Source organism: Thunnus thynnus, chromosome 12 (assembly GCF_963924715.1).
Source record: "Thunnus thynnus chromosome 12, fThuThy2.1, whole genome shotgun sequence".
Classification (NCBI taxonomy): Eukaryota; Metazoa; Chordata; class Actinopteri; order Scombriformes; family Scombridae; genus Thunnus; species Thunnus thynnus.
In genome coordinates this window covers 32,501,203-32,573,291 of record NC_089528.1, presented here as the reverse complement: position 1 = coordinate 32,573,291, position 72,089 = coordinate 32,501,203, and the positions used below count along the sequence as shown (strand labels likewise).

At 36.8% G+C, this 72,089-nt stretch overlaps 1 long non-coding RNA gene and 2 gene segments (V, D, J or C); 1 reads left to right on the top strand and 2 right to left on the bottom strand.

Annotated features, from left to right (window-relative positions):
• Positions 1-7,631: 7,631 nt before the first annotated feature.
• On the top strand, positions 7,632-8,266 carry LOC137194859 (T cell receptor alpha variable 4-like). The segment is given in 2 exon segments: positions 7,632-7,662; positions 7,926-8,266. Coding segments are annotated over 2 exon segments (372 nt in total).
• A 32,299-nt stretch (positions 8,267-40,565) lies between these two features.
• LOC137194801 (uncharacterized) lies at positions 40,566-48,316 on the bottom strand. Its single transcript, XR_010931020.1, has 2 exons — positions 46,103-48,316; positions 40,566-45,880 (listed from the first exon to the last, which is right to left on the bottom strand). It is a non-coding gene; the product is annotated as an uncharacterized lncRNA (long non-coding RNA).
• Positions 48,317-57,888: 9,572 nt separating this feature from the next.
• On the bottom strand, positions 57,889-66,834 carry LOC137194799 (M1-specific T cell receptor alpha chain-like). The segment is given in 5 exon segments: positions 57,889-58,282; positions 60,429-60,536; positions 60,633-60,683; positions 60,881-61,078; positions 66,185-66,834. Coding segments are annotated over 5 exon segments (399 nt in total).
• Positions 66,835-72,089: the final 5,255 nt, after the last annotated feature.

Sequence of the window (72,089 nt, the reverse complement as noted above, 5' to 3'; positions counted from 1 at the left end):
TCATTCTACTGCAGTGGAAGAACATTGATCATCTGCTGTCTGTTTGGTTTCAACAACTCCAAAGACATGTTGATTTACCTCTTTATACTTTTATCTCACTTTATAGGTGAGTGTTAGAACAGAGATGAAAGTCTCATTTTACCTGATGTATTAACCAGATATCTGTTTTTCATGGCTGGATGATTTTGTGGAAGTAAATTCACAAACAGAAAGAACATGTTGGGTTTTTAATGTATTTAAAAATGATGAAAGGTGACAGTAAAAGTCAAGAACCTCTGTTGAGTCTCTTCTAAAATCTCTTGTACACTAACTGACATGAATGACTCATTTTGCAGCCATGGGTTCCATGAACAGCATAAAGCCAGAAAATCCTGAAGAACGTGTTGCAGAGGGAGGAAACATCAACCTGACCTGTAAATATGAGGGTTCTATCAACAATATCCAGTGGTACCGACAATACCAGAGATCCAGACCAGAGTTCCTGCTCTACATCACAGAGGACGGATCGATTCATCCAACTGTTTCTGAATTCTCAGCTCACATTAACAAAACAGAGACACGTGTTGATCTGCAGATCTCCTCTGCTGCAGTGACAGACTCTGCTCTGTACTACTGTGCTGTGAGGCCCACAGTGACAGGAAACCCACAGTCTCTGTACAAAAACCTAACAGCTCCTCATTGAACATTTACACACTTCAACTACTCTTTGTGTTGAACTTCACTGCCATCAAGTGGACAGAGAGTGCACTTACATTTGCACCAGTATCCTGGTTGTGATGGTGTTTTTAGAGATTCCCATTTAGTATTGCACAAGTAAACATCATATCCTGGTTTTAGAAACCTGGAAATGTTACCTGAAGTAAAACTAGGGAAGTGTAGCATGTAAACATCTGTTCCAGATTTGTTAATATTCTCTGTTGGTAGAGAAATTAGGCTGGGATGTTGAGGAATCAGGACACAACTGGACACACATGATCAGAAATCAGTATCCTGTTAGAATCATGTATACAGGGATATGTATAACCAGGTTTCTAATGTTCCATGTAACCGTCATATCCTGAATATGATCAAAAGCCGGATAAGACTCAGAACTGAATATTAATGTGTGATTAGATACAGCTTCAGTTCACACAGGTGTTTCTCACTGGTGTTGTACTGTAATGAGACACTGATCCAACCACAGCCGACAACCTGGTGGAATCAGGTTATAATTGGAAAATAAATTATATCAGACATTAATTTTAAAGTTCAAGTTTTAACTCCTTTAACTGACATAGTCAGCTTTCACAATGTAAAAAGATTATGCGAAAATGACAAGTCTTCTATCTAATTTTAAGAGACTCGTTAGCACAATATACCATTTTGGACATCTTTTTTGGACAGGTATGCCTGTTTTTTGCTGATCCAGCTAATTAAAATACCTGAAAAATGAAAGCATTTAATTTTAAATCATAAAAATACTATATTACCATGAAACCGTCCTGCTCACTGCTTTGTAACATTTTCCATATCGGTTAAAAACTATGAACTAGTCTTTGCTATACACCGCTTTCAATTGTTCACTTCTGATGCCGGGTCAAACAAAACTAAAGTAGCTCAGTTATAAAGCAATATTTCAAGTAACGGCCACCCAAAACAGTTTGAGTGACAAACATATGGTCAAGCGTGGTCCTGCATCAAGTACAGGTGTGCCGCTCCTGAGCAAATCACCAGTGTCTGACCCACTTGGCCAGTAGATCAGAGTTTTACTGGCCCTTCTATATTTTCCTTTCTATATTTTCTTTAACTCTTTTTTCAATTTGGTGAGTTATTCATTCTATACATAATTCGTACAACAGTTAACTTCCCATTAAATTTGGTTGTTTTCCTTCAGTTGTGGATACGTAATGTAGATATATTACACAAATATGCAAAATATAAAATCAGGCACATAATTGGTAGATGAATGATGTATATATGTAGGTTTCTCCATGTTTTGTGTAAAGTCAGAGAGTATGGAATACATAGAGAGAAGAGAAAAGATATTCATGATAATAACATTTCAGCGAGTATTGATGACCTTGATAATAAAGATCTGCAGAAATATACTCGTTAAGATAGAACAGTGAGAGACAGAACATGATGGCATTTGTTTGTGTGCGCATGTTCACTCCAAGCTCCTTCTGTCTGCTTCTTCAGGCCACCTGTCCACTACAGACATGAAGTTCAACTGTAATGAATGAATGAAAAGGAGAAATGCAGTGGAGGAAAATGAAACAGAAACTAAGAGCATCTATCTCCACAGCAAATCATCAATTGAGTGTTATTAATCATCTGTGTTATGGTTTTTTATTTGTGCTTTAGAACCACCACAAAACAATCAGAAAATAAGGTTTTATTTCTCTTATTCACTGGGGGTACAGTGCGGGGTGCGGGCCCGCCCATAAAAACTAAATACCAGTAACTTTCCTCTGCTTGTTAGCCATGAGGCTAGCTAGTGTAACGGTTTATCAGTGGTGTGGATGATAGTTAATGAGTTAACATGATTATGTACTCATTCTGCATAACTAACATAATGGTAAAAATACCTGGGCTTCACATTTCAGTACATGTTCATACAGTTACAGTGGAAACACATCTGTCACTGGAGAGATTCTACTGGTAGTTGATCTAAAACGTTTAAGGCTGAGACACAGCACCATTTCAGGGTTACTGATCCTTTTAGCTAATGATGGATCGTCACATAACAAAACAGCTGGCCAGGGCTGATAATATTAGAGAGATTATTAGGTGTAAAAACACTAGAAATAAACATGTGAACTAAACTTTGTGGCAAGTAAATGTCAGTGAAAACTACATTTTGAATCTGTTGACATGAGGTTGGAAATGCTTTTCTGTGGCTTTGTGGATAGAAATAAAGGGTACTGGCAAATGGATGAACTGGAAGATGAAAATGAAACAGTCATTAGTGATAGGCTATTGTAACTAAACACAATAACTTAATCAAAACTAAGCTTAGTCCAATACCCATTATAAGAAGAACCCTTTGCTCAATAGCCAATTATAATTAACAACAGTAATAATTATTCCACTCAAGTTTACTGTTACAGTTGCTGTTAGTTGTGTTAATAATAATAAAGTGTATTTTTCCTCTGTATAATTTCACTGATCACTGTATCTTGATCAGAACTTTATAACTTTATGATACACAGGATTTGAGTTTTTGTCTGAGACATATATATATATTAACTCATATTTCTCTCCACAAGCTATTTGGACTCTTAGGGAGAGATGAACCACTAGGGCCCCTGGCACTCACCCTTCCCGTTTAGTGATGTACAGGGACAGCTGTAGGATCTATAGTCCATTCTGCTAAGGGAATTTAGCTCATCCTATTCAGTCAGTTGTTAACAGGAGGTAATGAAGTTTAATAATGTAAAATGGTGTAATTCTTGTAACTTTGTGTAACATTAATCATGTCATGTTTTTTGTAATATGTAAATATTTTTATTGTCATGCCCTTTGTAAAATGTTCACTTTGAAAAAATGAAGACTGTGATAATTAGTCATGTGACTCAGTTGTTTTTATCACACCTGTCAGTACTCAGCAGTTGTGCTGAGCGAACCTGAAGAAGCTACAGGCGAAACGTGTTGTTCGCTCCTAATAAAGTCACAGTAAAGTCATCTCAGTGTGTGGTGGGTAATTTTGATTTTCACCTTATATGTTCCTGCGACTGACTGAAAATACTGGTTGTGCATGGGGAGTTCTGTCCTTACAAATATATCAGTATACACTGTCCCCTGCTGGGATCAGTGATGTCACAGTGATGTCATTAAAGGAGGAGGGGCTTCCTCTACAGATGGGAGAAGCCCAGCTGTCCCCATCAGAAAGTAAGCAGACTTCAGAAAGTTGACTTTGAGGATTACTGAGCTGTTTATCTTTGAACATGTTGCTTTAAGTGCCAGCTCTGCTCCTCTGTATATTCACTGGTAAGTCACATTTTAATTAATCTCTTGGAGTTAAATTAAATGAGAAAAACATTCATATCTGATAATGTAATTAAAGCAGCTACATAGTTACTGAAGCACGGAACAAGAAGCCCAAGAAAATGTACATTTGTTCAATAACTTCTGGATTTAAATATTTTCATGTAGGTGTCAGCTGTGAAGAACTCACTGCAGTCAAGAATGAAGAGAACAGTTTGGAGGGCAGCACTGTTACTCTGTCCTATAAATACCCAAAACTTTCATCTGGTGATTATTTCTTCTGGTATCGACAATATCCAGGAAAACCACCAGAGCTCCTTATCTCACACTCGGCTTCTGGAACAGTAACAAATCCAATCTCTGGACTGGAGATTACAGTGAAAGACAAACAAATCCATCTGCAGATCTCCTCTGCTGCAGTGACAGACTCTGCTCTGTACTACTGTGCTGTGAGGCCCACAGTGACAGCAAACCCACAGTCTCTGTACAAAAACACAAGCTGACACACTGACAAGCTGCTGGAAGCCTTTTTTCCACACTGTTGTACTGAACTTTTTACCTCCACTAGAGGGCCACATTATCAAGTAGGCGGTGCACTACTTCTGCACTGTGTTCAACCATTCTGTCAATAATAACTGCTGCTGTGAAGAGAACAATTCTCAGACTGAATGTTGAACATCAGATAGTTTCTCCTGTTGATTCAAACCTTGTTGTAGAGATGGAACATTGGCTGTGGATTATTCTCGCTGCTCTTTTCTTTGGTAAGAGAGAAAGCAGAATGTGTTTCCTTTCTCAACAGTTTTTAACACAGAACTGAGCTATAAGTGCTTTTAATGTCCATCATAATGGAAATAGGTCATTTCTGCCTCCATGTATATTTTTTTAGAAAAAAAGATGTGGTTCAGTCTGACAGTCAGCAATGATTAAAAAACCGACTATTCTAGATGTGTCAGTGTCTGCTAGGTAACTCTTTAAAGCTGCTGATTGTTCTCCTTTAATCAATCATCTTTATTGATTCATCTCTTCCTCTGCATGTTCTGTTCTTCCCCAGAGTGTAAAGGACAAGACAGCGTGACCCAGCCAACAGGAGATGTCATTGCTGCTGAAGGAGACACAGTTACACTTGATTGTACATTTAAGACCAGTGGAAGTCACACTTTGTTCTGGTACAAACAAGAAGTAAATGATTTTCCAAAGTATGTTTTGCGACGTTTGTCTGGAGGAGGAGATAATGCTGCAGAGTTCCAGAAAAACAGATTTGATGCTACATTGAACAAAACATCAGTTCCTCTGAATATCCAGAAGCTGCAGCTGTCTGACTCTGCTGTGTACTACTGTGCTCTGCGGCCCACAGTAACAGGAAACACCAAAACTCTGTACAAAAACCTTTGGAGCAAAGACAACAGAATACTCCACAACATCCACTAGAGGGAGTCACACACTGTTAAACTTCAGTGGTTTGATATCAAACAGTCTAGATTTCTTGTAGTGGTGATAAAAAAAACAGAAAATGAAACACTACAGATAAAACATGTATTATTTATATAAACAATACCTCATAATAATCAAATTAAACAGCAAATCATCTGATATCTAATAAAGTTCAAATTCAACTCTGTGGATCAACTATTTTTGTGAGACACTCTTTCCATAACTGCCCAAATGTGAAACAATTTTAAAAATGTGACCAATATATTTAAGTAGAATATTCAGTATATGAATAACATGGTTATCATATATATAATAGTTTCTAAATACATTAACTGGTATATTGAACTCCACTATTGACAGATCACACACTTTAAATCTGCACCCCACACCACCAGCCGAGCTTTTAGATCCTCCACCGAGGGCTTTCTTAGTACCTCATACACATTTTAAGACCTGGGGAGATCACGCTAAGCTTTGGAATAGTCTTCCAACAAACTGAAGGTTCTTGGATACTGTAGACTCTTTTAAAAAGCAGCTAAAAACCCATTTGTTCAGACAGGCATTTGGATAGAATGTGCTATTTTATATCTTAATTTATCTATTTTATCTGCTCTCCTTGTGTATTTTATCTGGTGTCTTTTGTTTTTATTTATTTGGATTGCACTTGATTTTATTTCTTTGACTGTGAAGCACTTTGTGACTGGTGTTTGTGAAAGGTGCTATATTAATAAACTTTGCTTGCTTATTTTAAATCAAGCATCTCCATGAACCAGTTCACATCACACTCAGCTCTCTCATTCTTACCTTTATAAAAGAAGTTTATCTGTTCTCTCAGGCTGTGATTTCTTGTGGTGTTCCACAAGGTTCAATCCTAGGTCCTCTCACTTTTGATTAATGTTTTTTTGTTTGTTTGTTTTGTTTTTAAACATGGCACCAATTTCCATTGTTTTTTCTGATCATATGAGATTATATATCCCATTAAAGTCCAGTCATTATGGCAGCTGGTTTATTACGTTAAGTGCTGGTGAGATCCTGTAACTTGCCCCTCAAATCCTGTTGATCAAGTGAAATATAATCTTGCTAAACTGTCCATTGAGATTAAGCATTCTTCTCATAGTCTGGGTATAATGTTTGATTTTCATACAAAATACTTAATTTATTATTTAATACAATAAATCAAATGAAAATGTCATGGCCAAAAATATTACTACCCTTAACTTAATGTTTTGTAGGACAGCCTTTGGAGGCGATAACTGCAGTCAAGTGCTTTCTGTAACTCTGAATAAGGTTTCTATTCTTCTCCACTGGTAGTTCAGACTCTTCTTGAGAAAACCACTTCAGTTCTTCAGGTTTGATGGGTGTCATCTCCCAACTGCAAGTTTCATCTCTTTCCACAGATGTTCAATGGTATTCAGATCAGGACTCATTGAAGGCCACTTCAGAACGGTCCAACGTTTTCTTCTCATCCACTCTTGGGTGCTTTGATATGTATGTTTGGGGTCATTATCCTGCTCGAAGACCCATGACCTACAACTAAGAAATAGCTTTCTGACACTGGGCTGTATGTTTCGCTCCAAAATGCCTTGATGGTCTTCTGTTTTCATTGTGCTGCACTGCACAGATTCAAGACACTCAGTGCCTGATGCAGCAAAGCAACCCCAAAACATCACTGAGCCTCCTCCATGTTTTATGGTAGGTATGGTGTTCTTTTCTTTGAAGGCTTCATCTTTTCTTCTGTAAACATAGGGTTGGTGTGATTTACCAAAAAGCTTGAATTTTGTTTCATCTGTCCAAAGCACATTCTCCCAGAAGGACTGTGGCTTGTCAACATGCATTTTGGCAAAGTCCAGTCTGGCTTTTTTGTGCCTCCCTCTTAGAAGTGAGGTCTTCTTGTGTCTTCTACTAAAATGTTCACTTTGAAAAAATGAAGACTGTGATAGTTAGTCATGTGACTCAGTTGAATTTATCACACCTGTCAGTACTCAGCAGTTGTGCTGAGCGAACCTGAAGAAGCTACAGGCAAAACGTGTTGTTCGCTCCTAATAAAGTCACAGTAAAGTCATCTCAGTGTGTGGTGGGTAATTTTGATTTTCACCTTATATGTTCCTGCGACTGACTGAAAATACTGGCTGTGCATGGGAAGTTCTGTCCTTACAAATATATCAGTATACACTGTCCCCTGCTGGGATTATGTCACAGTGATGTCATTAAGGGAGGAGGGGCTTCCTCTACAGATGGGGGAAACCCAGCTGTCCCCATCAGAAAGTAAGCAGACTTCAGTAAGTTGACTTTGAGGATTACTGAGCTGTTCATCTTTGAACATGTTGCTTTTAGTGCCAGCTCTGCTCCTCTGTATATTCACTGGTAAGTCACATTTTAATTAATCTCTTGGAGTTAAATTAAATGAGACAACATTCATATCTGACAATGTAATTAAAACAGCTACATAGTTACTAAAGCACAGAACGAGAAGCCCAAGAAAATGTACATTTGTTCACTAACTTCTGGATTTAAATATTTTCATATAGGTGTCAGCTGTGAACTCACTGCAGTCAAGAATGAAGAGAACAGTTTGGAGGGCAGCACTGTTACTCTGTCCTATAAATACCCAGAACTTAACCCTGGTGATTATTTCTTCTGGTATCGACAATATCCAGGAAAACCACCAGAGATCCTCATCTCGCACTCACATTCTGGAAAAGTAACAAATCCAAAACCTGGACTGGAGATTACAGTGGAGAACAAACAAATCCATCTGCAGATCTCCTCTGCTGCAGTGACAGACTCTGCTGTGTACTACTGTGCTGTGAGGCCCACAGTGACAGGAAACCCACAGTCTCTGTACAAAAACCTGACAGCTCCTCACTGAACATTTACATGCTTCAAATACTCTTTGTGTTGAACTTCACTGCCATCAAGTGGACAGAGAGTGCACTTACATGTGCACCAGTATCCTGGTTGTGATGGTGTTTTTAGAGATTCCCATTTAGTATTGCACAAGTAAACATCGTATCCTGGTTTTAGAAACCTTGAAATGTTACCTGAAGTAAAAGTAGGAAAGTGTAGCATGTAAACATCTGTTCCAGATTTGTTAATTTGTAATTATTTGTTAAATATATGTCACAGATATGTCACAATTAAAAACAAATCATTATATAATGAGGACTGGATGGTGAAAGGCATTTGGTCGGTGATTCACTTAGTTGATAGTAGTGGCTGTGTCATGTCATATGAAAACTTCTGGCTTAGATATGATTTAACTGGCAATTGTAACATATTTAAAGCTACAACTAAAGCCATCCCCAACTCCATAATATGCTAAATTAAAGGAATTTTATCAAATTCTACTCCCATCACCCCTTGTCTCCCACAACTTTCAGTTGGAGGCTGCAACTTTAATGAAGTCAAAATTCCAAACAAAGCAATTACAAATATGTTTAACAGCATCTCATACCCTATCGTATTGTATCTTACAGAAACTCAATTTTGCAAATCTATTTGCAAGGCATTATATCAACATGTTACAAACTAAATATCTAAAATTTCCCATAACTCCCAAGGCAAAAGAAATGCACTTCAAAATTTTAAATGGAGTGTATCCATCCAGTTTCTTCTGCACTCTTCTGACCACCCATCACCTTGCTCCCATTCTCCCAAGCCACAACTCAGTTCGGGTTATGTTGCAGAGTGAGAGTGTGTGAGTTTGGGCCCACAGTACATTGTTGATATACATATTAAAGATGTTGACATTTGTGATATTAGAACCTAATTAGAGGTAACAGATGAAAATTTAAAAAAAGACCTGATGGATATTAGAGAAACTAATATTTATTTTGTCTTTATTAATATTGGGTATTATTTCTATTTGGATTCACTTTATTAGTGATCTAAAGTGGTTTTGTTTTGTGTACCTTTTTGCATTCAAAGTCTACTTGTTGTGTCAAAGTTCATCATAGGTAATTCATATTTTGGTATTAACTGTTAAAAAGGGTAGGAAAAATTAACACACAAGATTAAAAAACTAATAGGAGGCATATATACTTAACACCATTCCTTAATTTTATTGGAGGCACCGTCAGCTGTTTTTTAGTAAAAAATTTATCATGAAAATGTGGCTTAAAACTGAATAAAAGACAGTTTCTGTTGAACAACCACAACGCTGATGTATTATCTTGTATGTGTGTAAGTTACTCTTTGGTAGACGCCATTGTAGCGGACAAACATTACGCTGACACATGCATCTTGTGCACTATACTCTTTCGTAGAGGGATATGAAACCATTGACAGGCAACCAAATGAAACGGTCCGTTACCTTGATTAAAATTACAGATCTCTCAGTTTGAAAATGTTGGAAACATTTGGGATAATGTAAGTACACAACTCAACAAAATATATAGCATAGGTCTAGTTGTTTTTAGACATTTTAATGCAGAATAGTTACATATTATAGCTTTAAATATGAAACTGTAACCTAGGTCCCGTCCATAGTACTTATAGCAGATTCACATCATACTCTATAGCCACATGGGACGGGTGTTACATTCACATTTAAGAAGCTGCAACCATCAAATATTTGGCATTTCTGCTGAAAAACTGTAGAATAGAACATCTCCTGCTGCTTCCATGACACAGAAATATAATAAACATAATCTGTAACAAGTTTTAGTTCGGGCAAGCTGTTCTTTTTCATGCACACAGAAAGACATTTTCTGACATTATAAATAGTTGGAGCGAGTATTTGGCCTGAGATAACTGTCAGGAGCTCCAAGTAAATATGATGAGTTTGTCAGAAGGCTGATGGATCTCAGTGTTCAACTCAAACTTAACAGAACTGAAAGCCGTGTTAAACTGTGATGAAGTTCATAATGTCATTGATGGTTCAACAACCTATAGAGGTGATTTCCTGGCCCCGCCCACTGAGGTTCAACTCAACCAATGAGATTCTTTCTGTCTGTAGAGCAGAAATGTTTGAGGAAGTAAAATCCCAATCAGCTTGATGCTGAGGAGAAGGGCTATGCAGCAGAGAGGCTGTTTAGTTTCTTCATTCTACTGCAGTGGAAGAACATTGATCATCTGCTGTCTGTTTGGTTTCAACAACTCCAAAGACATGTTGCTTTACCTCTTTATACTTTTATCTCACTTTATAGGTGAGTGTTAGAACAGAGATGAAAGTCTCATTTTACCTGATGTATTAACCAGATATCTGTTTTTCATAGCTGGATGATTTTGTGGAAGTAAATTCACAAACAGAAAGAACATGTTGGGTTTTTAATGTATTTAAAAATGATGAAAGGTGACAGTAAAAGTCAAGAACCTCTGTTGAGTCTCTTTTAAAATCTCTTGCAGACTAACTGACATGAATGACTCATTTTGCAGCCATGGGTTCCATGAACAGCATAAAGCCAGAAAATACTGAAGAACGTGTTGCAGAGGGAGGAAACATCAACCTGACCTGTAAATATGAGGGTTCTATCTACAATATCCAGTGGTACCGACAATACCAGAGATCCAGACCAGAGTTCCTGCTCTCCATCACAGAGGACGGATCGATTTATCCAACTGTTTCTGATTTCTCAGCTCACATTAACAAAACAGAGCAACGTGTAGATCTGCAGATCTTCTCTGCTGCAGTGTCTGACTCTGCTGTGTACTACTGTGCTCTGCAGCCCACAGTGACAGGAAACACCAAAACTCTGTACAAAAACCTTTGGAGCAAAGACAACAGAATACTCCACAACATCCACTAGAGGGAGTCACACACTGTTAAACTTCAGTGGTTTCTTATCAAACAGTCTAGATTCTTTTCCCTCATGAGACACAGTTGTGATGAAGAGTTTTACAAATGAATGTCATTTGACATATGAGTCTCCTCCTACTGACTGCAGAGGTGGCTGCATGGCAGAGAGCTGTTTGATTCCAGCTGTGAACATCAGACCAAACACAACTCACAAAACCACTCAACACTTATTCAAACTCAACATTCACTTACAGCATTTCACTTGTGTAACCATGGAAACACTGGCTGTCATTTTACTGTTTTCAGCTCTTGTAGGTATGTATGTTTTTGTCATTGTGTGATATTTTCCAAATGATGGATATTTGCTATGGAACAGAACTTTAATACAACATGTTTCCTTCACTAGGTAACACCTTGGAAGATGATTTCTATAGAAATCAGTCAAATGAACAGTTGATCAGTTTGTGTCCACAGAGTAACACTGTACAGTTGACATTTTCCACTGTCTTCTCCTCTCAGCCTCATGAGCAATGTTAGTCTAATGGCTTCATTTTCTCTACTTTTTCCAGGACTAATAGCTGGAGACACAATCTCTCCTGAACAAGATGAAGTCAGTAGAAGAGAAGGAGAATCTGTCACACTCAGATGTACATATAAGACAAGCTATAGCAATCTTTGGCTTTACTGGTACAAACATCATTCTGACCTTCAGGCACCTCAGTTTATACTCAGGAAAGGAGCAAAGGGAGACACAAGTGAATATATTCCTGATAAACGATATAAATCTCAAACATCAGATACATCAACTGAGCTGACCATACAGAGTCTAACCCTGGCAGACACAGCTCTCTACTACTGTGCTCTAGACACACAGTGATAGAAAGTGTAGAAGAGGCTGTACAAAAACCTGAACACAGATATCTGACTACTCTTCAAAGAGGAGGGAAGTGGTATTCAAACCACAGCTTCATATCAGATGGATTCTGCTCATTCCTGTTTTATCAGAGTCACTGTGGTTACAGCTGCTAATGAAACACTGTGGGAGGATTCACATGAGCGGCAAATCCACATCAATGACAAACCAGCTGGATGATGCTTCAAACAAAAGACACCATAAAACATAATAACTGGACACTGAAAACACTGAAAAACAAACTCTTATTAAAAATTCAAGGTATCAGATTAGAATGACATCATATGTAACTGATTCATGGGAATTAATGTTTTGTCTACTAAACAGATTTAAATGATGTATATAAATGACACTTTAGAGGAGTTTTCCATTCAACAGCATGAAACCAAATCACACAGCAGAAGTCCAGCAATGAAACAACAATGTTTGTTAAGTAACTTTTGTTCCTTTAATGCCAATTCTCTTTCTGAATCTAAACTGTTTCTGACTAAAGGTCACGCAGGTTTCAGCTTTATAACTTTATAACTTGTCAAAGAAGAGACACAAAGGTATATTTCAGTCTTTTGTAGTTTAAGAAGCATCCGAATCTCTTTCTGGTTGAATTATATAAGTGTTGTGGAATTATGAAAGATTAATCACAGCCTTTTTGACAACAGACTGCTTTTAAAAACTTTTATGTCTTCACACAGTTTATACAGTGTGTGATTGGTCCATCACATTCCAAACTAGAGCTGCAACTAACCATTATTTTCATTATTAATCTGCTGATCTTTAATATCCATTAATCGATAAATTGTTTTGTCTAAAAAATTCCAAAATATTGTAAAAAATGTCTATCATAATTTCTTTGTAGGAATTTGTGCACTAAATATCTTTATGAATTATGAGTTTTTATTATGCACAACTCCAACATGAAACTACTCATCCAGTGACATAACTCATATTAGAGTAGGTATAATAACAGGGAAATAGTCCTCCTTGTTGGCCACACGAGAAAGGTCAATTAGAATTATGATTGTTTCTAAATTTAATTATGATTTTGCAAGAGTATAAGGTCTTTTCAGGTTAAGTGACTGAGATGCAAGCACAAGACAATAGAAACAAGTTCACTTTAGTTACATTCACATTTATTACTAATAATAGTACTAAACACTACAATATTTTACAGACAAGACACAAGAGGGAAAGGGAAACTGGTACACAAGGCTATGGCTAGTGAATGATTGAAATGCATGATGCAGAGTTATCTATTGTGTAGTTGGTATGAGAGACCTGATAAACAGATGAGATGACTGTTACCTGAGAAGCAGTGAGTCAAATCAATGGTACCACAACTGAGTTCTGAATTACCAATTGAAATGAGAAATCATGAAAGCAGCAGGGTTTAAGCAAGTTGATGAAGGTTTTGTATGAATACTTGCTTTCTCTCTGGGGTAGCTTCTTACGGAGAATCGAGTCTGATGTGCTGTGGTGAGGAGCTGGAGTCTGGATCTTGTAATGATGAGTGAGTCGGCCGGTCTGAGCTTGAAAAATTCCCATTGGAAGAGAGCTCCTGGTTTATGCTCTCATGCTCTCCTAGGCTTGACCCTCAACTCATGACTGTAGATTCTGAGGTTTCACCTCCTGTTGTTTTGATTCTGCTGCTTCCATGACACAGAAATATAATGAACATAATCAGTAACAAGTTTTAGTTCAGATAAGCTGTTCTTTTTCATGCACACAGAAAGACATTTTCTGACATTTTAAATAGTTGGAGCGAGTGTTTGGCCTGAGATAACTGTCAGGAGCTCCAAGTAAATATGATGAGTTTGTCAGGAGGCTGATGGATCTCAGTGTTCAACTCAAACTTAACAGAACTGAAAGCCATGTTAAACTGTGATGAAGTTCATAATGTCATTGATGGTTCAACAACCTATCGAGGTGATTTCCTGGCCCCGCCCACTGAGGTTCAACTCAACCAATGAGATTCTTTCTGTCTGCAGAGCACAAATGTTTGAGGAAGTAAAATCCCAATCAGCTTGATGCTGAGGAGAAGGGCTGTGCAGCAGAGAGGCTGTTTAGTTTCTTCATTCTACTGCAGTGGAAGAACATTGATCATCTGCTGTCTGTTTGGTTTCAACAACTCCAAAGACATGTTGCTTTACCTCTTTATACTTTTATCTCACTTTATAGGTGAGTGTTAGAACAGAGATGAAAGACTCATTTTACCTGATGTATTAACCAGATATCTGTTTTTCATAGCTGGATGATTTTGTGGAAGTAAATTCACAAACAGAAAGAACATGTTGGGTTTTTAATGCATTTTAAAATGATGAAAGATGACAGTAAAAGCCAAGAACCTCTGTTGAGTCTCTTTTAAAATCTCTTGCAGACTAACTGACATGAATGACTCATTTTGCAGCCATGGGTTCCATGAACAGCATAAAGCCAGAAAGTACTGAAGAACGTATTGCAGAGGGAGGAAACATCAACCTGACCTGTAAATATGAGGGTTCTATCTACAATATCCAGTGGTACCGACAATACCAGAGATCCAGACCAGAGTTCCTGCTCTACATCACAGAGGACGGATCGATTCATCCAACTGTTTCTGATTTCTCAGCTCACATTAACATAACAGAGAAAGAGAAACGTGTTCATCTGCAGATCTCCTCTGCTGCAGTGTCTGACTCTGCTGTGTACTACTGTGCTCTGCGGCCCACAGTGACAGGAAACACCAAAACTCTGTACAAAAACCTTTGGAGCAAAGACAGCAGAATACTCCACAACATCCACTAGAGGGAGTCACACACTGTTAAACTTCAGTGGTTTCTTATCAAACAGTCTAGATTCTTTTCCCTCATGAGACACAGTTGTGATGAAGAGTTTTACAAATGAATGTCATTTGACATATGAGTCTCCTCCTACTGACTGCAGAGGTGGCTGCATGGCAGAGAGCTGTTTGATTCCAGCTGTGAACATCAGACCAAACACAACTCACAAAACCACTCAACACTTATTCAAACTCAACATTCACTTACAGCATTTCACTTGTGTAACCATGGAAACACTGGCTGTCATTTCACTGTTTTCAGCTCTTGTAGGTACGTATGTTTTTGTCATTGTGTGATATTTTCCAAATGATGGATATTTGACTCTGGAACAGAACTTTAATATAACATGTTTCCTTCACTAGGTAACACCTTGGAAGATGATATTACTGCCAGCAGTGCTGAAGTGTTTTCATCAGAGGGCAGTAGTGTTACTCTGTCCTGTAAGTATTCAGGTAATGCTTATAGTCTTCAGTGGTATCGACAAGATCCTGGATCAGCTCCTCAGTTCCTTCTCCTGATCTATGAATCAACATCTACTGTGGTGAATGCAGAACCTCCACACCCTCGACTGACTGTTAAACTGAATTATGAGAGAAATCAAGTTGATCTGCAGATCTCCTCTGCTGCAGTGTCAGACTCTGCTCTGTACTACTGTGCTCTGCAGCCCACAGTGATAGAAAGTGTAGAAGAGGCTGTACAAAAACCTGAACACAGATATCTGACTACTCTTCAAAGAGGAGGGAAGTGGTATTCAAACCACAGCTTCATATCAGATGGATTCTGCTAATTCCTGTTTTATCAGAGTCACTGTGGTTACAGCTGCTAATGAAACACTGTGGGAGGATTCACATGAGCAGCAAATCCACATCAATGACAAACCAGCTGGATGATGCTTCAAACACAAGACACCATCAAACATAATAAATGGACACTGAAAACACTGAAAAACAAACTCTTATTACAAATTCAAGATGTCAGATTAGAATGACATCATATGTAACTGATTCATGGAAATAAATGTTTTGTCTACTAAACAGATTTAAATTATGTATATAAATGACACTTTAGAGGAGTTTTCCATTCAACACCATGAAACCAAATCACACAGCAGAAGTCCAGCAATGAAACAAACAACAACAGATCTATTCCAAACACTGAGGGAGTGTTTGCTGTATCGTATAACACTGAGGCCTCTAGTTTCACGGTGGGAAACTGTTTTAACAGAATCTCCCCTTTGTGCTGGTCCAGCACTGCTTTTTCCACACAGTCCTCCTGAACAACAGAACGTCTCCTGCTGCTTCCATGACACAGAAATATAACAAACATAATCAGTAACAAGTTTTAGTTCAGGCAAGCTGTTCTTTTTCATGCACACAGAAAGACATTTTCTGACATTTTAAACAGTTGGAGCGAGTGTTTGGCCTGAGATAACTGTCAGGAGCTCCAAGTAAATATGATGAGTTTGTCAGGAGGCTGATGGATCTCAGTGTTCAACTCAAACTTAACAGAACTGAAAGCCGTGTTAAACTGTGATGAAGTTCATGATGTCATTGGTGGTTCAACAACCTACAGAGGTGATTTCCTGGCCCCGCCCACTGAGGTTCAACTCAACCAATGAGATTCTTTCTGTCTGCAGAGCACAAATGTTTGAGGAAGTAAAATCCCAATCAGCTTGATGCTGAGGAGAAGGGCTGTGCAGCAGAGAGGCTGTTTAGTTTCTTCATTCTACTGCAGTGGAAGAACATTGATCATCTGCTGTCTGTTTGGTTTCAACAACTCCAAAGACATGTTGCTTTACCTCTTTATACTTTTATCTCACTTTATAGGTGAGTGTTGGAACAGAGATGAAAGTCTCATTTTACCTGATGTATTAACCAGATATCTGTTTTTCATAGCTGGATGATTTTGTGGAAGTAAATTCACAAATAGAAAGAACATGTTGGGTTTTTAATGTATTTAAAAATGATGAAAGGTGACAGTAAAAGTCAAGAACCTCTGTTGAGTCTCTTTTAAAATCTCTTGCAGACTAACTGACATGAATGACTCATTTTGCAGCCATGGGTTCCATGAACAGCATAAAGCCACAAAATACTGAAGAACGTGTTGCAGAGGGAGGAAACATCAACCTGACCTGTAAATATGAGGGTTCTATTATCAATATCCAGTGGTACCGACAATACCAGAGATCCAGACCAGAGTTCCTGCTCTACATCACAGAGGACGGATCGATTCATCCAACTGTTTCTGATTTCTCAGCTCACATTAACAAAACAGAGACACGTGTTGATCTGCAGATCTCCTCTGCTGCAGTGTCTGACTCTGCTGTGTACTACTGTGCTGTGAGGCCCACAGTGACAGGAAACACCAAAACTCTGTACAAAAACCTTTGGAGCAAAGACAACAGAATACTCCACAACATCCACTAGAGGGAGTCACACACTGTTAAACTTCAGTGGTTTCTTATCAAACAGTCTAGATTCTTTTCCCTCATGAGACACAGTTGTGATGAAGAGTTTTACAAATGAATGTCATTTGACATATGAGTCTCCTCCTACTGACTGCAGAGGTGGCTGCATGGCAGAGAGCTGTTTGATTCCAGCTGTGAACATCAGACCAAACACAACTCACAAAACCACTCAACACTTATTCAAACTCAACATTCACTTACAGCATTTCACTTGTGTAACCATGGAAACACTGGCTGTCATTTTACTGTTTTCGGCTCTTGTAGGTACGTATGTTTTTGTCATTGTGTGATATTTTCCAAATGATGGATATTTGACTCTGGAACAGAACTTTAATACAACATGTTTCCTTCACTAGGTAACACCTTGGAAGATGATTTCTATAGAAATCAGTCAAATGAACAGTTGATCAGTTTGTGTCCACAGAGTAACACTGTACAGTTGACATTTTCCACTGTCTTCTCCTCTCAGCCTCATGAACAATGTTAGTCTAATGGCTTCATTTTCTCTACTTTTTCCAGGACTAATAGCTGGACAACAAATCTCTCCTGTAAAAGAAGAAGTCAGTAGAACAGAGGGAGAATCTGTCACACTCAGATGTACATATGAGACAACTTATGGCAATGTTGACCTTCACTGGTACAAACATCATTCTGACCTTCAGGCACCTCAGTTTATACTTAAGAAAGGAGCAAAATCTCGGAGTGGTTATGATTATATTCCTGATAATAGATATGATTCCCAAACATCAGATACATCAACTGAGCTGACCATACAGAGTCTAACCCTGGCAGACACAGCTCTCTACTACTGTGTTCTATACACACAGTGATAGAAAGTGTAGAAGAGGCTGTACAAAAACCTGAACACAGATATCTGACTACTCTTCAAAGAGGAGGGAAGTGGTTTTCAAACCACAGCTTCATATCAGATGGATTCTGCTAAAGCCTGTTTTATCAGATTCACTGTGGTTACAGATGCTGATGAAACACTGTGGGAGGATTCACATGAGCAGCAAATCCACATCAATGACAAACCAGCTGGATGATGCTTCAAACACAAGACACCATCAAACATAATAAATGGACACTGAAAACACTGAAAAACAAACTCTTATTACAAATTCAAGGTGTCAGATTAGAATGACATCATATGTAACTGATTCATGGAAATAAATGTTTTGTCTACTAAACAGATTTAAATGATGTATATAAATGACACTTTAGAGGAGTTTTCCATTCAACACCATGAAACCAAATCACACAGCAGAAGTCCAGCAATGAAACAAACAACAACAGATCTATTCCAAACACTGAGGGAGTGTTTGCTGTATCATATAACACTGAGGCCTCTAGTTTCACGGTGGGAAACTGTTTTAACAGAATCTCCCCTTTGTGCTGGTCCAGCACTGCTTTTTCCACACAGTCCTCCTGAACAACAGAACGTCTCCTGCTGCTTCCATGACACAGAAATATAACAAACATAATCAGTAACAAGTTTTAGTTCAGGCAAGCTGTTCTTTTTCATGCACACAGAAAGACATTTTCTGACATTTTAAATAGTTGGAGTGAGTGTTTGGCCTGAGATAACTGTCAGGAGCTCCAAGTAAATATGATGAGTTTGTCAGGAGGCTGATGGATCTCAGTGTTCAACTCAAACTTAACAGAACTGAAAGCCGTGTTAAACTGTGATGAAGTTCATGATGTCATTGATGGTTCAACAACCTACAGAGGTGATTTTCTGGCCCCGCCCACTGAGGTTCAACTCAACCAATGAGATTCTTTCTGTCTGCAGAGCACAAATGTTTGAGGAAGTAAAATCCCAATCAGCTTGATGCTGAGGAGAAGGGCTGTGCAGCAGAGAGGCTGTTTAGTTTCTTCATTCTACTGCAGTGGAAGAACATTGATCATCTGCTGTCTGTTTGGTTTCAACAACTCCAAAGACATGTTGCTTTACCTCTTTATACTTTTATCTCACTTTATAGGTGAGTGTTAGAACAGAGATGAAAGTCTCATTTTACCTGATGTATTAACCAGATATCTGTTTTTCATAGTTGGATGATTTTGTGGAAGTAAATTCACAAACAGAAAGAACATGTTGGGTTTTTAATGTATTTAAAAATGATGAAAGATGACAGTAAAAGTCAAGAACCTCTGTTGAGTCTCTTTTAAAATCTCTTGCATGACTCATTTTGCAGCCATGGGTTCCATGAACAGCATAAAGCCAGAAAATCCTGAAGAACGTGTTGCAGAGGGAGGAAACATCAACCTGACCTGTAAATATGAGGGTTCTATCATCAATATCCAGTGGTACCGACAATACCAGAGATCCAGACCAGAGTTCCTGCTCTACATCACTGAGGGGGGATTGATTCATCCAACTGTTTCTGAATTCTCAGCTCACATTAACAAAACAGAGAAAGAGAAACGTGTTCATCTGCAGATCTCCTCTGCTGCAGTGACAGACTCTGCTCTGTACTACTGTGCTGTGAGGCCCACAGTGACAGGAAACCCACAGTCTCTGTACAAAAACCTGACAGCTCATCACTGAACATTTACACACTTCAACTATTCTTTGTGTTGAACTTCACTGCCATCAAGTGGACAGAGAGTGCACTTACATGTGCACCAGTATCCTGGTTGTGATGGTGTTTTTAGAGATTCCCATTTAGTATTGCACAAGTAAACATCATATCCTGGTTTTAGAAACCTGGAAATGTTACCTGAAGTAAAACTAGGGAAGTGTAGCATGTAAACATCTGTTCCAGATTTGTTAATATTCTCTGTTGGTAGAGAAATTAGGCTGGGATGTTGAGGAATTAGGACACAACTGGACACACATGATCAGAAATAAGTATCCTGTTAGAATCATGTATATAGGGATATGTATAACCAGGTTTCTAATGTTCCATGTAACCGTCATATCCTGAATATGATCAAAAGCCGGATAAGACTCAGAACTGAATACTAATGTGTGATTAGATACAGCTTCAGTTCACACAGGTGTTTCTCACTGGTGTTGTACTGTAATGAGACACTGATCCAACCACAGCCGACAACCTGGTGGAATCAGGTTATAATTGGAAAATAAATTATATCAGACATTAATTTTAAAGTTCAAGTTTTAACTCATTTAACTGACATAGTCAGCTTTCACAATGTAAAAAGATTATGCGAAAATGACAAGTCTTCTATCTCATTTCTAATTTTAAGAGACTCGTTAGCACAATATACCATTTTGGATATCTTTTTTGGACAGGTATGCCTGTTTTTTGCTGATCCAGCTAATTAAAATACCCGAAAAATGAAAGCATTTAATTTTAAATCATAAAAATACTATATTACCATGAAGCAGTCCTGCTCACTGCTTTGTAACATTTTCCACAACGGTTAAAAACTATGAACTAGTCTTTGCTATACACCGCTTTCAATTGTTCGCTTCTGATGCCGGGTCAAACAAAACTAAAGTAGCTCAGTTATAAAGCAATATTTCAAGTAATGGCCACCCAAAACAGTTTGAGTGACAAACATATGGTCAAGCGTGGTCCTGCATCAAGTACAGGTGTGCCGCTCCTGAGCAAATCACCAGTGTCTGGCCCACATGGCCAGTAGATCAGAGTTTTACTGGCCCTTCTATATTTTCCTTTCTATATTTTCTTTAACTCTTTTTTCAATTTGGTGAGTTATTCATTCTATACATAATACGTACAACAGTTAACTTCCCATTAAATTTGGTTGTTTTCCTTCAGTTGTGGATACGTAATGTAGATATATTACACAAATATGCAAAATATAAAATCAGGCACATAATTGGTAGATGAATGATGTATATATGTAGGTTTCTCCATGTTTTGTGTAAAGTCAGAGAGTATGGAATACATAGAGAGAAGAGAAAAAATATTCATGATAATAACATTTCAGCGAGTATTGATGACCTTGATAATAAAGATCTGCAGAAATATACTCGTTAAGATAGAACAGTGAGAGAAAGAACATGATGGCATTTGTTTGTATGAAACAGAAACTAAGAGCATCTATCTCCACAGTAAATCATCTATTGAGTGTTATTAATCATCTGTGTTATGGTTTTTTATTTGTGCTTTAAAACCACCACAAAACAATCAGAAAATAAGGTTTTATTTCTCTTATTCACTGGGGGTACAGTGCGGGGTGCGGGCCCGCCCATAAAAACTAAATACCAGTAACTTTCCTCTGCTTGTTAGCCATGAGGCTAGCTAGTGTAACGGTTTATCAGTGATGTGGACGATAGTTAATGAGTTAACATGATTATGTACTCATTCTGCATAACTAACATTATGGTAAAAATACCTGGGCTTCACATTTCAGTACATGTTCATACAGTTACAGTGGAAACACATCTGTCACTGGAGAGACTCTACTGGTAGTTGATCTAAAATGTCTAAGGCTGAGACACAGCACCATTTCAGGGTTACTGATCCTTTTAGCTAATGATGGATCGTCACATAACAAAACAGCTGGCCAGGGCTGATAATATTAGAGAGATTATTAGGTGTAAAAACACTAGAAATAAACATGTGAACTAAACTTTGTGGCAAGTAAATGTCAGTGAAAACTACATTTTGAATCTGTTGACATGAGGTTGGAAATGCTTTTCTGTGGCTTTGTGGATAGAAATAAAGGGTACTGGCAAATGGATGAACTGGAAGATGAAAATGAAACAGTCATTAGTGATAGGCTATTGTAACTAAACACAATAACTTAATCAAAACTAAGCTTAGTCCAATACCCATTATAAGGAGAACCCTTTGCTCACTAGCCAATTATAATTAACAACAGTAATAATTATTCCACTCAAGTTTACTGTTACAGTTGCTGTTAGTTGTGTTAATAATAATAAAGTGTATTTTTCCTCTGTATAATTTCACTGATCACTGTATCTTGATCAAAACTTTATAACTTTATGATACACAGGATTTGAGTTTTTGTCTAAGACATATATATATATTAACTCATATTTCTCTCCACAAGCTATTTGGACTCTTAGGGAGAGATGAACCACTAGGGCCCCTGGCACTCACCCTTCCCATTTAGTGATGTACAGGGACAGCTGTAGGATCTATAGTCCATTCTGCTAAGGGAATTTAGCTCATCCTATTCAGTCAGTTGTTAACAGGGGGTAATGAAGTTTAATAATGTAAAATGGTGTAATTCTTGTAACTTTGTGTAACATTAATCATGTCATGTTTTTTGTAATATGTACATATTTTTATTGTCATGCCCTTTGTAAAATGTTCACTTTGAAAAAATGAAGACTGTGATAATTAGTCATGTGACTCAGTTGTATTTATCACACCTGTCAGTACTCAGCAGTTGTGCTGAGCGAACCTGAAGAAGCTACAGGCGAAACGTGTTGTTCGCTCCTAATAAAGTCACAGTAAAGTCATCTCAGTGTGTGGTGGGTAATTTTGATTTTCACCTTATATGTTCCTGCGACCGACTGAAAATACTGGTTGTGCATGGGGAGTTCTGTCCTTACAAATATATCAGTATACACTGTCCCCTGCTGGGATCAGTGATTTCACAGTGATGTCATTAAAGGAGGAGGGGCTTCCTCTACAGATGGGAGAAGCCCAGCTGTCCCCATCAGAAAGTAAGCAGACTTCAGAAAGTTGACTTTGAGGATTATTGAGCTGTTTATCTTTGAACATGTTGCTTTTAGTGCCAGCTCTGCTCCTCTGTATATTCACTGGTAAGTCACATTTTAATTAATCTCTTGGAGTTAAATTAAATGAGACAACATTCATATCTGACAATGTAATTAAAACAGCTACATAGTTACTGAAGCACAGAACAAGAAGCCCAAGAAAATGTACATTTGTTCACTAACTTCTGGATTTAAATATTTTCATGTAGGTGTCAGCTGTGAACTCACTGCAGTCAAGAATGAAGAGAACAGTTTGGAGGGCAGCACTGTTACTCTGTCCTATGAATACCCAAAACTTTCATCTAGTAATTATTTCTTCTGGAATCGACAATATCCAGGAAAACCACCAGAGCTCCTTATCTCACACTCGGCTTCTGGAAAAGTAACAAATCCAATCTCTGGACTGGAGATTACAATGAAAGACAAACAAATCCATCTGCAGATCTCCTCTGCTGCAGTGACAGACTCTGCTCTGTACTACTGTGCTGTGAGGCCCACAGTGACAGCAAACCCACAGTCTCTGTACAAAAACACAAGCTGACACACTGACAAGCTGCTGGAAGCCTTTTTTCCACACTGTTGTACTGAACTTTTTACCTCCACTAGAGGGCCACATTATCAAGTAGGCGGTGCACTACTTCTGCACTGTGTTCAACCATTCTGTCAATAATAACTGCTGCTGTGAAGAGAACAATTCTCAGACTGAATGTTGAACATCAGATAGTTTCTCCTGTTGATTTAAACCTTGTTGTAGAGATGGAACATTGGCTGTGGATTATTCTCGCTGCTCTTTTCTTTGGTAAGACAGAAAGCAGAATGTGTTTCCTTTCTCAACAGTTTTTAACACAGAACTGATATATAAGTGCTTTTAATGTCCATCATAAAGGAAATAGGTCATTTCTGCCTCCATGTATATTTTTTTAGAAAAAAAGATGTGGTTCAGTCTGACAGACAGCAGTCAGTAGAAACAGACTATTCTAGATGTGTCAGTGTCTGCTAGGTAACTCTTTAAAGCTGCTGATTGTTCTCCTTTAATCAATCATCTTTATTGATTCATCTCTTCCTCTGCATGTTCTGTTCTTCCCCAGAGTGTAAAGGACAAGACAGCGTGACCCAGCCATCAGGAGATGTCATTGCTACTGAAGGAGACACAGTTACACTTGCTTGTACATTTAAGACCAGTGACACAAGTCCATACTTATTCTGGTACAAACAAGAAGTAAATGATTCCCCAAAGTATGTTTTGCGACGTTTGTCTGGAGGAGGAGATAATGCTGCAGAGTTCCAGAAAAACAGATTTGATGCTACATTGAACAAAACATCAGTTCCTCTGAATATCCAGAAGCTGCAGCTGTCTGACTCTGCTGTGTACTACTGTGCTCTGCAGCCCACAGTGACAGGAAACACCAAAACTCTGTACAAAAACCTTTGGAGCAAAGACAACAGAATGCTCCACAACATCCACTAGAGGGAGTCACACACTGTTAAACTTCAGTGGTTTGATATCAAACAGTCTAGATTTCTTGTAGTGGTGATAAAAAAAACAGAAAATGAAACACTACAGATAAAGCATGTATTATTTATATAAACAATACCTCATCATAATCAAATTAAACAGCAAATCATCTGATATCTAATAAAGTTCAAATTCAACTCTGTGGATCAACTATTTTTGTGAGACACTCTTACATTTCCATAACTGCCCAAATGTGAAACAATTTTAAAAATGTGACCAATATATTTAAGTAGAATATTCAGTATATGAATAACATGGTTATCATATATATAATAGTTTCTAAATACATTAACTGGTATATTGAACTCCACTATTGACAGATCACACACTTTAAATCTGCACCCCCACATCACCAGCCGAGCTTTTAGATCCTCCACCGAGGGCTTTCTAAGTACCTCATACACATTTTAAGACCTGTGGAGATCATGCTAAGCTTTGGAATAGTCTTCCAACAAACTGAAGGTTCTTGGATACTGTAGACTCTTTTAAAAAGCAGCTAAAAACCCATTTGTTCAGACAGGCATTTGGATAGTATGTGTTATTTTATATCTTAATTTATCTATTTTATCTGCTCTCCTTGTGTATTTTATCTGGTGTCTTTTGTTTTTATTTATTCGGATTGCACTTGATTTTATTTCTTTGACTGTGAAGCACTTTGTGACTGGTGTTTGTGAAAGGTGCTATATAAATAAACTTTGCTTGCTTATTTTAAATCAAGCATCTCCATGAACCAGTTCACATCACACTCAGCTCTTTCATTCTTACCTTTATAAAAGAAGTTTATCTGTTCTCTCAGGCTGTGATTTCTTGTGGTGTACCACAAGGTTCAATCCTAGGTCCTCTCACTTTTGATTAATGTTTTTTTTTTGTTTTTTTTTTAAACATGGCACCAATTTCCATTGTTTTTCTGATCATATGAGATTATATATTCCATTAAAGTCCAGTCATTATGGCAGCTGGTTTATTACGTTAAGTGCTGGTGAGATCCTGTAACTTGCCCCTCAAATCCTGTTGATCAAGTGAAATATAATCTTGCTAAACTGTCCATTGAGATTAAGCATTCTTCTCATAGTCTGGGTATAATGTTTGATTTTCATACAAAATACTTAATTTATTATTTAATACAATAAATCAAATGAAAATGTCATGGCCAAAAATATTACTACCCTTAACTTAATGTTTTGTAGGACAGCCTTTGGAGGCGATAACTGCAGTCAAGTGCTTTCTGTAACTCTGAATAAGGTTTCTATTCTTCTCCACTGGTAGTTCAGACTCTTCTTGAGAAAACCGCTTCAGTTCTTCAGGTTTGATGGGTGTCATCTCCCAACTGCAAGTTTCATCTCTTTCCACAGTTGTTCAATGGGATTCAGATCAGGACTCATTGAAGGCCACTTCAGAACAGTCCAACGTTTTCTTCTCATCCACTCTTGGGTGCTTTGATATGTATGTTTGGGGTCATTATCCTGCTCGAAGACCCATGACCTACGACTAAGACATAGCTTTCTGACACTGGGCTGTATGTTTCGCTCCAAAATGCCTTGATGGTCTTCTGTTTTCATTGTGCTGCACTGCACAGATTCAAGGCACCCAGTGCCTGATGCAGCAAAGCAACCCCAAAACGTCACTGAGCCTCCTCCATGTTTTATGGTAGGTATGGTGTTCTTTTCTTTGAAGGCTTCATCTTTTCCTCTGTAAACATATGATTTACCAAAAAGCTTGAATTTTGTCTCATCTGTCCAAAGCACATTCTCCCAGAAGGACTGTGGCTCGTCAGCATGCATTTTGGCAAAGTCCAGTCTGGCTTTTTTGTGTCTCCCTCTTAGAAGTGGGGTCTTCTTGTGTCTTCTACCATGGAGCCCATTTTCATTCAGACAACGAAGGCTGGTGAGACTTGAAACTATTGTACCTTCAACTTGAAGATCAGCTTGGATCTGTATTGAAGTTTTCCTCAGTTCTTTCTCGACCATTTGAGCAATCCTTCTGTTCAATCTCGGGCCAATTTTCCTCTTGCGACCACGTCCAGAGATGTTGGCTACAGCTCCATGGACCTTAAACTTCCTAATAATATTGACAACAGTGGTCACAGGAACATCAAGCTCTTTGGAGATGGTCTTGTAACCATTACATTGACCATGCTTGGCTATTACCTTTTTCTAATGTCTTCAGACCTTCTCTAGATTTCCTTCTGTTTTCCATGTTCAGTGTGATGCACCCAGTGGCACAAAACAGCAGAGTGAGTCATTTTCTCCTTTAAACTGGCTGCATGAGTGATTCTAAAATTTAAAACACCTTTGATTAATTAAACACAATAATCTGCTTAAAGTATCACTACAAATCAATTATTTCTTACAACTTCTAAAGGGTACCAATCATTTTGGCCAGGCTATTTTAGAATGTCTTTGTAGAATAAACATGAATTCAATTGTTTTCACAAGTTTTTTGTTTTGTTCCACTGAAAACCAAACATAGACATGCAGTGATGATAAAATACCTTTTACTTTCAACACTGTTCTGGGCGAATGGTGCATTATTTTAATAAAATGCAAGGGTACCAATAATTTCGGCCACATCTGTTCCTTATTTTGGTTTTCTCATTACAAAACGAAAATCTGTTGGCCACACATGGACAGAAGTGAAAATACAGATCTAAGAGGAGACTGATAGATTCAGTGAGGAGTTCAATACACAAACCATAAACATTACCTTTATTCAACATGCTGTCATAACAGTATTATGTACTTACTTACCATTTCTAGTAATTCCAACAGATATGAAAGTCTCTCCATAAGAAAGTTCAATTCCACTGATTCCTTGATTCCTTTAGGTGTCAGCTGTCAAGAACTCCGTCCAGTCAACAATGAAGAGAACATTTCAGAAGGCAGCACTGTTACTCTTTCCTACACATGCTACAAACAAGCAACTGCTGCAGATCAACACCACCACAGTTCCTCATCTCTCACACAGGAATGGGAAATCCAATATCAGATCCAGTCTCTAGACTAGTGTCTTTCAAAGTGAGTGAAGATAAAACCTCTGCCTCTTCTGAAGCAGAAACGAGGTCTAGAGGATGACAAATGATTCAAACTTGGGTCACATTCTAGGATTTTCCGATGTTTGTTTATAATCTGTTCCATTTTCATAGATGCCACACAATATTCAGACACAAACGTCAATGTGTTTTCAATGTGTTTAGGGGGAGGATTAAATAATACTTCCCTATCCACAATGTTAGCTTTTTGAACAGCTAAATCAATGAGTGTCTGGTCATATCCCCTTTGTCTAAAACATTGAGACATTTCCTTAACCTTAGTTTGATAATCATCTTCTTTACTACATATTCTGTTCACTTTGTAAAAATGAAGACTGTGATAATTAGTCATGTGACTCAGATGTATTTATCACACCTTTGAGTACTCAGCAGTTGTGCTGAGCGAACCTGAAGAAGCTACAGGCGAAACGTGTTGTTCGCTCCTAATAAAGTCACAGTAAAGTCATCTCAGTGTGTGGTGGGTAATTTTGATTTTCACCTTATATGTTCCTGCGACCGACCAGCACCTGACTGAAAATACTGGCTGTGCATGGGGAGTTCTGTCCTTACAAATATATCAGTATACACTGTCCCCTGCTGGGATGATGTCACAGTGATGTCATTAAGGGAGGAGGGGCTTCCTCTACAGATGGGGGAAGCCCAGCTGTCCCCATCAGAAAGTAAGCAGACTTCAGTAAGTTGACTTTGAGGATTACTGAGCTGTTCATCTTTGAACATGTTGCTTTTAGTGCCAGCTCTGCTCCTCTGTATATTCACTGGTAAGTCACATTTTAATTAATCTCTTGGAGTTAAATTAAATGAGAAGAACATTCATATCTGACAATGTAATTAAAACAGCTACATAGTTACTGAAGCACAGAACAAGAAGCCCAAGAAAATGTAAATTTGTTCACTAACTTCTGGATTTAAATATTTTCATATAGGTGTCAGCTGTGAACTCACTGCAGTCAAGAATGAAGAGAACAGTTTGGAGGGCAGCACTGTTACTCTGTCCTATAATTACCCAGAACTTAACCCTCGTGATTATTTCTCCTGGTATCGACAATATCCAGGAAAACCACCAGAGATCCTCATCTCGCACTCAGATTCTGGAAAAGTAACAAATCCAAAACCTGGACTGGAGATTACAGTGGAGGGCAAACAAATCCATCTGCAGATCTCCTCTGCTGCAGTGACAGACTCTGCTGTGTACTACTGTGCTGTGAGGCCCACAGTGACAGGAAACCCACAGTCTCTGTACAAAAACCTGACAGCTCCTCACTGAACATTTACACACTTCAACTACTCTTTGTGTTGAACTTCACTGCCATCAAGTGGACAGAGAGTGCACTTACATGTGCACCAGTATCCTGGTTGTGATGGTGTTTTTAGAGATTCCCATTTAGTATTGCACAAGAAAACATCATATCCTGGTTTTAGAAACCTGGAAATGTTACCTGAAGTAAAAGTAGGAAAGTGTAGCATGTAAACATCTGTTCCAGATTTGTTAATTTGTAATTATTTGTTAAATATATGTCACATATATGTCACAATTAAAAACAAATCATTATATAATGAGGACTGGATGGTGAAAGGCATTTGGTCGGTGATTCACTTAGTTGATAGTAGTGGCTGTGTCATGTCATATGAAAACTTCTGCCTTAGATATGATTTAACTGGCAACTGTAACATATTTAAAGCTACAACTAAAGCCATCCCCAACTCCATAATGTGCTAAATTAAAGGAATTTTATCAAATTCTACTCCCATCACCCCTTGTCTCCCACAACTTTCAGTTGGAGGCTGCAACTTTAATGAAGTCAAAATTCCAAACAAAGCAATTACAAATATGTTTAACAGCATCTCATCGTATTGTATCTTATAGAAACTCAATTTTGCAAATCTATTTTCAAGGCAAGTAACTTTCAAGGCAAGTAACTTACACACATACATTACTATGGACGGGACCTAGGTTATAGTTTCATATTTAAAGCTATAATATGTAACTATTCTGCATTAAAATGTCTAAAAACAACTAGACCTATGCTATATATTTTGTGGAGTTGTGTACTGACATTATCCCAAATGTTTCCAACATTTTCAAACTGAGAGATCTGTAATTTTAATCAAGGTAACGGACCGTTTCATTTGGTTGCCTGTCAATGGTTTCATATCCCTCTACGAAAGAGTATAGTGCACAAGATGCATGAGTCAGCGTAATGTTTGTCTGCTACAATGGCGTCTACCAAAGAGTAACTTACACACATACAAGATAATACATCAACGTTGTGGTTGAACAACACAACATTACGCTGACTCATGCATCTTGTGCACTATACTCTTTCGTAGAGGGATATGAAACCATTGACAGGCAACCAAATGAAACGGTCCGTTACCTTGATTAAAATTACAGATCTCTCAGTTTGAAAATGTTGGAAACATTTGGGATAATGTCAGTACACAACTCCACAAAATATATAGCATAGGTCTAGTTGTTTTTAGACATTTTAATGCAGAATAGTTACATATTATAGCTTTAAATATGAAACTATAACCTAGGTCCCGTCCATAGTAATCATAGCAGATTCACATCATACTCTATAGCCACATGGGACGGGTGTTACATTCACATTTAAGAAGCTGCAACCATCAAATATTTGGCATTTCTGCTGAAAAACTGTAGAACAGAACATCTCCTGCTGCTTCCATGACACAGAAATATAACAAACATAATCAGTAACAAGTTTTAGTTCAGGCAAGCTGTTCTTTTTCATGCACACAGAAAGACATTTTCTGACATTTTAAATAGTTGGAGCGAGTGTTTGGCCTGAGATAACTGTCAGGAGCTCCAAGTAAATATGATGAGTTTGTCAGGAGGCTGATGGATCTCAGTGTTCAACTCAAACTTCACAGAACTGAAAGCCGTGTTAAACTGTGATGAAGTTCATGATGTCATTGATGGTTCAACAACCTATGGAGGTGATTTCCTGGCCCCGCCCACTGAGGTTTAACTCAACCAATGAGATTCTTTCTGTCTGCAGAGCACAAATGTTTGAGGAAGTAAAATCCCAATCAGCTTGATGCTGAGGAGAAGGGCTGTGCAGCAGAGAGGCTGTTTAGTTTCTTCATTCTACTGCAGTGGAAGAACATTGATCATCTGCTGTCTGTTTGCTTTCAACAACTCCAAAGACATGTTGCTTTACCTCTTTATACTTTTATCTCATTTTATAGGTGAGTGTTAGAACAGAGATGAAAGTCTCATTTTACCTGATGTATTAACCAGATATCTGTTTTTCATAGCTGGATGATTTTGTGGAAGTAAATTCACACACAGAAAGAACATGTTGGGTTTTTAATGCATTTAAAAATGATGAAAGGTGACAGTAAAAGTCAAGAACCTCTGTTGAGTCTCTTCTAAAATCTCTTGCAGATTAACTGACATGAATGACTCATTTTGCAGCTACGGGTTCCATGAACAGCATAAAGCCAGAAAATACTGAAGAACGTGTTGCAGAGGGAGGAAACATCAACCTGACCTGTAAATATGAGGGTTCTATCAACAATATCCAGTGGTATCGACAATACCAGAGATCCAGACCAGAGTTCCTGCTCTACATCACAGAGGACGGATCGATTCATCCAACTGTTTCTGAATTCTCAGCTCACATTAACAAAACAGAGACACGTGTTGATCTGCAGATCTCTTCTGCTGCAGTGACAGACTCTGCTCTGTACTACTGTGCTGTGAGGCCCACAGTGACAGGAAACCCACAGTCTCTGTACAAAAACCTGACACAAGCTGACACACTGACAAGCTGCTGGAAGCCTTTTTTCCACACTGTTGTACTGAACTTTTTACCTCCACTAGAGGGCCACATTATCAAGTAGGCGGTGCACTACTTCTGCACTGTGTTCAACCATTCTGTCAATAATAACTGCTGCTGTGAAGAGAACAATTCTCAGACTGAATGTTGAACATCAGATAGTTTCTCCTGTTGATTTAAACCTTGTTGTAGAGATGGAACATTGGCTGTGGATTATTCTTGCTGCTCTTTTCTTTGGTAAGACAGAAAGCAGCATGTGTTTCCTTTCTCAACAGTTTTTAACACAGAACTGATATATAAGTGCTTTTAATGTCCTTCATAAAGGAAACAGATCATTTCTGCCTCCATGTATATTTTTTTAGAAAAAAAGATGTGGTCAGTCTGACAGACAGCAATGATTAAAAAACAGACTATTCTAGATGTCTCAGTGTCTGCTAGGTAACTCTTTAAAGCTGCTGATTGTTCTCCTTTAATCAATCATCTTTATTGATTCATCTCTTCCTCTGCATGTTCTGTTCTTCCCCAGAGTGTAAAGGACAAGACAGCGTGACCCAGCCAACAGGAGATGTCATTGCTGCTGAAGGAGACACAGTTACACTTGCTTGTACATTTAAGACCAGTGACGCAAGTCCATTCTTATTCTGGTACAAACAAGAAGTAAATGATTTTCCAAAGTATATTTTGCGACGAGATACCTTTGGAACAGGAGATAATGCTCCTGAGTTTGTGAGAGAAAGATTTAATGCTACAATCATCAAACCATCAGTTCCTCTGAAGATCCAGAAGCTGCAGCTGTCTGACTCTGCTGTGTACTACTGTGCTCTGCAGCCCACAGTGACAGGAAACACCAAAACTCTGTACAAAAACCCTTGGGGCAAAGACAACAGAATACTCCACAACATCCACTAGAGGGAGTCACACACTGTTAAACTTCAGTGGTTTCTTATCAAACAGTCTAGATTCTTTTCCCTCATGAGACACAGTTGTGATGAAGAGTTTTACAAATGAATGTCATTTGACATATGAGTCTCCTCCTACTGACTGCAGAGGTGGCTGCATGGCAGAGAGCTGTTTGATTCCAGCTGTGAACATCAGACCAAACACAACTCACAAAACCACTCAACACTTATTCAAACTCAACATTCACTTACAGCACATTTCACTTGTGTAACCATGGAAACACTGGCTGTCATTTTACTGTTTTCAGCTCTTGTAGGTACGTATGTTTTTGTCATTGTGTGATATTTTCCAAATGATGAATATTTGACTCTGGAACAGAACTTTAATACAACATGTTTCCTTCACTAGGTAACACCTTGGAAGATGATTTCTATAGAAATCAGTCAAATGAACAGTTGATCAATTTGTGTCCACAGAGTAACACTGTACAGTTGACATTTTCCACTGTCTTCTCCTCTCAGCCTCATGAACAATGTTAGTCTAATGGCTTCATTTTCTCTACTTTTTCCAGGACTAATAGCTGGACAACAAATCTCTCCTGTAAAAGAAGAAGTCAGTAGAACAGAGGGAGAATCTGTCACACTCAGATGTACATATGAGACAACTTATGGCAATGTTGACCTTTACTGGTACAAACATCATTCTGACCTTCAGGCACCTCAGTTTATACTCAAGAAAGGAGCAAAATCTCGGAGTGGTTATGATTATATTCCTGATAATAGATATGAATCCCAAACAACAGATACATCAACTGAGCTGACCATACAGAGTCTAACCCTGGCAGACACAGCTCTCTACTACTGTGCTCTATACACACAGTGACAGAAAGTGTAGAAGAGGCTGTACAAAAACCTGAACACAGATATCTGACTACTCTTCAAAGAGGAGGGAAGTGGTTTTCAAACCACAGCTTCATATCAGATGGATTCTGCTAAAGCCTGTTTTATCAGATTCACTGTGGTTACAGATGCTGATGAAACACTGTGGGAGGATTCACATGAGCAGCAAATCCACATCAATGACAAACCAGCTGGATGATGCTTCAAACACAAGACACCATCAAACATAATAAATGGACACTGAAAACACTGATAAACAAACTCTTATTACAAATTCAAGGTGTCAGATTAGAATGACATCATATGTAACTGATTCATGGAAATAAATGTTTTGTCTACTAAACAGATTTAAATGATGTATATAAATGACACTTTAGAGGAGTTTTCCATTCAACACCATGAAACCAAATCACACAGCAGAAGTCCAGCAATGAAACAAACAACAACAGATCTATTCCAAACACTGAGGGAGTGTTTGCTGTATCATATAACACTGAGGCCTCTAGTTTCACGGTGGGAAACTGTTTTAACAGAATCTCCCCTTTGTGCTGGTCCAGCACTGCTTTTTCCACACAGTCCTCCTGAACAACAGAACGTCTCCTGCTGCTTCCATGACACAGAAATATAACAAACATAATCAGTAACAAGTTTTAGTTCAGACAAGCTGTTCTTTTTCATGCACACAGAAAGACATTTTCTGACATTTTAAATAGTTGGAGCGAGTGTTTGGCCTGAGATAACTGTCAGGAGCTCCAAGTAAATATGATGAGTTTGTCAGGAGGCTGATGGATCTCAGTGTTCAACTCAAACTTAACAGAACTGAAAGCCGTGTTAAACTGTGATGAAGTTTATGATGTCATTGATGGTTCAACAACCTACAGAGGTGATTTCCTGGCCCCGCCCACTGAGGTTTAACTCAACCAATGAGATTCTTTCTGTCTGCAGAGCACAAATGTTTGAGGAAGTAAAATCCCAATCAGCTTGATGCTGAGGAGAAGGGCTGTGCAGCAGAGAGGTTGTTTAGTTTCTTCATTCTACTGCAGTGGAAGAACATTGATCATCTGCTGTCTGTTTGGTTTCAACAACTCCAAAGACATGTTGCTTTACCTCTTTATACTTTTATCTCATTTTATAGGTGAGTGTTAGAACAGAGATGAAAGTCTCATTTTACCTGATGTATTAACCAGATATCTGTTTTTCATAGTTGGATGATTTTGTGGAAGTAAATTCACAAACAGAAAGAACATGTTGGGTTTTTAATGAATTTAAAAATGATGAAAGATGACAGTAAAAGTCAAGAACCTCTGTTGAGTCTCTTTTAAAATCTCTCTTGTACACTAACTGACATGAATGACTCATTTTGCAGCCATGGGTTCCATGAACAGCATAAAGCCAGAAAATACTGAAGAACGTGTTGCAGAGGGAGGAAACATCAACCTGACCTGTAAATATGAGGGTTCTATCTACAATATCCAGTGGTACCGACAATACCAGAGATCCAGACCAGAGTTCCTGCTCTACATCACAGAGGACGGATCAATTCATCCAACTGTTTCTCATTTCTCAGCTCACATTAACAAAACAGAGAAACGTGTTGATCTGCAGATCTCCTCTGCTGCAGTGACAGACTCTGCTCTGTACTACTGTGCTGTGAGGCCCACAGTGACAGGAAACCCACAGTCTCTGTACAAAAACCTGACAGCTCCTCACTGAACATTTACACACTTCAACTACTCTTTGTGTTGAACTTCACTGCCATCAAGTGGACAGAGAGTGCACTTACATGTGCACCAGTATCCTGGTTGTGATGGTGTTTTTAGAGATTCCCATTTAGTATTGCACAAGTAAACATCGTATCCTGGTTTTAGAAACCTGGAAATGTTACCTGAAGTAAAACTAGGGAATTATAGCATGTAAACATCTGTTCCAGATTTGTTAATATTCTCTGTTGGTAGAGAAATTAGGCTGGGATGTTGAGGAATTAGGACACAACTGGACACACATGATCAGAAATCAGTATCCTGTTAGAATCATGTATACAGGGATATGTATAACCATGTATACAGGGATATGTTCCATGTAACCGTCATATCCTGAATATGATCAAAAGCCGGATAAGACTCAGGACTGAATACTAATGTGTGATTAGATACAGCTTCAGTTCACACAGGTGTTTCTCACTGGTGTTGTACTGTAATGAGACACTGATCCAACCACAGCCGACAACCTGGTGGAATCAGGTTATAATTGGAAAATAAATTATATCAGACATTAATTTTAAAGTTCAAGTTTTAACTCATTTAACTGACATAGTCAGCTTTCACAATGTAAAAAGATTACGCGAAAATGATAAGTCTTCTATCTAATTTCTAATTTTAAGAGACTCGTTAGCACAATATACCATTTTGGACATCTTTTTTGGACAGGTATGCCTGTTTTTTGCTGATCCAGCTAATTAAAATACCCGACAAATGAAAGCATTTAATTTAAAATCATAAAAATACTATATTACCATGAAGCAGTCCTGCTCACTGCTTTGTAACATTTTCCACAACGGTTAAAAACTATGAACTAGTCTTTGCTATACACCGCTTTCAATTGTTCGCTTCTGATGCCGGGGCAAACAAAACTAAAGTAACTCAGTTATAAAGCAATATTTCAAGTAACAGCCACCCAAAACAGTTTGAGTGACAAACATCCTCAGGTCAAGCGTGGTCCTGTTAATGAGTTAACATGATTATGTACTCATTCTGCATAACTAACATAATGGTAAAAATCCCTGGGCTTCACATTTCAGTACATGTTCATACAGTTACAGTGGAAACACATCTGTCACTGGAGAGATTCTACTGGTAGTTGATCTAAAACGTTTAAGGCTGAGACACAGCACCATTTCAGGGTTACTGATCCTTTTAGCTAACGATGGATCGTCACATAACAAAACAGCTGGCCAGGGCTGATAATATTAGATTATTAGGTGTAAAAACACTAGAAATAAACATGTGAAATAAACTTATCTCAAAGTTTATTTCAGTTTCAGTTTATTTCAGTTAGTAAATGTCAGTGAAAGCTGCGTTTTGAATCTTTTGACATGAGGTTGGAAATGCTTTTCTGTGGCTTCCAGAGATAGAAATAAAGGGTACTGGCAAATGGATGAACTAGAGAATGAAGATGAAACAGTCATTAATGATAGGCTATTGCAACTAAACACAGTAACTTAATCAAAACTTAGCTTAGTCCAACACGCATTATGAAGGAACCCTTGCTCACTAGCCAATTATAATTAACAGTAATAATTATTCCACTCAAGTTGACTGTTGCAGGTGCTGTTAGTTGTGTTTTTTATGATAATAAAGTGTATTTTTCCTCTGTATAATTCTGCTGATCACTGTATTTTGGTCAGAACTTCAATAACTAAATTTAAGGGATCTTTATCAAAAAGATTTATGTTATGTTTCTGTTTAAAAAAAGAATTTTAGTTGATATATATTGACATATGGAATATTTTTTAAGTGGAGTTTCAGCATCATTTTCCTACACATTAATTCAATGGGGACGCCACCTTACCTTAGAGTTGAAGTTAAATTGCAGAGATTGCGAGGATCCTATGACTGGCTTAGAATAAGGGAATACAATTTTTCCTTTTGATGGTAATGGCAGGAAGTCTCAGATCATAGAACAACACAATTACAAATGTGACCAGATATTCAGTGCCTGCAATACCCTTCTGCTTAGTTCTGCATCTCCAACAGTATTATCAATAATATACTCAACCAGGTGTTTTACCAGGTGTAAAAGAACATCAAGAACTAAACTGACACAAATTAGACCACAGACCCCCATCTGATAAGAATTTTTGCTTTTAGATGTTTTATTACAGAAAGTGTATGAAACCCATGACCAAAATAGTCATTCTGTCATTGTGTTACTTATAGATGGAATTATACTGAAAATAAATCGTACAACTTTTTGCTGGGGACCACCCTGAGTTCTCCACCCGTCTCCACAGCTGCACCTCATCTCCTTGTTAGTTCAGTTACTTTTTAATTCTTGGTTTGGGAAGCAGTCTTTGTTGCATCATTTGTTCTGTTCTGCTTGTTTCTGTTTTGCTCGGTTCTGTCCTTCTGTCCTCAAGAATAAAGAAGATTTTCTGTCAACTCTGCGTTCTGGTCTCTGCATTTGGGTCCATTCCTGCTACTCCACTTGACACTTTAATTTATATCAGTATTCCACTGCATACCTGTTTTCCCACAACTATTTAAGATACCAGTGTTTAAGTTGACTACCACTATTATTATTCTTATATTTTTATTTTGCTTACTATTTACTATTTGACTTATTTCACTTATTCTGTAAAGTTGAGTTGGCTCTGAGTCAAAGTATCTCATTAGTGGTGATGATGTTGCATTGATGTCAAGTATATGACAATAAAACTTGAAACAATATGTAGTTATTCTCAATATCCACTCACGTTCTCTGGTGTTAGCTAACTGGCCTCAGAGCAGCTGGATGACTGGCTGCAAAACACACACACACACACACACAGTAAACAACAAGAAGGCAGTGTCAGACTTCATAACAGAGTATACAACATTGCCATTGCATGAATATTAGGCTGCAGATGTGCTTAATGTTTAATGGTAATCAATATTTGAAACCTGCAACCTACAAGCTGAATAATCTATTGATTGAATTTTTCTCACACATACAGAGTTTTATATACTTTTGCCTTCTTCCTGCCCCTAAATGAAGAAAACAGGACTAACTTGATCTGTTTTAAGGAATTGTGACTTTTTTGTCTCCAAAAATGGAAATTCAAAGAGCGTTTCTACATTATGGTAAATACTGTATCTGCTTCATTCATGACTTTTTGAGTTGTGTGTAACATTTCCTGGTGTCAGCCACTAGATGGTGCTGGTGTCACATCAAAAAGTAAACAGGAAGCCTGCAGTTACCACCTGAACCTGATCTGAATGTGATGTGACAGCAGAGTAAATTTATAAAGACATCAAAAGGTATTAAGACAAGATATGAAAACAAGGCAACATAAAAAGATATATCAGTTAATCTTTTTTAATATATCAATCAATATAATATATCAACCAAATCACAACAGAAGTCATCTCAGGGCTCTTCGTACACAGAGCAGGTCTGGACTGAACTCTTTACATTCCTCCATGAGCAGCAGCAAGGAAAAACTCTTTAAACAGGAAGAAACCTCAAGCAGAACCGGACTCCAGGTGGGTTGAGAGAGAGGGAGAGGGAGGGAGAGACACAGAGAAGCGTAATAACAACAATAATAACAATAACAACAACAATAATAATAGAGATAAGACTAGTGATACTAATAGCAGGTGTGGGCACCATGAAGCCCACCATCCATATCAACAGGATTTCAAAATAAAATAACAAAATGAAAGTTATGGAATCAGTGGCAAGCAGAAAAGTTTTGATCCTTGATTTACAAGAACTGAGTAGACCTCGTGTTTTCTGTGATGTGGTGCATAAAAACTTATCAGCTTTAGTATTGATCCTGGGGACAGTGAGCAGACTTGTCACATATCACCTGAGAGGTCTGAGGCTGAAAAACCCTGCTGATGCTGATCCACATTCATATTTGGACAAAACACATCTGTTTAAAAAGGAATTCAGCAGCTTATGCAAACAAGACTTCAGGAGTAAGTCTGTCTATTACCAGCAGTCGGGTGTCTATATGAACAGTAAAAGAGGTTTACCTCGCTGTAATCATTCCTCCTGTTCATACTGGATATTAAAAGATCCTTCAAATGTGCTTTCAATGGAAGTGATGGAGGCCAAAATCCACAGTGTGTCCACACAGTCATTTAAAAGTCTCTGTGAAGCTTATATTGTATATTATTATTATATTATGTAATGTTGAAAGATATCTACTTGATTTGACTCATTTGGACGCTGAAGCTTCATATTAGCTTCAGATAAACGTTTAAATACATTTTTGTACAGAAGGAGGACTGTGGATTTTGTCCTCCATCACTTCCATTGTAAGGTCATTATGAAGGGATCTTCTAATGGTCAGTATGAACAGGAGGAATGATTACAGCAAGAAAAACAGTTTTAATGTTCATTTGGGCTCCTGACTGTTGGTTTAAGACACACTTGAAAAATTGTGAACCTGTCCTTTAAAGTATCTGCTTCATTCAGGACTTTGAGTGTTCTGAGAAAGGCCAAAAGATGGCGATGTTGTCACACCAAAAAAACAAACAGAAAGCCTGCAGTACTCCGCCTACAGGACATAAAACAGCTTCAGTCATTTCTCACAACATCAATGAGCTGCTGCAGCTGTACTGTACAGACTCTGTCAAGCTCTTAATGCAGTTGCACTATGAAGTTTGTTGTTCTCCATCATTTAACACGAGTGACATCTGATATTACTGTAGAAAATAACTGACAGCACAAATTAAAAACAGTAAGAAATTACTCAGACAAGTTTTACCACCTTTTAACATCCATGTGTTTGTAACTTTACACAGAAAGATCTGGAAGAGCAGACTTGGGAGGGAGGGGGGGGGGGGGCTAAGTTTTGAAGGCATGCATAATGTTTAGATAGGCTGAAAAACACCAAATCTCTGCAGACATTATTTTGTATTTAACTTTTGCTTCTTCACACCTCCATCCTCTGCCTCTTTACATTCCCCCTGTTGCACATATGTATGTAAAACTTGAGTTTCAAAAGGGGGAAACTTTTGCAGATGTACATTTGCACTTCTATTGCAGATTGTTCTTTTAAAAACACTCACATTTTAGAGACCTGCCCACAGTAAGAGAACTGCCGTGATATGCACTGTCAGGTTTATCCCACCGAATCATTCAGGAAGCAGTGTGCATCTGAAACACAGCTAAATTACGCTGCTAAGTCGACCGAATGCAGTTATCTGTTCAGTTATCTGTTCAGTTAGTTGTCTGTGACTCAGCAGCTTCGTGACTCTCTGTCCGCCTGCATGTCTCAGCTGAACTCAGCACCACGTGTGATAAACAGGGAGGCTGCAGTTTATGTCGCTTTTCAGCTTTTTTATAAGTGAATATTTTATGGCAAGAATTTTAAAATTATTTGAAGATAGTCTGCAGAAAATGCCCAGAGTTAGTGGAGGGTGCACCGCTGCCTGTGGTAGCAGAAACACTGGCTCAAGTGATGAACTTATGTCACAATAATTGAATGTTTTTGAGTTAAAATATCATCTTTTTGCTCTTCATCAGTAGGTCTATACAGGGCTGTGAGCATGGCAAAGATGTGTGAGCTATACAATAGTGTTGATAAATAATAGCTAGTCATTATATGAAGGTAAGCAAAAATCTTTATTTGTGTAGCTCGAAGTGCTGCACAACAAAGAAAAGACCAAATGCTTCACATGAAAAAGGACAAATGTTTTATTTCATGGACATTTAAATATTCTAAAAACAGATTTCTACTAAGACACTGAAATAAACAACAGTTGAGAACCCTGCAAACCGTCAGCATTACTCTGCGCTGAGGCTGCAGAGACTCTTGCTGACCCACATAAGCATTTTCCCTCCTGACATGAGCCTCTAATGGAGCTCTTAGTATTGTGAATCAAGCTGCTGGCTATCACACCTACAGTCATGGAGAGTTCGGCTGTGACACTCGGGCACCAGTTACAGTACGGTCGATCACAGCAGGCGTAGCTCATGGTGTAGTTGGTTCCTTTGAGTTGGAAGCACCCGGCTGCAGTTGTTCATCTCCGCCATGCAGCCCCAGGACGACAGGACGCTCTGTCACGATGAGCTTGAATTTCTCCTCCTTCTCCAGGACGGGGCTGAAGTAGCAGAGCAGGTTGTCACAGAGCAGCGACGGCAGGAGCCACAACACGGTGTCCACTGCAGACTTTTAACTCCACTCAAACAGGAAAAAAACTCTAATCTCACTGCTGACACCAGATCTTCCTGCACAAATAAACACATGCACACATAACAGCCAGATGTTTTCAGAGGCAGCTCTATCCTTTCACAGCTAATCACAAGCAGCCTCGGTCAGCTGATGCCTCAGCTCCTTCCCTTCTATGCATTCAACTAGCGAATCTCATAGAGGGCAGTCTATTTAAACTGCTCTTCCTCTGCATGCAACTGTGTGTGATGTAAACTCAGCTCTGAAAGAACGGTCTGCAATACCTCTGCAAAAGTTTCACCCTTTTGAAACTCAAGTTTAAACATTTCAAAACTTTTTTTTTTCTCAACATATGTACACCAGTTTTTAGATCACCATTTACAAGGTTTCAGACAAAAACACAGAGAGAAAAGTGACTAATTAACGATTTGAATCCCACTTCCTGCATTTCTACATATATTTAGTGACTGCAGTCGGCCTAACCAATACAAAATATGGGAAATAATTAAGTTGGTCATAATGCTAACTTATGTCAGAATAGTACTAAAAAGCTGTCCATGTTCACTCCTTCCTCTCGTTATCAACCAATCAGAATCACAGCACATATAACGTACCTGCAGCTCAGCGCTGCGTCGCCCTCCCTGACGTCCATACACACCAGACGCCAGAGTCCAGTCAACCTGTTGAGCCTGTGTTGTGTAAGTCTAATGTTAACTAGCAGCGAGAGAGACTCTGCTTTTCATACAATGTTAACAGATACTTGCTGCGGTTTAAGGTGGACTCGTTTTCAAGTCACATAGGTTAATAAATAAATCGTGCTGTTTTACAACCACTTTAAATATTTAGTTTATCAAATCACTTGTTCCACCTTTGGAAATATGTGACAGGCTGGCGACTATTTTGCTCGATAGCCAACGTTACATAACAAGAGTGTATCGACGTATTGGTGATGTATCGGCTCAGTCAGCATTAGCTTAACATCAACAGGACTAGAAGGAAAATATGATTATCGAGGGCTAAATGACTAATCAACCAACTCACATTTCCTTTCTTTCTCTTAAAAAGAAAGACATCAAAGCTGGAGTGCAGGACTTTTGTCTACCTCTTCTGGCGGTGAGAGTAATTACAAAAACACTGTCGACACTTGCTTACATCAGAGGCCCTGCTATAGCCTGCTCCGTCGCTACTGTCGCAGCTGTTAGATGGTTGATAAATTGTTTTGAGCGTCACACAAACCCCGATGAAATGACTCGTTTCACCATCAGGATTTGATCCATTCGGTCCCGATAACATTTGGAAAGTCTAGAAGAGCACAATTAAATTATTTTATCCCCATTCGAGATAGCAGAGAGCTAATGTGAAGTTAGCCGAGTTAGCGTGGGAATGTCGTCACTGTCTAAGATTTTAAAACTCTGTATACTGTGAAATAGATTTCCCTGGTGGTGATTGGCTTAATCATCATCGTCTGACCTCATTCGGCTTAACAGACGTTCATTTATATGTAAAATTGCAGGTTTAAATTTAACTGCTGCTGTCGGCGTTTCATTATTATTATGAACCACCGCCTGCTCGTTCAGTGATCTGCATCCACACACGCCAAAAATGTACCACAGACCCACGTAAGCAGGCTGTCCGTCCGCTACTCGTCGTCTGTGGTCTTTTTTTTTTTTCAGGGCTTTAAAATCAGCAGCTCAGAATCTGACAGCTGGTCAGACAGCAACGTGTTGAGCATGATGTTCAGGTACTGAGAGTGAGGGGGACACAAATGGGATTTTGAAAAGGTTTGTCTTATAGGCCTTTCCATAAGGGCAGGTCAACATATAGACTGTATTTGTGAAGATGCAGTTTATAGAAAAGTTTTTACCAGTTAATGGATGTTTAAAACTCGTGCAGTTGTGAGTATTATTATGTTTATTATTATGTCTGTATGTAAAGTAGTAGTAAAGAAGTAAACAGATTAGATTTGTCAGGCTTTGACCTTCTGTAAGAGAACAGAGACGCTGTTTTAACATTTATCTTATTATTTTAAGTGTTTTATATTTTCTTAGAGGAAACTCTATCAGCTGCAGTTTTTTTTTTTTTAACCACTAGTGTTGGAAATATTCTGAGGTCGTGTCGTTCTTCTTCTTCTGTCTGCTGTCGGATGTTAGTCAGACTGTGACCCGACCTCAAAGCCTCTCACGCTGCTGCTGCTGCTGCTGCTGCTGCTGCTGCCGCCGCTTCCTCCTCGCTCCACATCGCACATTCTGCTGCACGTCTTCCTGTCAGCGGTGAAGAAAACAACAAACAAAACCAACAAACAAACAAACGCTTTTCCATCGCTGTCAGTGTGGTTTATGTCACAGCAGGTCACAGATAAGACACACACACAAAAAAAACAAGGTCAGATCCACCTTCATCATGAGAACTGTGATGATGATGATTTTATTTACCTAAATCTTTCTGTAAACTGTCAGATAAAAACCAACAAATATAAACAGTGAATTCATACAAAAAATATGTAATATGTCATAAATACTAAATATAAACACTTTTATCAGAGAAAAGACACAAAAAGAGAAGAGATGCAAGAATGAGAGATGAGGACAATATTTACATTCACACAACAGAAAATACAATATGAAGGTAAACGTGTGAATATCATGACAGAGCTCACTGTCTCTATCACAAACCTTAATGCAGAACCTCCACTGAAAATATGCAGTTTGAAGCCTCACTGTCCTGCTCTGTTATCATTCAGCACTGTGACCTCTGACCTTTGACCCCCTAAATGGAAGCTTATACAACGGTTGACCTCCAATATTTACTCATATAATCATGCACCAAGCTACTGATAAATGTAGTTCCCGCAGTCACATGTTGCCTCACAGGTAAAAGTGCAACTAATTGAAGACGATCAAACACGTCAATATCTATCTGTCTTACATAGTTCTGTTACATGTGTTTCATTTACAGGAACAATTTTTAGTGTGATATAAATATAGTCATGTAAAAACCTGCTGATGATATTAAGGGATCGACTGTAGGAGGAAACCTGGACACACATATCAAAGAAGATTCCTGCACAGAACCAGATATTAAATATAATTTAGAGAGTAAACGAAGGTCCGAATGTGTTTAGTTAAGAGCTGAAACTTGACTCTTTGTGTTTTTTTTTTTTGTGATCTTTGTGTAGTTGACTTTCATTTTGTGTTTCGTCGCTCTAGTGACCTGATGAGTTCGCTATTTGAGTAAATGTGGTTGTCGACTTTTAAACACGGACGTTTCTGTTTTTATACAGAAAAGCATAAATATATAAAGATGAAGCATCCTGCAGTTATTTTGTAACCTTTTTCATTTTGAAATACGCAGTTCTGTACATTATGATAAGTTATAGGTTATATAAGTTATGTAATAGAGCCATAATTGATCTGCTAACTGCAGCTTTTAGTTACTGTGCAGCACAGAGATGCTGCAAAGAGCTCAGAGCAGTAAAACAGCCTGAAACGTTGTGACTGTGAATAAACACAAATGGAAATATTTCAACTTTTTTTTTAATGTTTGTGCAGCTGATACACATTTTTATACATGTGGGAAGGTTTTCAGGATTAAATTGGACTCATATGTATTCATGCTGACTGTTATGTTTCCTGTCTCAACAGCAGATAGTGTCATCATAAATGTGTAAAACCTAAAGAATAAACTCTCTCTGTTCTCTGGAAGCTTCATCAAGTATTAATAATATTATGTATGAAACATAGATTTATGGTTATTGTTGCCGCCACCTTTACGTCTGTGCTGAACACTGTCGACCGTGGAGGTTTATTACAAATGTCATCATTGCTGTTTGTTTGCTGCGGTTGGATGTTTTGTCTTGTTCACCTGTACACTCAAACATTGGTTTATTCTTATTAATAAAAGCCATTCTTGGTCTGCTTCCTTCTTACCTGCAGATCATTATTCCGACCATCTGTCCCTAAAGACTGTACTGAACTTCAGTCTCACCGGAAGCATTGAAAGTGATTCTAATTAACATGGAGGCCGCCTTAACATCTGGATGCAGATGTTTTGAATGTTTATGAATGTTTTTTTGATGTTTTATAATTTTGTAATTTGTTCTTTGTTTTCATTTTAAATTGTTTTTTTTTATGTCTGCTTTGAGCGTGTTGTTTGAATGTATTTCTACAACTTATGTGAAACGCTTTTAATCGTCTATACAAATAAACGTATCTATTATCTTATTACTACCTATACATTATTTATTTCAGTCTAAAGAAGAAAATGTGCAATAACATGTATACATTTCATTCATTACTGTATATTTGAGCAGGCTGTCTATACTGAACAGTGTTTATTCTGCCTGCATTCTTGTATCCTGTTTACAGTTTATACTGTATATACAGACATTGTTGTTCACTTGTTGTTTTTATATTTATGTATCTATTTTTTCAGCCATTTGCTTCTTGTACATAATGGTGATATGTTTATGTTTGATGATTTCTGCTCGGCTTGTTGTCCTTGTGCGTCTTTCTGAAGATTATTGTGCGTTATTGTCACATTCCTTCAATGCAAACATACTTGGTATCCCTACTCTTCTTCTACTATAGAAAAATTATATTATTATGTACATAAACACAGAAAATGAACCTGAACACGCCTGTAATAACTGCAGCATGAGAACAATGAGACAAATAATAAATCAAGAATAAAACACAAAGCTGAATAATGCTGGAATGGAAAAGTCTATGATGTGTTTTCCTTTTTCCTGCTGGTTTTGCGGCGTGTTGGTGTCTTCAGGCGTCTGAGCAGGTGTTCGTTCGTCCACCTGCTTCTGTGACTTTACACCTGAAGATAGAAGATTAATATTTAGTTTATCACAGCAGCAGATGAGCTGCTTCACTGATGGTTTATATTTAGGGGCGTCTGATCTGTTTTTTCTCACGCAGACACTTAGAGGCCACACCTGATGATGCGTCTTCACCTCAGCACCGCCTGACCTCGATTTCCCCGCCCCCCCCTCCCCCCACCCCACCACCCCCACACACACACACACACACACAGACTTACACACACATCCTGTGCCAGCAGCCTATGAGCCGGAAACCGCCGCCGCCGCCTTCATCTGTGACGCAGTCGTCTTCGTGCAGCTCCTCCACATCGAGCGACCACATCCTGTGGAAACAGTGAGGCAGAAGATTTTCCAGCAGCAGCAGCGGCAGCCGCAGCCAATCAGATCGCAGATACAAACACCCCCACAGAACGACACACAAACAAGTATATCATCATTATATACAATGTGATAAACCATAGAGATGTTTAGATAAATATTACCGTCTAAGTTCTTCTCTATTTAATTATCTGTTAATAAACACTTATTTACTTGTGTTTATTTAAGCTCATCAATTTGCTTAAATGCTCATCTTTCTTAAAGTAATCTCCACTTTCATCACTTTCAATCCTTACACAAGGCTTGACGCCCCCATTTGACCTTTGATCTTCCTCATATTTTGGTATGAATGTTGATTTTTATGATTTAAACACACAAAAATGTCACAAAATGAGTTCAGATACAGACGATTACGTACAGAAACACACGAGTTGTCTTGTTTTAATGATCATAGTGATAATTTGACCTCAGCTGCAGGGTCACAGGGTTTATAGTCGAGTTGAGAAAACTTTGACTCTTTAATTTCTGCTGCAGTGTTTGAGGAGTTTTAAATGTATATAATATATATACTGTATACATACAGTATATTTATGTAGGAAACAGGTTACATTTACTACATGTTATGTATCACATCATCTTTCTTCAGCATTTTTGAGTGACACAATAAGAGAAAAGAAATAAGCAACAAATAAGTCAATATCAATATAATAATATATCATCACCACTGCCGACATGCTTATATATGCAAATCTCTGGTAGATGAAGAGCTTCAATGTATTTTAAGTAAATAAACACATAATATCCACATTTCCAAAATCAATAAATCAGTACATTCACTCAAATACTTTACTGATCAGTTTTATGGTGCGTGTACTTTACTTTAGGTATGTTTATTTTATTGAATTACAGCTGTAGTTACTTTGCAGATTAATGCAAACGAGGGGCTTCTAAAATCTCTACATGGCCATAAGTATATAGACGGGGGTTTTGACATACATTTTGGCCACAGTAGACATCAGTGTACTTCAAGCTTTGTGGTTTTAGAGTGTCATGTTCAACTGTTCAGCAGCTTTAAACCATTTATTCATATGTTATAAGACAACACAAAAGGTTAAATGAGAATCCAGCAGCAGACGACTGATTCATTTCTTTAATCACTGATGAGACAGAGCGAGAGCTGGGCGGTCCCACGACGCATTTTAGATGAAACTAATGATTATTATTGGTCTGAGGAGGGCGCCACAGCAGTCAAACATGGATGCCAAACACAATATCTCAGCATGATGCAGACTGATTGAACTGTATTCAGTTCATTTTTAACAAAATAGTACTCTCTGGATCTCAGAAGTTTCAGTTATTCTGATGAGGGTAAAAGAAGACGTATGACACAACGCTTAAAATATGTATCATCAGTCAAAGTTAAACACAACAGTAAAACAGTTAATCACAAATCAATGTTCAAATATTAAAATTAACACACACAAACTTGGGACCCTGCCAGTGGAAAACAGGTGGAGTGGAAGTGGGCGCACACACACACACACACACACACACACACACACACACACACACAGCTGTGAGTTTCACTCTGTGGTTTTTATCGTTTCCATTCAGTGTGCTTGTGTAACCTGGAAGTGATGACACACATTCAGTTATCAGACCAACATGTTGAGTGTTTCTGGATTTCTGCCTTCATAACTGTAAAGTTCACCGCAGTCACCAAAGACAAAACATTTACCAGTTACCGCCTCCATATCTCATAATGATCCGTATCTTATTGATGAGTAAATGTTGGAAAATAAAATGTGTGATTTCAACAGTTGGCCCCATTTGAGAAGATGATTGAATTTTCTTTAATTTCCTTCACAGAGTTTCATCATAATAAAGTCAAGACTCAGCTACAAACTTAAACTCAAGTTCTGCTCATTGTCAGTATTTGATAATAACTGTTCTCTCATCATGTGCACCGTTAATACCAAACATCTATCAGACTAATTAAAGGAGGGTTCACAGTGTTTCCCAGCGTTAAACCAGCAGTCAGGTGTCCATAAGAACAGTGAAAGAGGTTTTCCCCACTGTAATCATTCCTCCTGTTCATACTGGATATTAAAAGATCCTTCAAATGTGCTCATAGTGTGTCCACACAGTCATTTAAAAGTCTGTGTGAAGCTTCTATTCAGCTTCAGCAGTCTGAGTTAGTCATATCAAGTGGATATCTGACACATTTACAGTCTTTTTAGCATCAAATTCCCTCTTTGTGTTTCCTCGGACAGTGTTTCCCTGTTGAGCTGCAGGTTGAAGTATAGTAACAAAAAGAGTAACTTTGGCACTAAAAAGACTGTAACGTTGAAAGATATCTACTTGATTTGACTCATTTGGACGCTGAAGCTTCATATTAGCTTCAGATAAACTTTTAAATACATTTTTGCACAGAAGGAGGACTGTGGATTTTGTCCTCCATCACTTCCATTGTAAGGTCATTATGAAGGGATCTTCTAATGGTCAGTATGAACAGGAGGAATGATTTCAGCAAGAAAAAGAGGTTTCAATGTTCATTTGGGCTCCTGACTGTTGGTTTAAGACACATTTGAAAAATTGTCATATCATCCTTTAAGAGAAGAGCAGTGACATATAGAATAGTATCATCCGCATAAAAATGTAACATCCAGTTTTATTGACGCTCCCTGTGAGGTTATTGTCCTGTCTGACTGACTATAAGCAAGCTGTTTCTTCAATAACTTTTTTTTTTAACAAAATAGTGAGCAAGAAGTCAGGGGGAAGTAACAGAGAGAAAACAGATAAGATCCTGGGCTACTGTGACTGATTAGTGAGTTAGCAGTTAGCTCACCAGCCCTGCAAGTCATCACTACGTCACCACACTTATTTTGCTTGGACAAGCAAATGTCTCTTTGTGGTGTGACCGCATCTTCAGTATTTTTTTCACTCACAGAGGAAACACAGATGCATAAATGGAAACCGCACTTACAAATACACCAGCTGGAATCACATATAATCATCCTATATTATGGGTTTATGATGCTACATGAGAGCAGCTTGTCTTCTAGATGATCAGCAAAAGTTAGATGATGTTTGCTTCATCCAAAACACTGCGAGCCCTTAATAGTCATTTAGGAGGAAATAATAGAGAGAAATTTCCAAGGTCAACATGCAAAATCCTTATATCTCTACAACACATAAAAGCTAACGAGCTAACCTAGCCTAGAATGTTCAGATGTCACACTGTGACCTTCACGTCTATTCATGGTGATGTTGAACAGTTAATGATTCATTATTATTTTAGGGATTATTAGTTAAAGGACAGTTTATTTTTCCTCGAATATATCAGTTAGAAATTTCCCTGAAAGTAATTGGTGGTGGTTAAAAGAATACCCTACATGGCCAAAAGTATGTGGACACTACAACATGTCCAAACTCTATCAAACTAACAATGTTATACTACTATTGTCATAGTGTTGTTGTCAGATCCAGAGTCCATCCAGTGAAACTATTTTAAAATAATTTCTCTCTACAATATCTGTGCATGGAAACTATGATAAGGTTAAAGTTAGGATGGATTGTAGATATAGTTATAGAAATAAATTACATCAATTGCAAGACTGTGACAGGACATGAACTCTGTGAACTGTATGAAGATCTGAGATGCATCACGCAGCCACTGCAACTTGAGGCTGAAGCGCCTTAAAGTGCCACTGATGGCTGCTAGATGCTCCAACAGACTCCCATTCAAAAAACTGTCCACTTCTCTCCATAAATACTGAGTCTGTCATTTTTAGAAGTAGAAAAAACGTTGTAAACAGAGCGTTCAGAGCAGGTTGGCTTTTGACTTGCAGGGAGCATTTCTAAACATGTTCACCTCATGTTTTGAGACTTTGACCATGTTTAACATCGACATCAGAACAGGATATAAAACAGAAAACCACAAAAAGCAGAATATGAACCATTTAATGTGCTTTTGGTCTGTTTCTCCTGGTTCGGGCCTTTTGGTGCTAATGAAGGGAAATCCTAATAATGTAGCATGCAATGATATTTCAGACAATAATGTTCCTCCAACTTTGTGATCCCAGCTTGTTCCCCTTTGCACAAAGCAGCTCCAGACAGAAATAAATAGTTTTCTCAGTTTGGAAGAACTTGACCTCAGCTCCACACATACTGTACTGTTGGTTGTAGTTTCATTCTGAATTCATAATTTGAATTTATTATTGACATTAAAATGTTCTCACATTTAAGATCTAAAACTCAAGTTGGTCCTCACAAAGACAGAAGTGTAACATCACGCTCACACTCCTGCTGATGCATTTTTGTGCAGCAGAACAAACAGGAAACCGCAGAGAGAATCGCAGCTCATCTGATCGACTCGTTCCAGTTTGAGCAGCTCTGCTGATCACAAACACTGATAACTTCTGTTTGTTTTATTAACATTTACATTTAACACCTACAGCATGTGTTACACTGCTGCTCCAGTTTCAAGACTAAGACCACAACTAATTCAGTTCAATAAACTAAAAAACAGAAGAAAAAATACGGACATGAACCATCCTGGGTGGAAGGTGAACTGTAAAGAGTTTAAATAAAGAGAAGTTAAGAGTGTTTTTCTCTGAGCAAGTGCATGTTCACTCCATTAAGAGCTTCTTTATGTCAGTTGTCTGTGGTGAAGATGATGCATTTTTAAAGTAACTTTGCATAGTTAACTGTCTGTAAGTGATAGAAAAATCTGTACATTGTGTACCATGCATGGTTATATATATATATATCAGACTACAGGGCCCCAAGGGTAACAGCAGGACAAAGTCATATGGATATCCTGTGGAAGGGAGAGCTCTGTAAAGCTTTGTCTAGGTCTGGTAGGAATCTGTAAACAGCTAAAGGTGCCTCCCAAAGCCATCAATATATATACCAGTGATTTCCTTTCTTCTTCAGAATACTCCACGGAGACTCTGCGGACTCTCCGTGTCTGTAACATGTGTGTTGTTTAAATTAAACAAACGCTTGACTTCAACCAACCTCAGTCTATTGATAATTTATCTATCAGTAAGCATGTTATATATTAAAAATACATCACAAAGTGTGAGTGAGTATGAAAACGAAGCTTCGTGTGCAGTAAAGAGACTTTATAACTCATGTTTGTGGGTGGAAGTCACAGTTTCAGAAAGTAAACTGATTGATTTAGCAGCTGCTGGAGGCAGACGTTACTCTGAACGTCAGATTCAACTGAAAACGAAGCAGTTTCATCAACAACAACAGAAATAAAAAAGAAATAAAATCCCGTTAGGAAAGTTTCAGCCAGAAGAGATGAATAAGAGAGACGATGAGCAAACAGACCAACACATTCACATAAAATGTCACTTAATAAAGAACATCAGTGCTCAAAAATATAAACTTAAAAATAGAAAAACAAAACTTAGTTTTGTGGTTCATTCCGCAGATTCCTGTGTGTTGAGTGTTTAGTCGTCAGTTACGATGCTTTTGGGAAACACATCTTTAGCTTAAGAAGTTCATCATCTTCTTGGGAAACGAGGCTCAGAGCTGCTAAGTGTAGTTATGTTCTGATAAACTGCACCTGTCGAAGGAAATATACTTTATGTTAAGTTTTTCTATGACCCCTGCCCTCAAATTGTGTCCTCAGAGGACTCAATGAATTCCTTTAAATTAACGTTAAGACGACTGACATCGGAAGTTTGAATTCATAGCGAGAGGTTTTTTTCACAGCTGACATTAATAATACTAATACCGACTAATAATACTGAATCCTTTTTTAATATTATGAGACAGATGACACAAGAAACAGCACAACATATTTCCGTGATGTAAAGACACATCATACCACCAACAAACCAGCAGAATAAATATCTACATATTCATCTGTAAATCACACCATGTATGAAAATTACAGACAAGTTACGGCTAGAATGATTCGATCACGTTTCCTATAATCAGTAATTTGGCACACACTCTTTGCTTGACTTATGTCGCCTACTTTACGTTTGCTTTTTGATCCTATGGCTGCTTGTTTGTTTATTTTTCTGGATTACATGAATCTTGTATTTTCTCATACTTGCGTGTTGAGGTGAGGTTCCTTCTATAAGCCTCTGATGTGTCTCTGTTGCTTTGTTTTACCATGCAAATAAATAAATAATATACACAGGATTTTATTGGTATTGTGGTTACCTGGTACATTATAGAAAATATATGTGAGGAAACTTGTTTATAGTGTACAGTTGCTACAACGTCAAGTGTGCACACTGTGACTTGCAGAAAACATGACACAGTGTGGACGGATGTTTTGGGCCGAAGCCTTCTACTAAAGTAACATCATAATATGACAATGTGCAGGTTTCATTGAACTATTTTAGTTGTTTCCTGGGTCACTTCATAAGAGCAGAGCCATCAAGTCTCTACAGGCTGATTTTCATCTTGGACTGAGATATGAAATTAAAGACAAATAAAGAAAAGAAATGGTGATAATAGTAATTAGTAATAGTAATAGTAGCATAATAATATCAGTAATGACCACATATTTGAAGTGATTTTATTTAACAAGCAGAAACTCTTCATCCTGGTCTTTAACGTCTGATGGTTTATAGAGAGTCACATTAATGTTGTTCTGTATAAGCAGCACCTGCCGTCCTCACTGTTGTGTCCCATCCCCGCCTCTGTTTATTCTCTACACCGATGACTGTTCACAGATAATAAATGAGTCATCACATGGGCCTGTCAACTTCTGCAGGCTTCACTTTCACACTGCGACTGTGCTGAACAACACGCTGCTGTTACACTTTGACTCAAACAGAAAACACATCGACTCACTGGTCGGTCAGACAAACAGCTTTGTAGAAAAACACCATGACTGACATCAGAACTATCTGGTTTACTGATCACAAGACTAATTCTGAGGTACTGATGGTAAAACATGCTAATCTCTAAGAGTAATCTTGTTTCCACAGAGTCACATAGAGTTTCATAAAGTGGTGGAAGAAGTACTCAGTTACTTTACTGCAGTAAAAGTACCAATAGAGTGATGTAAAAATACTAATTTACTCTTACAAGTAAAAATCCTGCATGAAAAAAATCCTATTTCATCATACTTGATGTAGTTAAAGTATTGCAGTAAAAGTACATCAGTATTATGAGCGTGATGTAGTTAAAGTATTGCAGTAAAAGTACATAAGTATTATGAGCTTGATGTAGTTAAAGTATTGCAGTAAAAGTACATAAGTATTATGAGCTTGATGTAGTTAAAGTATTGCGGTAAAAGTACATAAGTATTATGAGCTTGATGTAGTTAAAGTATTGCAGTAAAAGTACATAAGTATTATGAGCTTGATGTAGTTAAAGTATTGCGGTAAAAGTACATAAGTATTATGAGCTTGATGTAGTTAAAGTATTGCAGTAAAAGTACATAAGTATTATGAGCTTGATGTAGTTAAAGTATTGCGGTAAAAGTACATAAGTATTATGAGCTTGATGTAGTTAAAGTATTGCAGTAAAAGTACATAAGTATTATGAGCTTGATGTAGTTAAAGTATTGCAGTAAAAGTAGTGGTTTGGTCCCTCTGACTGATATATTATTATATATGACATCATTAGATTATTAATAGTGAAGCATCAGTGTTAGAGCAGCATGTTACTGTTGTAGCTGCTGGAGGTGGAGCTAGTTTACAGTACTTTATATACAGTTAGCTAGTTTAGTCCAGTGGTTCCCAACCTAGGGGTCGGGCCCCTCCAAAGGGTCAGCAGATAAATCTGAGGGGTGGTGAGATGATTAATGGGAGAGGAAAGAAGAAAAAACAAAGTTCTGATACACAAATCTGTTTTCAGTTTTTGGACTTTTTCTCTAATCTTTGATTTTTGCTGAAATATTGGATCATTTGAACATTTATTGAAATGAAAGCATGTGAGAAGTTTAGAGGGAAAAATCACTATTTGGTGGAGCTGTTAACAACTCATAGACATGTGAAATGTGACCCCGACTACACACTGCTTTTTGTAAGACGTCAAAAGACAAAAAGGTTGGAAACCACTAGTTTCATCTTTAACAATGTGTTGTATTTTAAAAGCTTGTTATATTATCCATTGTGTCAAATCTTCATCTGAAAAGTAACTAAAGCTGTCAAATAAATGTAGTGGAGTAGAAAGTACAACATTTCCCTCTGAGATGTAGAAAGTAGCATCACATGGAAATACTCAAGTAAAGTACAAGTACCTCAAAACTGTACTTAAGTAAATGTATTCAGTTAAACCTCTGGCTTCATATTTAAAATCAGTTTTAGCTTCCTTATTGTGCACATAACAGCAGTCCTGCTGAATTCTGGAAAAAATACTTTCACATCTGTCAGTATCTTAAAACACATTGCTCCTGGTTTGGAAAAACAGACACATATCTTCACAGTATCCTATAATAACTAGTCTTTAAAAATTGCAAAATTTCTGAACCACAAATCTATTTTTCATTCATAAATACCTCATCATAAAAGGGTGATTAAACCTTAATGAGGCCTTCAGAGAGCAGAGAAAGATTTCTTTATGTTTTTATTTGTTTATGGAGAATTTTTGAATCAAATGCAGGTCATATTGAACCCACAAACACTCTCCATGTACAAAAATGTGTATCAGCTGCACAAAATTTAAAAAAAAAAATTGAAATATTTCCATTTTTGTATATTCTAGGTCATTTGAAGATACATCTCACCACAGTAACATTTATACTTTTCAGTTGTGTTTCCCGGGGCTAATAAGGTGATGTAAAGGCAAGAAGGTATTAAGATTTGAGAGGAATTCAAAATGAAGGTTTAAAAATTTCTAAATAAAATGAATAAAGAATATAGTGTGCAAGGTTGCATTGGTAGCAGCGTTCATGAACATGGATTGTGCAAAAAGAAACTATAATACGGAAATACAGAACAGAGTTCGGTAGTGAAAACAGTGACTCAGAAAGAGCCGAAGGAGCTGAGCAGGTACAAGAGTGATGAGAAAGAGCGCTAGGCAGAAGTTTTTATGTTGTTTGTCTTTTAATTATCAACGTAAACAACAACTGGAAGTGGATTAGTGCATAAGAAATACCATAAACAACAAGAAAAATTGCAACAGTCAACAAAAAAGTGCCGCAAGGTTAAAGGGGCTCAGTCTGGTTTGGTCTGAATGAAGGTAATTCTTAATACTGGATCATATATTAGTGCAGATGAACTGTGACGCCGACGGTGAGTCAGACCTGATCATCAGCATCAGTGTTGGACCTCGTTGATGCTCTAGTGCTGCAAGTCCCTGCAGACCACCAGAGGAGTGTTGTCCACATACTTTTGGCCATATAATGTACCTCATTATAACAAGTTTTTTCCCTAAATTTTAAGACAAAAATGTCTCTTTTTATAACAAGAAAAGTAATAGAAGGTTGCTGCTGATCTGATCGGAGTTTAAAACACACCGACATTGTGTTAACAGTCACGAACAGACTCTGAAACGATGGGCCCCGGGCCACAGATGCCTGAGTGGCCCCTCATCATATAACATAACATATGTTTGTCATGAAATCTTAAAGCTGATGTCTTTGAGAAGGACTTTTAAAATTGTCCTTTGAGTCTTCTACAAGAAGGTTTCAGTTACTTCATAGATGTATTTCTTTAGGGCCCCTGACACTTTGGGGCCCCTGGGCTTCTGCCCAGCAGGCCTGTATGATGATCCATCTGTGACAAAAGTATTTGGACACTCAGACTTCTGGTTGTGTCAGTATTCTTTATGAAAATGCTTCCTCCGTAAGCTTTGCCTATTTTTTAGGGACCGAGCCCAAAAGGCAGAGGACTACTGTAAAACAGTAGGGTCCTCGCCTAAGGGTGAGGACCCTACTGTTTTTCATGCGTTTGTTTCTTTCTTTCTGTCTTTCTTTTATTTATTATTATGCCACTTAAACCCTAAATTTGACCCCCTAAACATGCTCAAAAACTCACCAAATTTGGCACATCAGGTCTGGAAAAAAATTTGATAAAATGTAAAAATTAACCCCTAAAGTGCTAAAATGTGCTCTCTAGTGCCACTTATGTAACTAAAATGGCCGCCACAGCCCGTAGGAATGTCATAGAGAGATCAAACCAAAACTCAATTATTCGTCTCATCAAGACCTATAAATCATGTGCTGACACCCCTGACCTAAATCCATCAGAAAGTCCATCAGAAAGTCCACAATCTCAATTTCAAAATGAGACTTTGACCCAATTTTGGACCCCGAACAAACGCTATCTCCTCCACGGACGTTAATGGTATCAGCTTCAAACTTTAATACATGACTTATGACACTGTGCTGAAACAAAGTTGTTAAAAACTTTGTAATAACTCGAACGGTTTGGATTTTATGAGCCCTGAAAGTTGCAGTGCCACATCACCCTTACAATGTAAAACAATGGGGAGGCAATCTATGGGCATGAACTTTGTGTCAAACAGAGGCTTCTGACATCTAAACTATAAGCCAGACCACTTTGAAACCTGTATCAATGGATTCTCAATGAAATTTCCTACTAAAATATGATTTTTAATGTTAGATTTGGCCAAAGTCATGGGATTTATGAGGAGATTTTGCAAGAAATCCTCCTCTCCAACTGCTCCTGGTGATGTCACTCCCTCAGTGCTGTGAAACATTCTGCAATACACACTCATTATAAAACCACAGGAGGAGCAAGAAAAGACTTTAAAACTCACACTCTAATATCTCAAAAACAATAAAAGATAGAAAACACATGTAAATTCAAGATTTGTGGGTCAAAGTCTCGTGACTCATTTAAAGTTCAAATGAAGTTTGTATCTAAAATTATGTGGAAGCAGTAAATGTTCAAAAAGGTGTGGGTTCACTCACACTCTCCATTCAAATATATGAGTATTTTTCTGTGTCCAGCTGCAGTTACTTATTGTCTCTACACACCTGACAGTACACATGTCAATCAAACTTTCAAAATAAAAGCAAACCACACTTGTAAGAAATATCCCTCATTTTTAAAAAGCAAAATGATCTGATCCCGACGGGCCAGAGTGTGAGGTCCCGACCAACGCTGCTTGCAGCTTTAATTTTAGATATAATTTACTTTCATTGATATTTTCTGTACTTGTGCAAATGTGCTTCTAGCAGAAACTGTAACTGATGACACATTTATTGATTAACCCTCGTCTTCTGTTTGTGGTCGTGGAGACCCCTGGACATCTTCAACATATTACTTCTGTTTGGGGTCCAACTGTTTAACTGTTGATGTTGTGCTTCTGTTATTGGAGTTTTTCCTGCCAAACATGACTAACTTCACTCTGTAGGATAACATGTACTTCTTTGTCTTTTAGCAAACAAATGGAATATATGTGTGTTCATGCACCTGCACGCCTATATAACATATAAAACATGAAATATTCCCTTATTTGGCCTAATAACAAAGCTTCATAGTTATTTATGTATTTTATCACCTTCATCAAATGGGCAACCCCAGTTTTTGGCAAAAGGAGGAGTTACTACTTCAATACTTTTTTGCATATTGGGTTTTAATAAGGTCAGACAAAAAGAAAAATGATCTTGTTGATCTTGTAATTATTATTATTATTCACATACAGCAGTGGTATCTGTGGGACCCCAAAAAATGAGAAAGTATAACCAAAGATTAAAGTAAGAATTATGAATAACTCACATTAAAGTCAGTCTCGGTCGTTTTTCAATGTTTATTGAAACATCACACAGGAAATATAACATAGAGAGGTTATTAAAAGGTTTTTTTTATACTAAAAGCAGGACAATCAGTCTGTCAGACTTTTAACTGTAACTGTGATATTTACATCAGCAGGACAAACAAGAGTAAAAATTAATTCATCAAAAGCAAAAACAACTTCTACAAAATACTAAATGTTACATGTTATACAGGACGCCCTCATGACTGTCCACAGTATTAAGACATTAACAGATGGTATGATGAACAGGTCATATGATATTATTACATGTTTATACACGATGAAGGTGAGCATTGAACTTGATGCTTCATCTGAAACTCCTTCTGTGAATCCGCCATCTTGGAGTTTTTTCTTGGTGAAGCTCTGATGAGCTCCTAAAAGACAAAACATGACAAAAACATTTAATTAATCTGACCTGAATCGTTTTTTTATTAACAAAGACATCTCTTCAGTTTATATCTCAGTGGTTTAATACTCAACATGTTAAACAGAATGTGAACTTCTGTCTGTAGGTTCCCAAAATATGATGCAAATTCTATGTGAAATTCCAAAACGTTGGCAAAAGAAAACATGAATCAGTGTCAGTTTTATCAAGATGTTCAAAGTCAAAGCAGTAAATTATTAGTTGAAGTATTCATCTTGAGTCCTGAGAAAAGTTAATTTTTCCAAAAAAGATAAAAACTTCTTGAACGTAAAACAATATTGTTCATTGAAAACTTCATGAAGACTTAATTTAATTTGTTACATGAAGCATTTCAAATGTGTATTTGTATTTATATTGCTGTTTTTCAGGGATCAAGATGATACTTCACTTTACAAACTGAAATGTTAACTTTTCATTTACATTCATTTTTTCCATGTCCAGTGTAACCAAACCATCTAAGCCACTGACTGAGCTTCCAGTAGTGAGCTCTAAACAGCTATGGCAAGCGCCAAAGGTCAAAGTTAAACCAAGTAGCAATTCTATGAGGTGTAATGGACTGTTACAACACACAGCTTAGGTAATAACTTTAGCATTCACCTTGGTTTTCTCCTCCACATCAGTGGTTTAGATGACTGGGATAAACTGGACTTGTTGTTGGCTCGTGGACTGGTGTAAAAATATGTCTTCCTCTGTACTGTAAATTGTGTCCATAAGAACAATCCTATCTCCTACAAATTATGTTCTCATATCACTGACTTCCATTGGTGCATGTGTTTTGTAGGAAATATTTATATTGAACGTATCTGCAAATGGTTCCAGCAACTAAAGCATGATGATGAACGTTTTTATGCTTCTGTTCAACATCAACAACTCACAGCTTTGATTCAGATTCGGGAAAGATAGTTAAGTTGGTTAAATACTGAAATGGTCGATGCTAACTTGAAGCACAAGACAGGATGCGTTTACTTTTTAAAACATTAAATTAAAACCACCATCTTATTCTAAACTTATACTAGTATCTAAACAGGTGGGATGCAGGACATGAACCCTGATCAACGGTCAAGGTCAAAGACCTGAACTATCCACCAAGACCTCCCTAAAAATTCAGCCATTACAGTTTCATCCAAATCAATTTTGTAAGAGGGTGACATTGGATTATTCTGCAGTAGTGAGAACTATCCATTGCCAAGACTTGAGGTTCATACACTGCAGTGTACAGACGGTGTGGTTGTTGGAGTGATTGATGAAGGTATAAGTGTTTGTCATCAATATTAGCATCCCAAAGTACAACATATTCTCTGACCCTCACCAGAATTCAAAGGCAGAACAGTAAGAACGTAACCAAAAGGTTGTCAGTGATCCTTTAAAAACGTGCTTGTTAAACGTAATGAGAGGTTTGAGCAATCGTCCAAAATCGACACCCTCTTTGGGAACGATGGACAAACAACCATAACAAAATGCAGGTTTTTAAAACACTCAATCCTACTTTTACAGTTTTTTATCAGTGTTAAGCTACTGTAGATGTAATTATTTTAAACATTAAAAGCAAAGTAGAGGAAATTTAGGGCTGCAACTAAACATTATTTTTCATTATTAATTAATCTGATTTTTTGATTAATTGTTGCCAGTCCAAGGCTCCGTCTTCAAATGTTTCATTTTGTCCGACTAAAAGTTTGGAACTCAGTCAATTTAATATAATGTTGGACAAGAAAAGCAGCAAACTTTTTGGCATTTTTGCTTGAAAATGACTGAAATGACGAATTGATTATCAAATTCATAATTTCTAATGATGAACAAATCCATTAATTGTTTTATCATTCCAGCTGTAAAGCAATTAAAAATAATCAGTGAATGAGAACAGTGTTGTCGTTGGACTCTGTTGTTGTACTGATGGAATTATTGGAAATCAACATTATGCTGAATTTATCAAGACAACAGATAAACATGGTGGAATTGTTGAGTTTGTATCAACGGCAAATCAAACAAAATCAGAAAAAACTGTGAGGCATGATTCTAAAATATGATCAAATATACCCATAAAAACCTACAGTATCTAAGTTTATATGAGCATCAACAGTAAGCGTGTTTGTACTCACACTGACTGATCCACAGCCGCAGAGTCATCAGGACGTTGAAGATGATGGTCTTCACAAAGATAATCCTGAGGCCCAGGATGGTCAGAGACATGATGTTTACCTTCGCACCTGCAAACAGCAATGAGATAAATTACACCAATACTCAAAGAAACAAACAGAGCTTTTACCGCCAGAATCAGCCGTTCAGTGAGATTTAATACTAACCTGGCTCCAAAGTATCTTCACATGGAACATAAGGTTCATCATCTGCTGAAACAAATCAGACACAAGAAATGATTATTGGCTTAGTTGACAGTGATAAGCACATATGAATCACTTTAGCAGTTAGCATTACTTTTGATATTATCACAAGCATTGTCAGCGAGTGCTATGGGAGGTTTTGGCAGTCACTTTAGTCTTCTGATAAAAATGATACAATCAGTGGTCATACACAGGAAATTGTTCATACTTACTTGACTCGCACTTCTCCTTGTCATTTCCTATCCAAGCCACCCGGTTGAACAGAGAGTCTCCTGATATCCGGACAGGCTCTGTGCCCTTGAAAAGCTTGGGTTTACCGTCTGTTGCGTCATATCGGCTGAAACCAGTGGCCAGGCATAATTTCGACTCATCATCCTGTAGTTCAAAGTAGGATGGTTTAAAGTCATTCCCTGAAAAACACAAAAAAGGACAACTCATAAACAACAGGAATCATGTGTGAACATTGCCAACGTAACTGTATATTTAAGTGTTCTGGCAGCTCTGCCAGATGTGTTTCATGTTTATGAAAAAAAAACAGAGCTGGGCTGGGGAAGTTTGGACATGTCGTGATATCCATAATAACTGAACAGATGATGAAAAAAAAGAGCACCACCTACAGAAGCTAAAACTGTATCCAACACAAATCCGAAGAAGACGGAAGAAGAAGTCACACAGACACACAGTGATTGAAACGCAGTCTGAAACATCCTTTTTTTTAGCTGTTGTGAAGATTTCATACTCAGCTGCATCCCCAAAAGTGACAATCAACATTTTAGAAAGAATAATCCCGAACCGGAGCCCTGCTGGAAAAATATTTTAATTATTCTAAAACTTGTTTTTGAAAGCTCAGTTTGAAATATGAGCTGCTAGGAAGATATTAAGAGAAACGTTTACGATCAGCACATAAGTCAAGCCAGGAGTTTGTGTTATTAGTTTGTGAATTTTCTTACAAATGTGTATTATGATTATTCTCTTTTATAATAAGTTTTCTGTTTACTAATTCAAAATACAGTTTAAGCATGGCAGTCATTTATAAAACATAACTGGGTGTATTGTATTGTTTTTGAATAAACATAATACATCCATATCTATTTATTTATACTTCGTATGTATATTTTATCTCATGATAATTTCTGTAATTTGTATTATTTGTACTTTAAATACTTCAGTAAATTTAATTTAAGCATACAAGTCACAGAAGCACACATATACATACTTCATACAGCCTAATGTAAAACGATCCAATCATTTTGGGTATAAAGGTTCTATTTATAGCACACTAATGATAAAATATAGCACAGGTATGATAGTTTTTTTTAGAAAAGTGTACTATTTTGGTACACAAATAGCCAAATATACACAAAAGTATTATTTCAAAACATTTAACCATATATTAAGTGCATTGTTTAATGTCATTACGTGGTTTGAAATAAAAACATTATGTTAGCGTTCTACTTTGAGATACATTAGAAGTAAACTGAAGCACATTAAATACAGAAAATGTATATCTGGTGTATTTGAAATTGTGTATTTGTACTTTTTAAATTATTTCATAAAATCTTAAGCTCTTGTAGAAACATTTAAATGATAATGTAAACATCAATTGTATCGATGACTTACTCAACAGAACGATCAGTTTTGATCCAGATCCAAACAGGATTTTGTTGTTGTTGTAATTCACACAGCAGATTGTCCAATTACAAATACAGATGATGCTACTTCAATTATATTTCAGAAAGAACAGACTTAGAAATATCACTCTGACATTAGAATATATTCAGATTCAAATATAATATTTAATAACTCACTTTTTTCAACCATAACTTTAGTGCCAGTTCCAAAAACAAATTTTCCGACTCCAAGTTGTGTCACACATTGTTGTGGTGTTTGACAATTACCGCTCTATTCAGTTCTTAGTCTGTTTCTTTTGTCAAAATATTTGGGAAAAAGAAATGGTGTTTTTTTTTTAACTGTTTGACTTGTTTATGTTGAGCAGATAAATAGTATAATAAAGTAAATGTTTGCACTGTTATGTGGGGTTTTATGTTGTGACCTTATGTTGCTTTTATTACTATTATTAGAGTTCAGTTATAACTGTGATGCAATAAACTTACTTGTCAGAATAACAAGTTTAATTCCAGATGCAAATATAGTCCTGATGTTGTCAATCACACAAAAGTTAATCTGTCAGCTCCTGCTTTTATCTGACATAGATATGAGTGACGCAACAATGTTGTTGTTATGTTATAATTAAAAGTGATTCTGCATCCAGAGTAAGTCCTCTGATTAACTCAGCTTAGCTGTAAACGAGAAACCCACCGCCACATTATTATGAATGTCATAAATGTCTATACATTTTTTGGGATAGATTTAAAAAACAGTCAACACATGTCAAAGGCGAGTTTGCGTAGTTGTACACTTACTCGACAGTACAATCACTCTGACTCCAGATCCAAATGTGATTTTGAAGTTGTTGCCGTTCACACAGAAATTAAACCAGTTACAAAAACCTGAGCAGCGTCTCACACTCAAGTGTCTTCATTTAAATGACTGTAATTATTGATGTCAGTCTAACCTGGTCTGCATTTTTTCCTGCATTTTCATCAAAGGTTTCAGTATTTTTCAAATAATTATAAGTTAGCGATTATATCAACTATAACTATAAATTGAATCATTTACTTCAGTGAAGTTAAGTCTCGCACTTACTTGTCAGAACAACAAGTTTAATTCCAGATCCAAATACGATCCTGATGTTATTCACACACTGGTTCATCTGGCAGCAAAAACACCAGCTAACTGAATACTGGGGACATATTTGTTAACTACTATTATTATTACTTTCTTTATGTTTCACTAAGAATGAAAAGTGTAAAATATATTACTATTATTTATATTAATGATAACAGAGTTTTATTTTTAGAATGTTTTTTTCACATAAGAAGTTAAAAGTATTGTTTTACTGATAATGAACATGACGTGCATCAATTTAAAAAAGTCAAAATGCAGGTTCGAAGTAAAATGACTAGTTCAGACATCAATAGGTGATGCTTAGGAAGAAATGGTAGTAAGGGACACCCCTGTCTCGTCCTTTTACTTGTAAATTGATAGTTTAAGTTCGATAACCAGAGCCTGTCATTTCACTAAATACCAAATAGAAATTACGTACAGTACTTCTAAAACTTGTGCAGTTTTGTGCAAAGATATTGAATACTTAATGTGTCTTCATAGCGCATCATGAATTTTGATGTTGTCAAAGAGTGTTAACAAGTCAGACTATAGTTTCATGCTTACGCTAACTGTTAAGTTCTGCTTCTGTTTAACTTAGTACTCCAAAAAGTTATGTTTCTGATCTAATCTGATATTTTATCTAATCATTTACAAGCATCATTTTTACAATGTACATTATAAAATGCGAAATTACTGAAGGAATATATACCAAAAAAAACCTAACCTAACCTTCATGGTAATTATAACTAATTGAGTTTAGCAACCAGTTCAATATAACAATCAGTAATGTTATTTGGACCGGTTGAATATAATCAAAATGCACTTACGTGATGATACAGTAACTTTGATCCCAGATCCAAACATGAGTTTGTAGTTATTACTATTCACACAGCAAGTTACCAGCATTCAAAAACCACTGTAGCATCTAGCATGTATGACTGTACATCTCACTCAGTTTGTTTCTCAAAAAATGTACAAATCTACAAATTGTATGTATTCTGATTCATATTAAGATTAATATTTCTCATTTTTAATTCCATGTGCAACACTAACAGTCTACATTTAGTGTAGATTATAATATTCAGTGGCTTTTGAATAATTGTTGTTTATCCATTATTACATTAACAGTCCAATATTTTAAGAAAAACTACAAATAAATTGAATAAGCGTGACTTACTCAGCCACACATTTAATTTGATCCCACTGCCAAACATTATTTTCTGTCCACTTCCATCCACACAGACAAAAACAAGTTACCTGAATTGTTATTGGCTTTATCAGTTTTGGAAGAATTGCTTCAATATTTTGCTCTGTTATTGCAGATCATTATTATTATTATTATTATTATTATTATTATTATTATTATTATTATTATTATTATTATTATCATTAATATTGTTTAACTTATATCAGATGCAGACCTTAAAATTGCCTGGAACTAAGGATTGGTTTGATGTAAGACAGTCTTCTAACTGTTTTTTCATCAAAATAGCTAAAAGTAGCAACACTTCAAACTGTAGAAGCTAGAACTAGATAATGTTTTGCATTTGTACTCTATAAATTAATTAAACAATTAATTATAATATAACTGCCATTGGTTGATTCTCTCTGAATTAATCATCAATTATATAACAAACTGCTTGAGCGCTACAAACTTGCAGTATGATTTTTCACTGTAACTTTCTGCCGATAGATGGTGGTTTTCACCATTTATCAATAATTTACATTCTGAGTGCATGTATTGTTTTGTCACGACTCACGTGTTTGTACGATTAAATCGACTCCAGCTCCGAAGGTGATTTTAGAGCCAGCAGCATTCACACAGTAAGTGAGCACAGCACAATAAACACTGGCTGCTTAAACTCTACAGAACTACTGATTACTGAAACGTTAAGTACAGTTTTTACTGTTTATAAATATGTAGTTTGAATATAAAAACGTATATATAACGTGTATTTTTACTCATTTTCAGAGTTAAACTAAATGATGAGATACTTGTTTTGTTAGTGTAGTATATATTTCATATTTAGTCATATTAGACATATAAGAAATCACAGTTTCGGATATTTCACATGTGATAAATTCACAATAAACGTGCATGTGATTTTCAACAATAACATCACGTATAAAAACAACAACATCACATGTGAAACAGCTTATATGCACATGTGGTTTTTTTGACATTGTACATGTGAAATATGATATTTCGCAAATGAAAGCATGAATTTGACATGTTCTGTATTTATTTTAGGTTTGTAATGTTTATGTATTGTATGCAATACATAAAATACATTACAAAGAAAATCACATATTCAGTCATTATTGACTTTTTAGTTTGAATATGAAGCCCTATATCATTTACATCATCTTCATTCCTTATATTGCCTTCATGATCATGCCGGGATTACACTATTTACACATTTTATTTCCTAACAATTAATAAATGATATAATTAAGTCATGATGAGTACAGCTATATGTACATTTTAAAGCTGATAAACAACTTACTAGCCTGGACGTGTAGTTTGATCCCATTTCCAAAAGTTAACTTGTATCCAACATTCACACATGCACTGACTCCAGAACAAAAACCCCTCACACACTTTGTTTCATACTGCTAGTCCTCACACGTTCGGTTAAATAAAATATCATTATTTTATAGCTTTAATATAGAATCTATTCACAGTGTTTCTAAACATACAGCTTTTCCATTGTATTTTAAAAAATACAGTGATTATTTCCACACATTAGTTTGAAATTATGGATTGTTTAGTGGATGAAGTAACTTACTGGTGTGAACTGTCAGCTTTGTGCCAGATCCAAAAATCATTTTGTCACCTCCATAAGTCACACAGTGTCACACTTCAGTGCAAATACAGTGAGGAACAGAATCCCCTAAGTGTTAACCTTAAATCCTCCTCAAACTGTTTTTAATGAATGAGTTGAAATATGGACAAAATAAAGTAAATATGAGAGTAAAACTACTTAATTTGACTTTTATTAGCCCAAAAAAAGCCCTAAATGTTGCTTCTCTCACTAAATCTTTCCTTACATTCATAAACGAATGGCTTAAATCCCGACAGAATAAGTGTAAGTGAGGTAAATTTAACAGCAGTTAGTCTTCTAAGATGAAATAGAGACAAATGAATCTAAAATCCACCCTAACTAAAATCTGTTTACTAAATGGCCTTGTTAGTTCAGTTGCCTCTTTAAGAGTAAAGAGAAAAGACAAGCTAACCTTCTCCCTATAAATTATTTGTCGGCCATATGAGTATGATTAATATATTATAAGATAGTTTAATGGGAACATAATGGGAAAACATAATCTTTGCAGCATTACCATTTCTTTGAAAATCTATGTTGTTAATACAAAATAGCACTCTGTCTGAACATTTGGGATGTGGATGAAGATATATATTTTTAAAAAAAAGCCTGTGTGGTCCTGCTGTATGTCCAGAGATAATGAATAAATGTGACATGACTCTAAAAGACAGGTTTGGATTTTAATCTGCTTTACATAAAACATTCTACTCACATGTTTGAATTTTCAGTTGAATTCCTGAACCAAAGGTGATTTTCTGGCTGTTAGTATTCACACTGTGTGTGAAAGCTCAACAATAACCTGCTGATAACCACTGCGTCAAACAGCCGAAAATGTTAAATAACATGACTAGACCTAATATTTCTGTGTGTAATGCCAAACTAAAATAATTATTCAGTGCAGAAAGAAGTATTTTTTAAAGTGAAAGATTGAAAACATTTTATCAAAGCATCAAGGTGAAGGTGTATTTAGTTTAACATACAGTAAGCTATTTGTCTTATAACTACTAATATTTACTACTTAATACTACTTGTTTTTAAATTAAACATGTATCTACTAACATTTTAACTTTGCTAACTTAATTTCATTTTACTTGTGCAATAACTATAACACTAACAGTTATATTTAGGAAAACAGTAATTTTACCCAAATTACAGTACTTGATGTGTGTATATATATATATATATTTCTACAGCTACATGTTTATGAAAGACCTTTATGGTTAATTAAAAGTTATATCATAAAACTTTATTTTTTTAAATTAGGGTTTAATTTATGGATCAAAAAACTTCCAGATGTAAAACATGTTATGCTGATGACTCTGACACTCTCTAAAACATTTAAATGGACAGTTTCACTATTTCAACTAAGCTTAAACTCATTGATCGGCTGCTTAATTGAAACAGAACTCACTTGTTTGTACTGAGACTTGAATCCCTGATCCAAACAGAAGTTTCTGGGCTCCAGTCTGAGTCACACATCAAGGAGAGCTTTATCGAAAACTCCAACCTGATCTTCACATACTAATACTGATTCTGTTGTGCTCTACCCTTTGATCATAAAATTGAATATTGTGATGAATAATTTCTCCACATTTTTCTCAAAAATATTTGACTTAATGGGATAAATATGAGGGTAACTTTTTACCGTGTTATTTTTATAACTTCAGTAAATAAAATCAATCAAAATAAAGCTGTGACAATTATGACATTAATTTTTGCATGTACATTGCATTTTCATACTAGTTTTACTTCAATCAATTATTAAAATTGTCATCCATTTTTTGTCTATCAACTCTAAAATTATTTTTTTCAGCACTGATGTATTTATAATGAACTGATACTGTAGTGTAGCTGTTGTTGATTTTCACTAACATTACAGTTCAATTATCTATTACTATCTTTGATAATGTTGTAATGACATTTTGTAAATTGTTGGTTAGGGAGGTATCATTAATTGTTTCCATTATTTTCTCTTTTAATGAATGTAAAATCTTACTGTTTTGTATTTTCAGCTCAGTTCCTTGTCCAAAGATCACCTTTCGAGTGCCGTCATTCACACACTGAGATGCTTCATAACACAAAGTCACTGAGCGGCTCAATGTCAATGTTTGATTAAACAAAGTTTCACAAAACCGAATAGTAATTTACACCTGTTCATATTTTTATAAAAATATCTATAACTAAATGTTCCATCTGAAGAGTTATGTGACATCTGATGGGTTTCCTAAAGTCAAAGATGATATTCTTTTAGATTTTCAAAGGCTAAATAAAACCATAACCCACACTGACAGTTCTGTATAAAGTCTTGAATTACTTCATGAGGAGTTCAAGCTAACTTTGAGGTTGAGGCTACAAACTTTGGAGCAAAATCCTGTTTTCAATAATGCAAATCAAATCAGTTTCTACCAACAAATCTCTTTAGGAATCATCTCTTTGTAAACAGGCTTTTATATGGTTTCTGTTTAACTTAATAAAATTAACCGTACTAAAACTGTATTATTTTACTTTTTTTCTAGGATTTTCCTGTTTTTATCTATTTCATGACTCCGTAAAGCACTTTGTAGCTTGCATACAAAAATATTCATGCAAAGTTATTCATGCAAATTGTCATTGTGATGCACAAATATATCAAAATAATGTTTTGTTTCATTCTTACTGGACTGTATGAAGAGTTTAGTTCCTTTCCCAAAGATGAGTTTGCGTGCAGCATCATTCACACTGTACATTTCTTCACATCAAAAACTGCTGAACATCTAAACTCTTAATGTTTAACTCTACACAAGATAGCATCCACCAATCGTATAAGTATAATGAACCATTAAGAAAACAATACGCTCCTAACACCAATTTCACCTTTTTTTCTTGTAATTGTTAAAGTTCAAGATAGATACTGTATGCCTTATCCAAATGTAATTACAGTCTTCCCTTTCATGTAATTATACCCAATGATATAACATTTTAAATATTATCATTAAAGACAGAGGGAAATGTGTATTACATGGGTGGTTCTGTGTTGAATGGTCACTGCATTAATGGAAACTGAAATTATTACTTTGACAATTATGATAATTAAAAAATACAGTGATTATTTCCGCACATTAGTTTGAAATAATGGATTGTTCAATGGATGAAGTAACTTACTGGTGTGAACTGTCAGCTTTGTGTCAGATCCAAAAATCATTTTGTTGTTTCCATAAGTCACACAGTGTCACACTTCAGTGCAAATACCATGAGGAACAGAATCCCCCAAGTGTTAACCTTAAATCCACCTCAAACTGTTTTTAATGAACAACAAGTTGAAATATGGACAAAATAAAGTAAATATGAGAGTAAAACTACTTAATTTGACTTTTATTAGCCCAAACAAAGCCCTAAATGTTGCTTCTCTCACTACATCTTTCCTTACATTCATAAACGAATGGCTTAAATCCTGACGGAATAAGTGTAAGTGAGGTAAATTTAACAGCGGTTAATCTTCTAAGATGAAATAAAGGCTAAATTAATTTTATGGTTCAAATTAAATTAATTAAAATCCACCCTATCAAGCACTTATACATGACTCAGTGACTCAGTGACTCAGTCACCTCTCAGTGAAGCACTTAGACAGCATGAAAATATAACAGGGAATAGCTGCTGGCGGGAAAAGTCACCATACAAATTATCACTGTATGCTGACGATAAGATTTCATTTCTTTCTTTTAGTGAACTTTTGCTCCCAGATTTAATAGAGACTATATGAAATAAATGAAGGAAATGTTAGTTTGACTGGCAGACAATTTCATTGATTAAATAGAGGCATTAAATTCAGCTATTTAAAGGACCATCCGTTTCTATGGAGAGGTTGAGTGTGTGTAGATTAAAAGATGATTTAAGTATTTCAATATATTTTAAGGGATATTTGTCCCATAGTAAGAGAGCAGTTCCCTTTGCTACTATTAATATATTATTTCATATCAAGTAATATTATTTATTTTATTACTATTACATTGAACTTGTTAGTTCACATTAAACTGTGGTTCTGTGAGTTTGTTCTGTTAGTTCTGTTAGATAAAACCAGCTCACCACTTTTAATATGTAAGAGAGATGTTTTAGGACTTACAGCTCAGATAGTGTTTTAATAAACAGTTTTTACTCACTGTCATGGATGATGAGTTTAATTCCAGATCCAAACTGGAGTTTTTGATAACCAGATGTAGTCACACAGTTCAGGAAGGCTGATCAATAACTCTCATATCTCCTCACGTACTTTACAGGTTTCAAAGACTTCTAAACTGCAAAGTTTTTTACGTAATATTAGCACCAATGAATCACTTTGTGTTGTATCTACCCAGAAAATAAGATAATAACTTAAGAATTTATTCCTGCAATATAACATCTAGTTGTCACAAGTTTTGAAAGAATTCAATGGTCAGTTAAAAGGTGCAATGCGTATATGTTGAAGTTACTGCAGGCTTCGTTATCCCCATAAATAGCTTTTACTCACGGACATGAATGATGAGTTTGATCCCAGATCCAAACTGGAGTTTTTGAGAACTGCCTCCAGTCACACAGTTCAGGAAGCTTGAACAATAACTCAGAGTGAAGGTTTCAACTTCTCAACTACAAGGTTTTCTTTATATTATCTCTTTGTATATTTTTGGTTTTGAGTTGTATGGACTATTCTTAGATAAGACTAACTATCATCTGACCAAAAACATGGAAAACATGCTCATCAGACATGAAAGGAAACTGTTTCCTCAAAATTAGTAACAACAGGTTAGCAGAGCCTAAGTAAGTAGTGACTAAACATACAAACACTACAAAAAGCCAAAGGTGTTGAAATGACAATACTATATATCAAAATTGTTATCAATTAACTTCTTATCAGTTAAGCAAATTTAACTTATTTGCAATAATATGTGTAATGCAGCTGATATCACAAAGCTGTTAAAATCACAGAAGAGATAATTTAGTCTTTTGTAACTGTTAAGCGAGTTGTGAATGACTGGTTCAGTTATTTTGTGTTTAATAATCTTACTGTTGTGTATTTTCAGCTCGGTTCCCTGTCCAAAGATCAGCCTTCCAGTCCCGTCATTCACACACTGAGATGCTTCACAACACAAACTCACTGAGAATGTGACTGAAAAAACTAAAGTTATGAAGAATGGTATTTACACCTACTATATGTTTTTAGGATTGTAGATTTTCTGTCATTTCATATTTTAGTGGAAATATTTAGTGTTGAATCAGTTCTGGATGAGGAATTATAGATTTGTTGGTTTTGAGCTTACAGTCAGATCTCGTGTATAAAGGTCAAAGGTGATCATTTTGCCAGTTTTCCTGACTGTACAGAAGAACACTTTTGAGTCCTCACAATAAATCATGATATCTGTATTATATTTTTTAACCTTAAGGTATTAAAACCATCAGAATCACTTCCCACAACATAACATCTTGTTCTTGTGAGATCCAAAAGGAAATAATTGTGAGGAAAAAAGATTAAACAACTATGCAATTATATTAACTGCAGGTTTTTTTGTCTTTATGATTCAGTTGTAATCAAGAGTTTTTACTCACTCTCATGGACGATGAGTTTAACTCCAGATCCAAACTGTAGTTTCCGGGAATTGCTCACAGTCACACAGTGCAGGAAGGCTGATCAATAACTCAGATACTTCTTTACTAACTCTTATATATTCAGAGACTTTGTAAACTAGAACAGTCAGTCGGAAAATGGAGTGTATAAGTTCAATTAAACGGATTAACATCAATGGCTTGCATGCCAGAGACTGTTCAGATACTATTGTGAAATATATTGACATATTTAATAATTACACATACAGTTTCAGTGATAAGAGATTAATGGGATTTTGTTGATTTGGTATGTGGTGTG